The sequence below is a fragment of the Helianthus annuus genome, chromosome 10, assembly GCF_002127325.2.
Source record: "Helianthus annuus cultivar XRQ/B chromosome 10, HanXRQr2.0-SUNRISE, whole genome shotgun sequence".
Taxonomy (NCBI): Eukaryota; Viridiplantae; Streptophyta; class Magnoliopsida; order Asterales; family Asteraceae; genus Helianthus; species Helianthus annuus.
In genome coordinates, this window is record NC_035442.2 from 37,424,429 (window position 1) to 37,492,586 (window position 68,158).

At 38.3% G+C, this 68,158-nt stretch overlaps 2 protein-coding genes and 1 long non-coding RNA gene across 10 annotated transcripts; 1 reads left to right on the forward strand and 2 right to left on the reverse strand.

Annotated features, from left to right (window-relative positions):
• Positions 1-22,777: 22,777 nt before the first annotated feature.
• LOC110884572 (alanine--glyoxylate aminotransferase 2 homolog 2, mitochondrial) lies at positions 22,778-40,991 on the forward strand. Its single transcript, XM_022132291.2, has 10 exons — positions 22,778-23,146; positions 29,611-29,841; positions 30,249-30,419; positions 30,574-30,717; positions 30,822-30,914; positions 39,478-39,564; positions 39,656-39,881; positions 40,023-40,136; positions 40,225-40,311; positions 40,717-40,991. The coding sequence occupies exons 1-10, from the start codon at positions 22,898-22,900 to the stop codon at positions 40,758-40,760; spliced, it is 1,446 nt and encodes a 481-aa protein (XP_021987983.1). The 5' UTR covers positions 22,778-22,897; the 3' UTR covers positions 40,761-40,991.
• On the reverse strand, positions 25,579-28,380 carry LOC110884573. The gene is made up of 3 exons (XR_002561344.2): positions 28,152-28,380; positions 26,593-26,682; positions 25,579-25,817 (listed from the first exon to the last, which is right to left on the reverse strand). It is a non-coding gene; the product is annotated as an uncharacterized LOC110884573 (long non-coding RNA).
• A 1,833-nt stretch (positions 40,992-42,824) lies between the features above and the next one.
• On the reverse strand, positions 42,825-45,703 carry LOC110884574 (probable protein phosphatase 2C 60). 8 transcript variants are annotated; one of them, XR_004870270.1, is made up of 9 exons: positions 45,355-45,698; positions 45,188-45,263; positions 44,940-45,054; positions 44,448-44,804; positions 44,178-44,218; positions 44,002-44,102; positions 43,719-43,787; positions 43,424-43,630; positions 42,825-43,197 (listed from the first exon to the last, which is right to left on the reverse strand). XR_004870270.1 is itself a non-coding variant. In XM_035978959.1 (8 exons), exons 4-8 carry the CDS (start codon positions 44,193-44,195, stop codon positions 43,144-43,146), a joined length of 396 nt encoding a protein of 131 aa, XP_035834852.1. In that variant the 5' UTR covers positions 44,196-44,218; positions 44,448-44,804; positions 44,940-45,054; positions 45,355-45,703; the 3' UTR covers positions 42,825-43,143. The 8 variants fall into 8 exon arrangements, 2 of the variants coding, with proteins under 2 accessions (XP_035834852.1, XP_035834851.1); XR_002561346.2 differs by having other exon boundaries at positions 42,825-42,972; positions 43,074-43,197; positions 43,424-43,787; XR_002561347.2 differs by having other exon boundaries at positions 43,424-43,787; positions 45,188-45,243.
• Between the last annotated feature and the right edge of the window lie 22,455 nt (positions 45,704-68,158).

The following is a 68,158-nucleotide window of genomic DNA, read 5'->3' on the forward strand; positions in this document are numbered from 1 at the left end:
CATGTATATATACACCACCATTTTTTTGTAACCAAGACCCATTTCATTTTAGATTTCAAGTTTAGTGAAAATCCCAAGATTCAAGAGAAACTTTAAATCATCTAAGAACAACTATGAATCAATGGTATGATTTAAATATAAGTGTTATACCTTCAAGATTCAAGTAGGTTGTGGGATGATAGGAAGCTTGTATTCACTTGACAACACCTTGGGAACACCCTTAGATCTTCACACTAACTTGAAGTTTACTAGAAAGGGTGTTGAATCTTCAAGAACAAGACTTGAAGATATGAAGAAGATTAAGATAGAGAGAGGGAGAGATGGGGACGGTTTTGGGAGGGAGAGAGGGAAGTGAAGATGGAGTGATGGAATGGTGGTATTTATAGACCTTCCATATAGCATATTCCTGGCATATTCCTGGCATATTCCTGGCATATTCCTGGCATATTCCTGGCATATTCCTGGCATATACCTTGCATATTCCTGGCATATTCCTGGGTTTGCTGCGTTGTCTGCGTTTTGCAGTGTAAGCACTGTGTCGCGTAGGAACACACGGTACGTGCTTAAACTTGAAAAATAACGTTTTTAAGCGTTTTAATTTATTTTTCAACACGAACCTGATTAAAATAAAATTTTAAGCATAACAGAATATTTGTGGGATTTAAATATTATCCGGGCGGTCACCAACGTTCGTTTCGCAGTTTGGTCGTAATTAGTTCTTTAGTTCAAATAAACATGTTTTCGCCATACCGAATCCTTCGAAACTTATTTCTAAGTTATGCAAGGGATATTTAGGGTATATTGGCTTACGTCACAGTTTCGGAGTGTGCGTCGCGTTAAACTGATTGCGTTTAAGCACCAGTTTGCGTATAACCTTCCAGAAAGTGATTTAAAGCTTGAAAACGGTATCGAATCAAATTGTAAATTAATAAACACAATTGCACATATAGTAACACCAAAATACACATAATAACACTAAAGCAAATTGTTTTATTGATAACGGTCATTGTTTTACATAATACGATGATTACAGATCACAGTTGTCACAGTCTCCCCTACTTTAGGAAATTTCTTCCCGAAATTTTACTTAGAGGAATCTTGTGAAAACAAATGCGGATATTTTGTCTCCATCTGGTCCTTACGTTCCCAAGTAAACTCGGGGCCACGTTTGGATTCCCAGTGAACTTTGACTAAATGAATCCGTTTGTTCTTCAACTGTTTGTAGGTATGCTCTACTATCTCCACAGGTTTCTCGACAAAGTGCATCGTTTCATCAATTTGAATTTCGTCGAGAGGGACGTGAAGATCAGCATCAGCTAAACACTTTCGCAAATTGGACACGTGAAAAGTCGGATGAACATTCCCAAGCTCTGGAGGTAGCTCTAGTCGATAGGCAACCTTTCCAATTCTTTCAACAATCTTAAATGGTCCAACATATCATGGTGCAAGTTTTCCTTTCTTTCCAAATCTCACCACTCCCTTCCAAGGTGACACCTTGAGTAGGACACGGTCTCTGACTTGAAATTCTAAGGGCTTGCGTCGCAAATCCGCGTAACTCTTTTGATGGCTTCTAGCTGTCACAAGATTATCGCGAATTTTCTTGATTTTGTCAGTTGCTTCCAGAATGATCTCAGGTCCAGTAAGCTGAGCCTCACCGGTCTCATTCCAACAGACAGGTGAACGACATTTTCGACCGTAGAGAGCTTCGAATGGTGCCATATTAATGCTAGCATGATAACTATTATTGTATGAGAACTCGATCAATGGTAAATGAGAATCCCAATTACCACCAAAGTCTATCACGCATGCTCTAAGCATATCCTCCAAAGTTCGAATCGTCCTCTCAGATTGACCATCTGTTTGGGGATGATAAGTAGTGCTTAGATTCAGTTGGGTTCCCAAAGCAGATTGCATGGTCTTCCAAAAATGAGATGAAAATCGAGCATCACGATCAGAAATGATATCCAAAGGAACACCATGTCGTGATACAATCTCGTCTACATAGATCTTGGCAAGCTTCTCAGCAGAGAAATCCTCACGGATTGGTAAGAAGTGAGCTGATTTTGTCAAACGATCAACTACAACCCAGATAGCATCGTGACCTTTAGACGTACGCGGTAATTTGGTGATGAAATCCATTGCAATGTTCTCCCATTTCCAAACCGGTATCTTTGGTTGTACAAGCAAACCAGAAGGTCGTTGATGTTCCGCCTTGACTTTGAGACAAGTTAGGCATTTCGATACATACAAGGCAACATCCTTCTTCATACCAAGCCACCAATACTGGGTACGAAGATCCTTGTACATTTTATCAGCACCAGGATGGATAGAATATCGAGACTTGTGAGATTCGTCCATTACTAAGGTGCGAAGATCGTCCAGATTCGGAATCCACAAACGATTCTCAAAATAGAGTAAACCATCGTCTTTCCTTTCGAGTTTAAGCTCAAGTTGAAGCGGTAGCTCATACTTCAATAAGTCTTTGATCACACAAGATCGTTGAGTTTGAAGGACGCGAGATCGAATATCAGATAGAGTTTGAACAGAATGAAGCTTGACTCGTTCCTTTCGACTAAGCGCATCGGCTACGACATTCGCCTTACCAGGGTGGTAGCGGATCTCGCAATCATAATCGTTTAAGAGTTCAACCCAACGTCGTTGCCTCATGTTTAGTTGCTTCTGATTGAGAATATGCTGGAGACACTTGTGGTCTGTGAAAACCACACACTTTGTTCCATAGAGGTAGTGTCTCCAGATTTTAAGCGCAAAAACCACAGCTCCTAACTCAAGATCATGAGTCGTATAGTTCCTCTCGTGAATTTTTAATTGTCTAGACGCATAAGCTATGACTTTACCACGTTGCATAAGAACGCAACCAAGTCCTAGATTCGACGCGTCACAATAGACAACAAAATCATCGTTTCCCTTAGGCAGAGATAAAACAGGAGCATCACGGAGCTTTCGTTTCAGCGTTTGGAACGCTTCTTCTTGCTTAGGTCCCCACTCAAAAGGCTTATTTTTCTGAGTCAAAGCAGTGAGTGGAACCGCGATCTTCGAGAAGTTAGAAATAAACCGTCGATAATAACCAGCTAGTCCAAGAAAAGAACGAACTTCTGTAGGTGTCGTTGGTGTATTCCAATCCTTAATCGCAGCAATCTTGGATGGGTCTACATGGATACCCTTCTCATTGATAATATAACCCAAGAACTGAACTTCTATAAGCCAAAATTCACACTTGGAGAATGTAGCAAAAAGTTGTTCCTTCTTTAGGAGTTCCAACGTCAAACGAAGGTGTTGTTCGTGCTCTGCTTGAGACTTTGAATAAATGAGAATATCGTCGATGAACACAATGATGAACTTATCTAAATAAGGTTTACAAACCCTATTCATTAAGTCCATGAAGATAGCTGGGGCATTCGTCAAACCAAAAGGCATGACTGTGAACTCGTAATGCCCATATCTTGTACGGAAAGCAGTTTTGGGAATATCTTCTTCGAAAATACGAAGTTGATGATACCCAGAACGCAGGTCGATCTTGGAAAAGCATGAAGCACCTTGCAGCTGGTCGAAGAGGTCATCAATTCTAGGTAGGGGATATCGATTCTTGATGGTAAGCTTATTAAGCTCACGATAATCGATACACATTCGAAAAGATCCATCTTTCTTTTTCACAAAGAGGACAGGAGCTCCCCAAGGTGAAAAGCTCGGACGGATGAATCCTTTATCAGACAACTCTTGAAGTTGTTTTGATAACTCTTGCATTTCCGACGGTGCAAGACGATAAGGCGCCTTCGCAACCGGGTTGGCATTGGGTACAAGGTCAATATGAAACTCGACTTGACGAAATGGAGGCAAACCAGGCAGTTCATCGGGAAACACCTCTGGATAATCCCGAACAATCGGAATATCCTGAATACTCTTGCTCTCGCCTTTCTCCTCGGTGATATGTGCCAGGAAAGCGACATATCCTTTTCGCAAATAACTTTGAGCCTTCGTACACGACATAAGCTTCAAACCACCTGATGGCTTCTCTCCATGAACTTCCAGAAAATCGCCAGACGGAAGAGGAATACGAACAATCTTATCGAAACAAACCACCTCAGCATGATGTTTGGTTAGCCAATCCATCCCCATGATAATATCGAAACTCCCAAGTTGCATCGGCGTGAGGTCGATGGGAAAAAGATGGTTATCAAGGTTTAACTGACAATCACGAATAACAGAATCGAGCACAAGGGGTTTACCAGTAGCAACTTCGACAGATAAGGGTTTCCTCAGTTTAGTTCTAGGTATCGCAAGCAAAGGCTCAAAAGATAATGAAACAAAACTTCTATCGGCACCAGAATAAAAAAGAATGGATGCAGGTCGATTGTTAACAAGAAACGTACCATTGACGACGAGGTTGTCAGCTCGCGCCTCGTTTGCATTCAGATTGAATACTCGTCCACGAGCGGGATTCGCATTCGCATTGACGTTGACATTCACGTTCGGATTTGCATTCGTATTTGCCAACCTCGGACAGTTGTTGCGGAAGTGACCATACTCTCCACAATTGAAGCATGAACCCGGTGGGAATCTAGCAACATTCCCCTGAACTGGAGCTTGATTCTGAATAATCTGATTCTGGCCCGAACGACAGACGTTGGCCAGATGCCCAAGCTTACCACACGTTGTGCATTGCCTACAAGCTTGTTGTGCAACGTGATGACCAATGCAGCGAGCACAATGGGGTGCGGTACCAGCATATGCTTTCTTCATAGGCTGTTGAGCTGGTGGGTTCTGAGCATTTTGTGTAGTTACTGCAAAATTCTGAGCCCCCTTTCGCTTTCTCGACTTCTTCGAAGACTCGCCCTTCTTACTCTTACCCTTTTCCTTGTCTTTAGCAGATTGAGTTGAATTCTTCTTATCACCTTTGCAGGTAAGTTTACGCTTCCTGACTTGCGATTCAGTCAGGGTAGCAGCTAACTCGATTGCTTGGCGAACAGTAGTAGGATTAACGCCAGTCACAATATCTTGTATGGAATCGGGTAAACCATCGATATACCTCTCTATCGCTTTCTCCAACGGGGTAACCATAGTAGGGCACAAAAGACTGAGCTCCTCAAATCGATCCGTGTACGCACGGTGTTCTCCCCCATCTTGTTTTAGATCGTCAAACTCTCGTTCCAAAGCTCGAATTTCGTGACGGGGACAAAAATCTCTCATCATGAGAGCTCGAAGCTCTTCCCATGTTTGTGCCAACGCCACTTCGGCACCCCTATCGCGCATCACTCCGTTCCACCAAGTAAGAGCACGCTTCTCGAACACACTTGATGCAAAATCAACCTTACGCCCATTCGGACATTGCACATGTCTGAATGTGTTCTCGATACTTTCGAACCATTGAAGGAGTGCAGTTGCTCCTTGTGTCCCAGAAAACTTTAGTGGCTTAGCAGAGTTGAAACTCTTGAAATTGCATTGTGCATTGTTATTGTTGTTGTACAGCTCGTGGATTTGGGTCACCACGCCTGGAAGCACCGCAGCCATTTGCTGAGTGAGAAGGGCTGCGATTTCTTCAGCAGTAAAAGATTGTGCATCACGTCAAGGAGGCATCGTCTAACAAGAAAATATGAGAGACGAGTGAGGTCGACAATTAGGAAAAACAAGAGAGGTTTTGAAAATATCGACGAAATATAAGGAAGGCGATCATTTGTTCGTTACCTCGAACAAACAAACAACACGCAGTGACTAATCAAAGTAATGAATCGAAATAATGTATCGCGAAGACATGCTCGCCTATAAGTGAACACTCACCCCAAGAGTTCCCAGGTAAGAGTGACTAGTCCGATTATGTGGATTTGTACGAACACTCTAGCCTTAGACAGAAAACTCAGGGTACAGGCATTCACTCTTCCAGTTTGCACGTGTTCACATTATTTAGACCCAAACTTTGAAGAGATTTTGAAAACTCAGAAGGCACTAAGCCAAAAATGAATCAAAATGGGAGGGTTCAAAACCTAGTAATTAATCATCCTAGAACGGACGATTAATTTTTGAACCAGATTCGGATTTCGTTTTTTTTTTTTTTAATCCTAAACGCAAATCAACTTGCATTGGGGTCCTAGAAAGTTATAGTCTAGGTCGAAATTTTTACTAATAACCTAATTGTCTATAACCATTGGCTTTGATACCAACTCTTCTGTCACACCCCGACCACGTAAAACGACAAATCGTGGCGGAAACGCCGGGGAGTGTTGTAACAGAATTATTGTTTCAAACCATGGATACGAAGAGTTTCATTTCATTAAATATTAAACATTGTTCTAAAGTTAAACAAGCAAATCAAACATAGACTAATATCATTATTAAATCACTAAAGCCTCGTCCGGTCCTAAGTGAGCATGCATCCTATTCGCAATCGACACTAAGCAACTTCACCTGAAACATATGTAAAAACAAAGTCAGCAAAGAAATGCTGGCGAGTACATAGGTTTTCTGAGAGTGTCAGATTCATGGCTCGTTTATACGTTGGAATAAATTGTGCAACCTTGTTAATTGTCATTAGAAAACCTTGTTTTATAAAATGTTTGTATCGTAAAATGAATAACCAAATCAAAACAGTTTGGTTATAATTTATAAACCTCGAAGCCATGAATCTTTACCCAAAACATTTGTTTTTCGTAAACCAAATCGTAAATCATTTTCGTAATAAAATTCGTATAGTTTATATCGTTTCGAAAACCTCGTTTGTGTGACATCGCTTCCAATTGTTTACCCAGATCATTTAATTCGTTAACCGTCTCTTTAGTCGTTTAAATCATTCTCGTTTTAGATCATGAAACTACTTTTGGTCGTCTCGCTAATAACATTCAAACCTGTGTGACTTGTTTATTGTTCAACTCGTTTTCGCATTAACAAACCTCCAAAGGGTAAGTTAACAATCATCAGATTCGGTCGTTACCCACCTAACCCACACATAACCATGGGTCCGGTCTGATAACGGGATTTGTCGGATCCTATGGTACCATAACCTAATACTGGTCGGTTTGGCCGAAATTAATGAATGTCATTTGTTATGTAATTACAACCAACAAGCTCGTTCACATTATTGAAATCGTTATTAGTTTGATATAAACCATCTTACTCGTTGTGAAACCATCGTTAAAACATCGAAATCGTTTTGATACATATGAATCACCCCAAAACAATTGAAAACAGTAAAATAGGGGAACTATGTACTCACCTTTGGTGCGTTTTTATATGCTAACACAATCCCTCAAATTATTTATTTGTCCTAAATTAAATAAGAAAGATTTAATAAACAAAATTCACAAAAATGACGAAGTTTCTCCGATACTTAGAATTTTCACTTAACCTTGAGATTTTCTCGAGAAGTTATTATTTTTTATTATTTTGGTGTATTTGTATATATATATATATATATATATATACTCAAGCGTAATACACATAATCTTGTCAACACTAGCACATCATCGTACACATATTGTAAAACACATAGCACATTGTGCATAGAATCTACTCATGAACAACCCACTCTAGCTATGTCGGAAAAACACTTATTTTAGTGATTCGGTAACATTTTTAAGCGTCGGAAGTCACGTATGACTAACCAAACACCAAGTAAACTTAATATAAGTTAAAATACTTATGTTTATACTAAAAATATCAGTTTGGTTACTGATCTAAAACAGTTTAATAAAAATCCTTCGAAAAGGCGATTTTTGACCGTTTTACCGCATAGTTTTGCATCAAACATTACCCGAACCATCCCAAATCGAAACGACTTGAAATTTTAACATAACCCATGTTATTTACTGAATAAAATAATGGTTTTACTCATGATAGTGCAGGTCTTAAATAAAGCATTTAAATCATGCAAATTTCGCATATTTTGCCACTTTTTAAGCTATATGACTAACCTTATGTCAAAGTTTCATGCCATTATAATTTACCAAATAAATGTTATTTTTGTGTTTATAACCTGTTCAAAAATTATTTTTGTTATATAGCCATTTTTCATCACTTCTTGAGCTTTAAACCAACATGTATCTTCGTGTACAAGTGCCTTAAGCACATTAACATAGCATCACATTTTATATGGGTTTAGATGCATCAAATATGAGATTTATTTATGTTATTTGCTTATGTACTTGGTCATCTAACATATCATACATGAATCACCAAATACTTGCATTTTTTTCCCATTATGTAAGAACAAGCAACAATATAAACGAGTATTTAACAACAACCAAACTCAAAACTCATACACACACACACATATATATATATATATATATGTATATGTACGGTTATACATGTATATATACACCACCATTTTTTTTGTAACCAAGACCCATTTCATTTTTAGATTTCAAGTTTAGTGAAAATCCCAAGATTCAAGAGAAACTTTAAATCATCTAAGAACAACTATGAATCAATGGTATGATTTAAACATAAGTGTTATACCTTCAAGATTCTAGTAGGTTGTGGGTTGATAGGAAGCTTGTATTCACTTGACAACACCTTGGGAACACCCTTAGATCTTCACACTAACTTAAAGTTTACTAGAAAGGGTGTTGAATCTTCAAGAATAAGACTTGAAGATATGAAGAAGATTAAGATAGAGAGAGGGAGAGATGGGGACGGTTTTGGGAGGAAGAGAGGGAAGTGAAGATGGAGTGATGGAATGGTGGTATTTATAGACCTTCCATATAGCATATTCCTAGCATATTCCTAGCATATTCCTGGCATATTCCTGGCATATTCCTGGCATATTCCTGGGTTTGTTGCGTTGTTTGCGTTTTGCAGTGTAAGCACTGTGTCGCGTAGGAACACATGGTACGTGCTTAAACTTGAAAAATAACGTTTTTAAGCGTTTTAATTTATTTTTCAACACGAACCTGATTAAAATAAAATTTTAATCATAACAGAATATTTGTGGGATTTAAATATTATCCGGGCGGTCACCAACGTTCGTTTCGCAGTTTGGTCGTAATTAGTTCTTTAGTTCAAATAAACATGTTTTCGCCATACCGAATCCTTCGAAACTTATTTCTAAGTTATGCAAGGGATATTTAGGGTATATTGGCTTACGTCACAGTTCCGGAGTGTACGTCGCGTTAAACTGATTGCGTTTAAGTACCAGTTTGCGTATAACCTTCCAGAAAGTGATTTAAAGCTTGAAATCGGTATCGAATCAAATTGTAAAATTAATAAACACAATTGCACATATAGTAACACCAAAATACACATAATAACACCAAAGCATATTGTTTTATTGATAACAGTCATTGTTTTACATAATACGATGATTACAGATCACAGTTGTCACACTTGTAAACTTTTAATATTCATGTTCTTAGCCAATTCTAATCCTACAATCAAAGCCTCATATTCTGCTTCATTATTAGTGGCAGGAAATTCACATCTAATAGCCTGGGGTACTATGTCCCCCTGTGGCGATTTTAGTAGTATACCCAATCCTACTCCTCTAACATTAGATGCACCATCAGTATATAATGTTCAGGATTCTAAGGTTTCTCCTAGTTGTTGTACTTCTAGGTCTACTTCATTTTGAATATCACTACTGAAATCAGCCACAAAGTCAGCTAAAGCCTGAGATTTGATGGCATTTCTAGGTTCGTACACTAGATCATAGGCACTTAACTTTACTGACCATTTAGCCATTCTTCCTGACATCTCAGGTTTCCTAAGCACATTCTTAACAGGATAATTGGTTATGACATGAATCCTATGTGTTTCAAAGTAATGTCTAAGCTTTGTTGATGCCATAACTAGAGCCAATATCAACTTTTCTAAATGAGAATATCTAGTTTCAGCATTTAATAAACTTTTACTAACATAATAAATAGGATACTGCTGACCTTCATGATCCTTTACAAGGACAGCACTTACTACATTCCCTGATACTGCAAGATACAGGGATAATGGTTCACCATCCTCAGGCTTCTTAGTAGAGGTGTGGTTGAGAGGTATTGCTTCAAATCCTGCAGGGTTGCTTCATGCTTCTCCCCCTATTCAAACTTCTTATTTTTCTTCAAGATATCATAAAACTCCTTGCACTTTTCTGAGGATCTTGAGATAAATCTGTTTAATGCTGCTACTCGTCCTGTCAGTCTTTGAACATCCTTCATGTTAGAAGGTGATTTGATATCTAGGATGGCTTTGATCTGTTCTGGGCTCGCTTCTATCCCTCTTTTAGTTACCATATATCCTAAAAACTTTCCTGCCCCCACTTCCAAAATGGCACTTAGCAAGATTCAACTTCATGTTGTACTGATCCAGAATATCAAATGCTGCTTCAATATCCTGAAGATGATCCTCGGCCTTCTTAGACTTCACCACCATGTCATCGATGTACACCTCCATAGTGTCCCCCAGTTTGTCTTTTAACATCATGTTTACCAATCTTTGATACGTTGCACCTGCATTTTTCAAACCAAAAGGCATAGCAGTATAACAATAAATACCTGTTGGTGTCATGAAGGCAGTATCCTCCTGGTCAGAAGGTTCCATCTGGATCTGCTGAAATCCTGAGGATGCATCCACGAAGGTTAACATTTCATGGCCGGCAGTAGCATCTACCATTGAGTCAATATGAGGAAGAGGAAATGGACCTTTTGGACAAGCCTTGTTTAAGTCTGTGTAGTCTACACAAACTCTCCATTTCCCGTTTTTCTTCTGTACCACCACTACATTCGCTAGCCACCTTGGATACTTGACCTCTCTGATCATTTTTTACTTCAATAATCTGTCTACTTCCTCTTGGATAATTGTATTTCATTCAGGAGCGAACTTCCTTCTCTTTTGCTGTACAGGCTTGAACGACCTGTCAATTCCAAGCTTGTGAGTGATAATGTCTTTGGATATACCTGTCATATCCTCGTGCTTCCATGCGAATGTTGACATCCAAAGCATCATGGTGAGGATCCTGGACAGTATCCTGTCATCGCTATCAAACGTGATCACTTTATCAGTCGTGAAGGTTGACATCCTGGTTGGCTTATCTCCCCTCTCTGCCTTGGCCTCCTTCGTGTGTCTTTTCGCCGCAGAACATGATGTCCCACAAATGTCGGATCCTCCTGAAATGAAATTAATTATCTTGGCATCCGCAGGAGGTGATGCTGCTCGTTCAGTATCCTGACCCTTATTCTTCTTTCTTCCCAGGAGATCCTTCAGATATCCCTTGCTCAAGAGATAGCTTATTTCTTTCCTTAAAGCAATAAAATCCTCAGTAATATGTCTGAAATCCTCATGGAAGGCACACCACTTGGATTTATCCTTCCAATCAGTTTTTTGTTGATTCTTCCGGGGCCATCTTGCTTTGTCTCCTAAACCCTGCATAGCATACATCAGTTCAGGTATATTAACAGAAAAACAATATTCAGATAACTCAGGATACTCCTCAGGATCCTAGTCTTCAACAGCATTCACTTTTTTGTTGTCATTCCGGCCATATGGCTTAGAGCGATATGGTTTATACGAGGATTCTGACTTTTTGGTTAGTTGATTCATATGTTGAGGATGCATTCATCCTCTCTTGCATTTTCTTGTCATCCTCGAGCCTTATGTATCTTAAGGCCCTGTTCCAAGCTTCGTCCAAGTTCCTGCAAGGATTCATCACAAGATCTTGATAAAACTGAGAATCCTTCTATAACCCCATTTTGAACGCTTGTACTGCCGTGGCAACATCAAGGTTCGGGATATCCAGGGATTCTCTACTAAATCTATTAACATAATCCCTTAGGGATTTTTGTAATCCTTGTGTTATCCTGTAAAGATCACTTGTTAGTTTCTCAAAGCTCATGCTACAAGAAAATTGACTGATAAACAAATTAACTAAATGAGAAAATGATGTAATTGAATAAGGTGGAACATTTAAAAGCCATTTTAAAGCCAATCCTGTTAAAGTTGAACCGAAGCCTTTGCATAAGCATGCTTCCTTAAGTTCTGGTAGGATTGGATTTGGTTCCATCCTTTCCCTATACTGGGCAATATGCTCCTCAGGATCTGTCCTCCCATCATACAACTTTATGCTGGGAGTCTGGAATCTTTTTGGAATTTCAGCATCACAAATTGGATGAGCAAATCGGGATATCCTGTGACTATCCTGGGATACTTTCGGTATAGGCTGCACTACTCCAGGAACACTTGATATCATATCCTTCAATTTTTGAAGTTCCCTGGTCAATACTGGTGTTACACCTATATCCTGCAAAGAATCAGAATTATTAGTGGCAGGGATACTGATATTGGCAGACATGTTACCAGCCTGTTGGCTTTTGCCATATCCTAGACCATATCCTGGGCCATATCCTGGATCCCTCACGGTCGATATCCTGGCGGATGATGGTATCTCCAGCATGTTGCTCCGGGACTGACTCAGTATCATGTTGCCTTGATTATCCTCGGTAAATGTTGATGAACTAAAGATCAGCATCCTGAGCTATAGAGGAGTAGTTGTATCCTCCACAGGTTTCCTGGAGTTTGACTTCAAGAGTTGTATATCCTTCATGATCGTCTGGTTAGTTTCTTGCTGCCTCTTCATTTGTTCCTGTATACTACCAAACAAAGACAGAATTTCGTTATTAGAAGCAAGGATATGGGCTCTCCCTGAATTTCCGGATCTAGAAACATTCTGAGCAGCAGGAATTTCTCTCGTTGTGTGGCTTTCATTTCTCCTCTGAAAAGTCTGAACTTGTGAAGGTGGAGGAGGCACTGACCCAACTGTTGCAGAAGTTGTAATAGGTATGGTTGAAGAGCTCATGTTTGATTTTGAGACCATTGAAAATAGTTGTGCAAAAAGTTTCGAAAAAAGAAAACCAAGTAACGATTTTAGCAAGGTTTTTAGCAAGAATAGCACCACTTGCCCCACGGTGGGCGCCAAATTGTTTTGGTCAAAAATTACCTAAGTAATTAAGTGATCAAATTAGTTAAGTGAGGTAGTGTGCTAGAAGTGTTCGTGAAAAATATGCTTGTTAGGTTGTTTACAAAAATAGTTTCAGGATATAGCTCAGGATACCAAGTTGTATCAACAATCAAACAATGAGCAGAAATGTAAAGGTTGACACAAGATATACGAGGAAAGCCCTTGATTAATCTAGATCTCCGGCATAAAACCTCGGGAGCTGACAATCGTTGGCTGCCTTGTTCTTCTTATTGCTTTAAACTTCAGGATACAGTGCAGGATATGATGCGGATCAACTAGGTGTTACAATGAAATGAAATTTGATTACAAGTGTTTGTGTTTAGTGATTGCTAGAAGCTAGAGAGTAAAGTGTGCGAGTGAAAGTGTGTGGAAAAAGTTGTGTCTACCTATGATCCGATCAACCCCTTTTATAGTAAAAGAAACTAACAAACTATCCTATTATTCCAGGATACTTTGGAATATTCCATTCTGAACGTTGGGAGCTGCTTCTACTCGTTTTCCACGCGCATATTAACCATAATTCCGGGATTTAAGCCTCCATGACCATTGGAACATTAATATCTTTGACCAGCTCCCATGAAACATGCCTTTCTTCAATGACGACCGTTACAAGAGCTATTCTTCCGCCATCAACGTCCTTATCCTGACTAATTTGAGCGGGTCTTCAGGATAACTTGGTCCTCATGAACGTTAGTCCCTTGTAACCAACATTTACAAGCAAATCATTAGTAAGAGTCAGGATACTGCCCCAGGATGTTACCAATATCCTGGCCTGGTATCCTGATCCGGTATCCTGATCCTGTATCCTGATCCGGTATCCTGATCATATACAACTAATAAAAAATCAAGATACGAAGTCAGGATATGGGCTCAGAATTTCACCCATAACAGTGAGTATATATATGAGGAGATTTAATCCATCCAAAACCTAATTAAAAATCAGTCAAACGTTGTCTTTATTTGTTTTGAATGTATGATCCATGTGTTCAAGATTGTATGGATAAGTTCTCAATATTTGATAACATGTGGATCATTTTACGTAATTTTCTTTTTATTATGCATTTCCCTTTAAAATAGTGCTATGTTTTTATTACGAACTATATTTGAGCTAATTTTATTACATTAGCTGTTGGTGCATTCATCTGTCGTCGTCGTCTTATGTCGAGTCTCAGTTTCGGTGCGGATCTGAACAAGCGTGACATCATCAATATGACATCACAAGTGACATCATAATGATGACATCACAAGTCATCATTAATACAACATGCACGTGTAGTTAGAATTCATGAATTGTGAAATATGTTGACTTTAGTTTGAATAGTTGACCGTTTGAACAACATGTACGTTTGAAGGGGGTCCGTTTGAAACGTGATCGTTTGTAGACCTTCAAACGGTCAGGGGTCCTCCCTATAAATAGGCTTCAAACGGATTCATTTGTAACAGTCTTGTTTCCGACGGCGAAGCTCCGTCGAAGTGTCTCCGTGACTGTATTTGCTTTATAATCAATACAAGAGACATTTATTAGTGAATCCAAGCTAAACGAAGACCAAATCAATGTATTACGCCACTGATTCGGTCTAAGCGCTCTTCTGATCGACTCGTTAGGTCGTTTCACGATCCTACATGTGGTATCAGAGCTCAGGAGGAAGAGTTCTTACCGTTTAGCTCGTTTTCGCTAGCAAATTCTGATTTTCTACACCTTCTTTCAAAATTTGATACTTTTCATGGTTAAAACGGCTGATTTTCACATATAATATACATAACAGTGTTTTAATCAACCCTTGAAAATATCAGATCAAAACTCAACGTAAAACTGGTAAAAATGGCTTGAAAATTGGTGACCGTTTGAACGAAACTGACCTGTCCGTTTGAAAACGTGAAGTTGTCGTTTGAAAATTGACCGTTCCGTTTGAAAATTGGTCCTTTCCGTTTGAAACTGGCCTTACCGTTTGAAACTGCCACCTTACCATTTGAAATTGGAGGTTTGAAACATGGTTCCCGTTTGAAAGTGGTTTAGTAATTCACATGAAAGTACATTGATTTGTGTGAAACATTTTAACAAGATCATGTGATATTTCATTACATTCGAGGTGTCAGTAATTGGTAAAGGAAATCATGTGTCTTGTGTCAGTTTGAACAGGTGATCAGTATAATTTCAGTTTGCATGTGTTGTTATCAGGTTGAGTGCGTCAGTCGGTCACATGTTTATTTTGTTCAAGGTGGTTTACAAGTGATATTGGTTTGTCATTACAATCAAAAGAATTAATGTGCTTTTGAATCTGTTGCATCGACCCATGTGACTTGGTATCTACGAATATTGAATTCAATTCAGACGCATTAATTGTTTGTTGGCCCAATGAATTAATAACATCAGATCCACTAAAAATTGAGGCCCAATAGGATTTTAGTAGATAATTGTTTTTTTTTTTTTTTGCCGGCTCAAGAGACTTGTGTGTCTTGTAATTGCATGTGAATAGTCTCGGTCCAAGTGTTTAAACATCAGAATTGTCGGCCAGATTTGTTCCGATCCATGTGATTTCATATTGAGGCCCAATCATATTACAACATTTAATTCTTTAAAAATACATACCCATGTGATCTCATGAGATAAAGGTTTCTGACCCATGTGACTTTAGTATTCGGTCCAATCAAAAAGTTTTGAAAGGATAAAATTGTCAGCTATTTGTTTTGGATTTGTCTAGTTGCATGTGATCAGAATTTGCATGTGCTTTCATTGGTTCAAGAGTTAAAATCATCGGCCCAAGTTTCATTAACATCGGCCCAATTAATTGTTGTGTGATTAAAATTCTCGGCCTAATCACTGTTTAGAGCAGTCTACTTCATACTCAGATTTCGGAAAAGTTTGAAAAGGGGATCTAGTTTGAACTTGGTATTTCGTTTGAACAGGTTGTTTTTGAAAGATGGACAAGATGTTTGATGAAAAGGAGAATGAGTTGGTTGAAAGGTTAAATAGATTTGGTTGGTATCATACGAGTATGTATGAAAAAGATGATAAGAAGATTTGGACTCTTAGACTTGAAAGGTTTGGTTGTCAACAGGATGAGACCGTGAAAGAGATGGGAAAGAGATTTGATTACTTGATGGACAAACTAAAATCATTTGGAATAAAATTGACAGATACTGAAAAAGTATCGAAGTTGGCAAACGCTTTACCTGCCGAATGGGATGAGGTTTTAGAGAAATTAAAACAAAAGCCTGAATTTCTGAAATTACATCCATCTGATTTCATCAGTAAACTTCAAAAGCATCATTATGAAAATTCTGATAAGAAGAAGCTATTGATGAATAAAATTATAGGAAATCCAAATGAAATGAATTTGGGAAATCTAGATAAAATCAATTTGGATGTAATTTCTGAAATTGATAGAAGAATATGTATGTGTTTTGCTGCAAAACAGAACATGAAATATGACTTTAAAAGGGGATGTTATATTGATGAAAATTCAAATCCTCTTGATTTTGTTAAAATTGTTTGTGCAGGAACATACAAGACAGAGAAAAAGGCAAAGAATGAAGAATTTGTGAAGAATGAATCTTCAAGTTCTGCATCAGCGTGTTTCAAATGTGACAACTTTAAGACTGATAATGACAAACTCGTAAAAGATGTGGAAAGTTTGGCATTGGAGATCAAGAAGTTGAAAGACGAGAAGCAGACCGATGATAAGCAGATTCTTATGTTAAAAGAAAATTGTGAGAAGTTGAAAACTGAAAATGACAAACTGTTGAATGGTTTGAAATCTGAAAACAAAAGTGTGAAAGAAAAGGCAAAAATTTTTGAAGAAAAGATTAAAAATTTTGAAATTGAAAAATCAAGAATTGAAAAAGAATTTCAAAAACAAATGAAAATTCTTGAAGATGGGAGAGATGTGTTTAGCAAAAACAACATTGAAAAACAAAAAATGATAAATTCCCATCTTCAGAAAATTATAAAATTGGAAAAAGATGGTGAATGTGCTCAAAAGAAAATCAAAGAGTTAGAAAAAGAGTTTGAAAGCAAAAAGAAATCTTCAGAAGATGAGGATTTCTGGATTAAGCTGGAAAACAAGAATCTGAAAGCAAATGAAACGAAATTTCAAGAACAGATAAAAGTTTTGGAAAATGAAAAGTCTATTCTTGAAAACATGAAAAATGAGAATGGAAAGGCAATCAAGTTTCATCTTGAAAGAATATCTCAGCTTGAACATGAAGCTGAAAATTCAGGAAACAAGATTGATGAACTTGAGAAGAAATTGAAAGGTTTTGTGACTGCATCAGACAGTTTGAATTTTCCCTGTCCAAAACCAATCAATTCAGTTCCAATAAGTGACAATGTCACAAACTTTGACAAAGTCAAAGTTGAAGATTGTGATGAGAAATCTGATGATGAAAATGAAAAAAGAAAAAATTAAAAAACAAAAATTGTTTTTAAAATTAAAAGAAAATTTTCAGAAAACTGTTCTGCAATCGACTGAAAAGGGAGAATGCTCTAAGCAAAAACCTTTGAAGAAGAAAGTGGAACAGAAACAAAAAATTAAAAATTTGAAAAATGTTCAAAAAGATAATTAAAGCTCATCAGATCGATCATCCAATCAAAATCAAAATCACAAAAATTGAAAAATGAAAACTCAAAAACTGTTGGTAATAAGTGGTGCAGGTCGGACCACAGTGCTCAAAAGCCAAATCCAGCAAACATGAGGAAGGAATATCACCAAGCCAGACAATGCTATGATCTGAGCGTTTGGTGTGAAGGTGGTACATGGTACGATAACAGAGTGTGTTACCGATGCGGTTATCAAGGACACATTGCTGTTAACTGCCAAAGTTGGAATTATAAGATGAGAAGATGCTTTAACTGCAACATCAGAGGTCATATTGCCAGAGATTGCCCAAGGAGATCGAATGACAGATTGAGGGCCAAGTCTCAAAAATTGGCAAAGATTCCAGTCAATGTCAAGCCCCATGAACAGAAGGTTCTAAAACCTAAAGTTCAAGAACAGACAATTCAAGAAAAGAAAGTTAAACTTTCACAGGGGCAGAAAGACAGACTGAGGAAGAAGAGGAAGAAGGCGAGAGAGTATCTTGAGAAGATCTTGTCCTCAGGTTCATCTGTTGGTAAAAATAAGAGTTCTGATGAATCAACTCCATCGAATGCAAAGTCAAGCAAGACGAATTCATCGGATACAAATCTGAGGACGAAGGAAGAAAAGAAGAAGAAGAAAATGGTCGGCGATGAATCTGATGTGTTAAAGTCAGACAAGCCACCTTCTGGCGATGAATCTGGCTCATCAAAGTCAGACAAGCCATGTGCAGGCAATGATTCTGGTTCGTCAAAGCCAGAAGAGCCTGGTGTTGAGGTAAAAAAGGAGAATTCGGGTTTAACAATAGATGATGCAAACTTTCCACCATTGTTGAACAAGAATTCGAAATCACCCAAGGACCGTCAGGCTTGGGTGAATCTGTTTAAATAGAAAAACCTGACTTACCGGAGTTCCCAGGTTGGTAAGCGTGGAACATGTATCGGCACATTTCTTGAGAAATCTCACTCTGGTGATTTTTCGCCTTACATGTGGTAAATCAGGGACATTAAGTTGTACTTGATTTTCTACAAGTGTTGTTTGAGATCTAAAGCTGAAATTGTAAAATCTGTCATGTGAATAAAGAAAACAAGGTGATGAAGTGACCCTGAACCTACTAATGATTGGTAAACAAACTAATTTTTCCAGAAAAACCATTTTGATTAAAACAAACTTAAGTGTTTTGAAATCATAATGGGAAGATAGTTTGTTGTGAGGGGGAGTTCTGATTGTTTGCGCCATGTGGATGGAGGATTGATGCGATTCTCATCATGTTGTCAATTTTGTACAGTTTGTTTCAAATTTTCCCAGAAAATCAAAATTGAAACATATTTTGATTTTAGAGGGAGTAAAATTTAAAAAAAAATTTGAAAATTTGAAAATGTCAAAAACATCGAAAAATTAAAAATGAGTTTTGGTGCGAATAGGGGAAATGATAGTACATCAGCTAGACTGGCACAGTATTTGTAATGTATAAATGCAATTAAGCAGTCTCGCTAAAGATATGCCGATAGGTTTTCACAGAATTAGTAGATCAGTTTGGGATATTAACATAAATTTCACTTGCATCTACGTGGGGAACACCTCCAGGATATATAGGTAACCCCTGAAATCCTGTTTGAAGGGTCCCGTATTCTGAGATACTAGGTCTTTATGCTCAGTGATATCTGGGGTATTATCCCGGGACTTCTGCTGTATGGAAGTACTGACCTAGTCCCCGGATAATATTTTCTGCAAAAAGCTTTGAAATATAAGCTTGCCCTCAGCATGCTGATGAAACAATAAAATTGATAGTTGCTGCTGTTGTAAATAAAAGATCCTCTAAAGGGGACACACCTTAAAGTCGAAGCCGTCATCTCTCTGCATATACGGAAGTATCGACCTGAGCTCTCACGGCCCTCGCATCTACCCCTTAACAGATATCAGCTGTGGTATACTCACCTGTAAGACTGAATATTGGGGTCTGGATACGGGAGTATATACTGAGGTGGGACACATGTAGATGTTTAAGTTCTAAAACACTAATTCAGTATCCCGAACAGGTTGAAAGTTTTGTGAGAATTTAAGTGGATCAGTATATCGGCAATCAACGCTAACTGTTTAAAAGAGCTTAAAATGAAATAACAGCTTAACGGTACTAGTGTCTAGTCGGCAGCTGATATGATCCTCTTGCACGAACTCACAAAAATATGTTTGTACATATTTCATTTCTGCATTTTGTTTTTGCATTTATGTTTCATAGTATGAAAAATCCAAAAAGATTTTCGACAACTGATGTTGGAGAGCTGATATTCGAAATCTCAAAAGCTAAACATGATGAACAGATGGTTTGGTTAAAGTGTTTTGAAATGTTTCATATTTTGATAAATTTTAAATGTGAAAAATTCTCGAATGTTTAGTTAATTCATTAAGTTGAATCACAATTTTGTTGGTTTTTAATAGAGTGTTTGGGATGTGTAGGTTTCTGATCCTGCTGCTACGGAAAGTCAGGAAATACATCAGAACCTGAGAAGAGCTTAAACTGAAAAGCTAGGATTTGATCTCAAGGTGATAGCTAATTCCAGATAGCGATCCCATCATGATGAAAGGGGGAGTCTGACGAGGCTAGAGCCAAAGAGAAGATCCCAATATATGCTAAGAAAGAAAAGAGACTGATAAAGACTGGAGATGCAAAGACTCAACACTTAAGACTCGTCAACATCTGAGGGGGAGTCTGTTGGTGCATTCATCTGTCGTCTTCGTCTTATGTCGAGTCTCAGTTTCGGTGCGGATCTGAACAAGCGTGACATCATCAATATGACATCACAAGTGACATCATAATGATGACATCACAAGTCATAATTAATACAACATGCACGTGTAGTTAGAATTCATGAATTGTGAAATATGTTGACTTTAGTTTGAATAGTTGACCGTTTGAACAACATGTACGTTTGAAGGGGGTCCGTTTGAAACGTGACCGTTTGTAGACCTTCAAACGTTCAGGGGTCCTCCCTATAAATAGGCTTCAAACGGATTCATTTGTAACAGTCTTGTTTCCGACGGCGAAGCTCCGTCGAAGTGTCTCCGTGACTGTATTTGCTTTATAATCAATACAAGAGACATTTATTAGTGAATCCAAGCTAAACGAAGACCAAATCAATGTATTCCGCCTCTGATTCGGTCTGAGCGCTCTTCTGATCGACTCGTTAGGTCGTTTCACGATCCTACATTAGTTATTTTGAAATTTAAATTTATTGTTACCTTATTAAAAATCATTTCACAGAATAATAATAATAAGTTTGGAATAATTATGTTTAAACCAGTTATTAAAAAAAATAATATCAATGTTAACTTTTGACTAATCTATCTGTATCTATAACATATTATTAGTATAATGGGTTATTTTTTAATATTAATTTTAATGATTGTTGATATATAATTATTTTACTTTATTTTTCGTTTATCTCTTATTTATTTAATATTTCTTTTCTTTAACTATTTCTTTTGTTTTTTTGCTTATTAATAATTATTTAATATTTCATTAGTTCAACCACGTGTAACACACAAGTTTCTAACATTTTAATATATAAATAAAACAAAGTATAATGTTATAAAAAGCATATAGTACATCAAAATTCATTTTTTTTTCAAAAACATATATTGACGATTTAGTGTTAACCGATTACATTATATGTATTTAAGTCGTGTATATGCGTATTTATTCAATCCGTGCAAAGCACGAGTTTTTAAAGATTTAACTTTTTTATTACTTGGTACATTTGGTATATAAATTATATTTATTTAAATCATGTAATACACGGGGTTTCAACCTAGTATATCCATATAATTAATACAAATTGATCGTTTTGTGATATTGTAGAATCAATATATATTGTTTAATGTAACGGGTTATTTATTTATATTAGTTTCAATGATTATTGCTATATCATTATTTTATTTTCTTTTTCGCTTATCACAAGATAACGGGTTTTATTAATATTAGTTTCAATTATTGGATTATCATTATTTTATGTTTTTTCGCTTATCTCTTATATATTTATATTTATTTTTTAACTGTTTCTTTTGTTTTCATGCTTATTTAATTAACTCAATCCGTACAATACACGGATTTTTAAAGGCGTAACTTTTTTTTATCACTAACTACATAAAATTATATTTATTCAGCACATGTAATATACGGTATTATAACCTAGTATTAATATAAGATAAAGAAAACAATGAAATACTATTAAGTCTATCTAGATATTACAAGGATAAAGATAAGATCGAATACTGTTATGTCTATCTAATAACACCTAGAATTTGAATACTAGACATATCTCTATCTACTAACCCCTAGAATTTGAATACTAGACATTTGGTGAAGAATAAAATTGATTATTATCTAATTAGATTAGCTATATATCGGTTTAAAGACAAATCTTAAAGGTTTAGGTACCAAATTCTATATCTCAATTTGTGTATCAGGTTCTACTTTCTAGATCCCATTTGTGTATTAGGTTTCAAGTTGTGTATTAGGTATTTAGAATGAGATTTGGGTATTAGATACAATTGTAAAGTATTTTAATACATGAAAGTTGTAAAGTATTTTAATACCTGAAAGTTATTAAAAAGTAATAGGAAAATCAAATTCCAATAATTGTAACTTTAAACTATTGGTCGAGATTAATCCAACTCAATAAATATTTACCGACAATCCTAACTTTGAACAATTTTTTAGCCATCTTATAATAACTGAGAGTTAACCCAATTAGTTTTTGCTGACATGGATTTTCACTTTGCATGTGATCACTAAAGAAAAATATGTTTAAAGTTGAAATTGTTAGTATAGTTGTAATTAATCTCAATTAATAGATTAGATTAATGAGTTGAGATTTTCTGAGTTGTAATTAATCTCAATTAATAGACTAGAGTAAAAAAATTATTAAAATCCCATTTGTTAAAATAATATTAAAAGCTTCAATATTACCATTTGAATATATTTTTATGTTTATATTCTTCTATCACTAAATAAGAATATATTTTTCTGTTTATATTCTTCTATCATTAAATAATATTAAAAGCTTCAATACTACCATTTGAGTATATTTTTATTATTCTTCTATCACAAACAGTCACACCCCATACCCATACTGTTCACTAAATAATTGGTCATTTGTTTGTTCCACATAAATAATTGGTCATTTTCTAGAATATTCTATGAATCAAGCAATTAATAAAAAATCAACAAAATATAACACTTGTTATAAATGCTAAAAAAAAGAGACGTGATACCTCAGTATCCCATCTGTTTGATTCTCCTATTATCCTGATCAACTTATCTTCTTCATTTTCTATCATTTTAATCACTAAACAACATCGATCACCGGAAATGCAGAGATTGGTAACCTCAACTTCATTATTGAGATCGGCAAAAGATCAGTTCTCCCGGTTGCGCGCTCGCGGTCGATGGTTCTCGTCCATGCCCGAACACGCCGCAACCGGATCGAAGAATGAAGAACCCGTGTTACCGCGGTTCGAGTATTCTCCACCGCGGTACATGGGTCCTACCGCGGAGGAGATTGTTCGTAAGCGTAAAGAGTTCCTGAGCCCATCTATGTTCTACCTCTACAAGAAACCGGTTAGTTTCTTGTCTTTGTGCTATCGAGCATTTTACACACAAAAAGACAAAAGATTTACATTGTTAACCACAACATGACCCCTATCATATGTCAGAACATGACCGTAAATACAGAGGCGTCCCTGAGAACTTACGTACCCTGTTCGAGCTCGGAAAAATGTGCCCTCTCATAATGTTTTATTAGTATTTTTTAAAAAAAAAAATCAAAATAGTATTGGCCTCAATAAACCTAATGCTAAGTGGGCTAAATTCTATATTGGAATTGATATGTGTTTGTTTACTATTTAAAAAAAATAAGATGTATATATCGAATTTTTTTAAAATAACATGCCCCTCGAAATCACGGGCCTTGTGCGAAGATCTTTCTGCACACCATCATAGCCGCCCATGCGTACGTGCTATATATGTATATATACTAGTTTTAAGCCGGAGCGCGTTGTGGTGCCGGATTTCACATATAATTTTTGCATTTTTATTAGGCAAATTGGATTTAAATAATCCCAACTTGCTCAATTTGGTCGATAATAATCCCAACTCAGTTATTGGCCGATAATAATCCGAACTGGTCCACATTTGGCCGATAATAGTCCGCCGTTAAAAATAGCTTAACAGAGTTAAGCTTTTTTTCCGAATTACGAACCGATGTTTTATGGATTTTGATCAGAACGAGGATACGATTCGATTTATGTAAAACTTACCTCGAAATGGTGCTTCAAACGACTTAATATTTATTAATTGGAAGTTTAAACACCCGAATTGAAGCGCACCGTTTTCGTCGTTTGGGGCAGTATTTCGAGATAAATTTTATATCAATCAACTCGTATCCTCGTTCTGATCAAAATCCATAAAACATCGGTTTGTAATTCGGAAAAAAGCTTAACTCCGTTAAGCTATTTTTAACGGCGGACTATTATCGGCCAAAAGTGGACCAGTTCGGATTATTATCGACCAATAACTGAGTTGGGATTATTATCGGCCAAATTGAGCAAGTTGGGATTATTTAAATCCAATTTGCCTTTTTATTATCAATTTAGTTCGTTACGATATTGATATGGTACATCCAAACTTTATTTGCACATGCTGTTGCGCCGTATTTTACATATAATATATTGTATTTTTCATTATTGATTTAGTTCATTACGTCATCTAAACTTTATTAAAGTCTGTAAAATGTTAAAAAAAAAAAAAAAAAAAGGTGAAAACGGGAGGAATTTTTTTTTTTTAACTTTAAGGACTATGAAGTAAATTTTAAAGTTTAAGTTTAGTAGGGTAAATTACTATAATATAAGGGTAGTAAGGTAAATTATTAATGTTAAGGGTTCTAGTTAGAGATTTATATAAAACATTTTTGCATTCAGAAAAAAAAAAACAAAAAAAAATATTACTTGGGTGGATGATAGGGGTGCAAACGAGCCGAGCCCGAGCTCGAGCTTGTTTAACATATGAAAGCTCGAGCTCGTTTAACATATGAAAGCTCGAGCTCGAGCTCGGCTCGATTCGAGCTTTATTTCTGAAGCTCGAGCTCGGCTCGAAGGTAATTTTTCTAGCTCAAGCTCGGCTCGGGCTCGACTCGTTTGGTATTTTTAATTAATTTATATTAATTATAATTATTATTATACATATAATTTAGTTATTTTTTATATTTATATAAATGGTAATTATTATTATATAAATATATGTTTAATATATTAATAAAAATATATAAATAGAAAGCTCGATTAAGCTCGCAAGCCGGCTCGAGCTCGATAAGTGAAGCTCGGGCTCGGGCTCGTTTACTAAACGAGCTTGTTTTTAGGCTCGGGCTCGAGCTCGAGCTCGTTTAAGCTCAGCTCGTTCGAGCTTTTTTCGAGCCGAGCTCGAGTAGCTCGCGAGTAGCTCGGCTCGTTTGCACCACTAATGACATGCAACATCCACCACCGCCCATTTCCACTAATCACAAGGAAACACTATTCCCGCCCAACGGTTTTGTATGTATAGTATAATATAATATAATATAAGGGTAGTAAGGTAAATTATTAATGTTAAGGGTTCTAGTTAGAGATTTATATAAAACATTTTTGCATTCAAAAAAAAAACAAAAAAAAATATTACTTGGGTGGATGACATGCAACATCCACCACCGCCCATTTCCACTAATCACAAGGAAACACTATTCCCGCCCAACGGTTTTGTATGTATAGTATAGTATAGTATAGTATAGTATAGTATAGTATAGTATAGTATAGTATAGTATAGTATAGTATAGTATAGTATAGTATAGTATAGTATAGTATAGTATAGTATAATATAATATAATATAATATAATATAATATAATCGGTGTTAAAATCAACTTTGGATACACTAAACGGTCTATTCAACGTAATTATCTGAATGTGACAGACGGGTTAACGGGTAGTAATTAGTTTGTAAATGTGGTAATTAGATTGTGTAACACCCTTGTCATTATTTAATGGTTTTCGTAAAGTATACGACAAACAACATGTAATTATGACTACATATACTTTGTAAAAATACGGGTTTGTTTAAACTTTACAATTTTAAAATAATACAACATAACATAATTGAGTTCGTCGTTTAAAAGTTACGACGAAACGACGTGCGGAAGCTTTTATCTTATTCGTGTTCGGTTCTTCGTTGAGCTTGATCGTCTTCCGGCATCCAAAATGTACCTACATTTCATAAACATGAAATGCTTTAGTCATACGGGGTTTAAAACGTATCTAAATGAGTCTGGGAAGCAAAACTGAATAAAATATATATACATATTTTTTTACAGGGTCTACCGTTTCTTTCTACGTGATTGTAATTTGATCCTCTATCATATGGAGTTAAAATCCAACATCTGAATTCACAAAATTTTAACTTTCAAGCTCTCGGCTTGAAATTCAATTATGACACTTTTTGACCCGTTCGTGATTTATCAAACAAACTTGTTTATTACCCTTTTCAAAATATCATGCATATCACGTTATATCAGTTTACTAATGTGCAAGGTTCAAATTACGGGTTTCTTATGAATTCTTAACCCGTTTTACCTATCTACTCCTTTTGACCCGTGAAGGGAAGTTAAACACTTTTAACTATAAATCTATATATAAGCGTACGTGGCTCGAGTCAACGTATAGACCCGTTTATGCCTTGCTATTATTAATTCAATATTCTATGATGACGTAATTATCCAAATTTCTATTCGTTCCTGTAAACATATGACTTAACAACCAAAATTAGTCGATATGGTCATATGATATTATCACCATCATTTGACTCATTTGGTCTATATGACCAAACAATTATATTTATTAAAAATCATGGTTTTAAACGTTTTTATTCGTTCCAACCCATTTCGTTTCGTGTCGGAACCCATAATTCGAACATGATATATTGTTGTATTTATCACCTATAGAATAAATACGTATGCTAAAAAAAAATAGGTGTAAGCTTTACTTATAGTTTGCGTCCGTTCGAGCTTTCCTTGCGCACTTGACCCGTTTGATCCAATCCTTTCCAGCTCCCACTTAGCTTGACGAGATCAAACTTAACACAATACCCACAAGATTTGTTAGATTAGTCATTATATAAAATGACCACAACATCTCATGGATTCACACATACTCATTTATCAAGACATTAGTTTTAGGTCAGTTTGACTTTCGTAAGTCAAACTGTCCTTGTGTATGTGACTGAGCACTAACTTAGAACATGTTTGGCATACACGTACATATTACTTGCATAAATCATTTGTATGTATTTTAGATGCCTTTAATACACCCAATTTCATAAAATTTGTTTGAAGCAAATACATGGTACACACCACACCATTCAAGTATGGAATAAAAGCTACTACGACATATCTCTTACCAAGTCTTACAATCAAATTATATTTCCACGTTAGACACATTACCTCAAGTTAATTTATTAGAATGCCATCATTATCACATTTCTCACAATTCATCCTTTTCTTGTATACAATTTTCTTAGATTAAGTTTATCAATAAAATGTGTAGCAACTTTACAATGTAGCTGCGGAATCGACTCTTTTAACCACTTTACGGTTTTATTCAGCCCTTGGTGATCAAAGATGAAATGTAGAATACTAAAATATCTTTCCAATCCAAAAAGAATCAGCTCAATCCGAGCTTCCTATAATTAATTATGATTTTCGCAAAAATCAGCTCAGAAGTCAAAATGCTTCCAATCAGCTTGCTGTCAAAACAGTTCAGCCGACTTCGGACACTGTTTTGACCCGTTTAACATCAGAATTTAACAAACATGTTCAAACATAAAACGTAGTATGTTTTAATAGCTTTCTGAGCATATAAGGCTCAACCTCACAGGATGTTCCAGTGATTTTATATGATTTTTTAAAAACTGCAGCCCAACAATTTTTTTTTCCAATCAGCTTGCTGTCAAAACAGTTCAGCCTACTTCGGACACTGTTTTGACCCATTTAACATCAGAATTTAACAAACATGTTCAAACATTAAACGTAGTATGTTTTAATAGCTTTCTGAGCATATAAGGCTCAACCTCACAGGCCGTTTCAGTAATTTTATATGATTTTTTAAAAACTGCAGCCCAATAATTTTTTTATTCCAATCAGCTTTGTTATATTTTCTTGTTCAAGCATTTTAACAAGCACCTTGTGTGCAACACGAAACATCAAATTTCTCCAGCCCATTTAAGTGTTCTAAACCCTTAAATTCTAGCAAAATTAACAAGTACTAACATCAAACTTCAAATCTAACTTCAGGGAGTTCTATTAACACAATTTAACCATTATGATTCTAGTGTTCATCATGTTTCTACAAAACCCATTTAGCACATAATCGGGTGATCATGAATTCACAATTAGGAACATCAATTCAACAAGTAAATGACTAGGGTTTACTCCTAGACATAAAATCATTCCTAATTTCATCATACAACGAACATGCAACCATCAATTTCAGATTTCTAAGTTTACCTAGAAATCCAACTAGAGATTTTTCATAAAATTTACATACCTTATGACTCCCTTTTCAATGGAGATGACAATTTCGTGCTTGGAAATCGATTTGGAACTGATTTGAAGCCCCAATTTGATCAATTTGCACAAGTTAGGGTTTGGTGGGGAAGCTCGTGTTCGCTCCTGATGTTTAGATCGACCAGACACACTTCTTTTAGTGTGTTTGGTGTTTAAACCTTGTTTTTATTATTATTAGTTTTAGTTTTAACACCTTTAGTCCCTCCATTATCATTAAGTTATTTATTTAAGTTGTTTTAACCTTCTAGTAAGTAATTTACAAGTCTCAAGACTAACTGGGTTAATTTGTCCTAGTTAGTTTGTCCTTGTTTATTTAAAACTTTATAATTTTAATATAAAGTTTTATATTTTCCTAGTTATAAGGTTTTTAACCCACTAGTATGTCACTACAAGACTTCTCTTCTAACTAGGTTATTATTATTCCTAGTTAACTTATTGGATTCCGGGAGTTATAACCCGTCTCTTAGTATTAACCGGGGTTGATTACCAAACCCGTTTTCGGGGTGTTACAGATTGGTGGGTTAAAATAAATGAATTAAATAGCTCGACTGATCAATCTGTTTAATTAAAGTGGCTAAATAGGTCAATTCGAGCATAACCCATTTAATTAAACATCATGTAGCACAGGTAAAGAAGAACTCAATGCATTTGTATCTTTGTTTTAAATGTGATGCATCTCATGCCATCATGGGCATGGGATGGGTCATGGATTGTCACATAGGATGCTGAATTATGTGCTACACCACCCCTCTTATAGAACCACCATGGTTTGTATTGATTAAACCATGACAACCATCCACCTCCCTTTCCTTAATTAATTAAATATATTTTACACAAAATAAATTTTAAAAAAAAATGGGGATGGTGGTTTGGGTCATGACCACACCATATAGGATACTGGATTTGGATGGTGGATGAGACTGAGGTGACATGGATGACAATGGTGGTCTTGAGAGTCATGACCACATCCTATAGCCTAATGCTTATTTTATCCGTCCATAGCGTACGTATCTTGTATTTGTAGTTATGATATAAGTTAAATGTTAGTTTTGTAATGAACAAGTCTCTACTTTGTATTTTTTTTGTTTTCTTTTAACAATAATTTTTCACACCTAAATGTCACTTAACCTTTTTTTTTTTGCAAAATTTTGAACTCACATCACTTTCTAGAGGACAAACACGGTACTGCTAGGGATGAGCTGGTACGGTATTGTACCCGTGTACCGCATCGTAACAATATCGAAATTGAACCATAACCAAAACCGAATACCATACGTCCATACCATATATGTTCGGTCAATAGAGATATGGTATGATATCAGTCCTCTCTTAATATTTCATCCCTACATACCACTAAACTACTAGGTCATGTGTCTACTTTATTAATAGTTCAAAAAATTATTTACTTTTTTATTTAATTTATTTTTTTTGGAAAACAGTTGAATATTGTTCATGGAAAAATGCAATATTTATTTGATGAAAATGGGCGAAGATACCTGGATGGATTTGGAGGAATTGCTACGGTAAGTTGTGGTCATGGTCACCCTGATGTGGTTCAAGCCATTGTGAACCAAACCAACAACATACAACACTCCACCATTCTCTACCTCAACCATGCCATTGCCGATTTTGCCGAAGCCCTCGCCTCCAAGATGCCCGGCGATCTCAAGGTTCTACTTCACTCACTCTTACTATTTCTAGCAAAACGTTCTCGTTGAAAACATATTAAGTGTAAAGATCAAATACAAATGGGTCTTAACATTAATTATAAAATGTAAAACAAATCATGTATTTACACTATTAGAGTAATTATGTAATTACTCTAGAGTAATTCTACTAGTGTAAATACATGAATAGTAATTACATATTACTACTGGTGTATATACACGATTTTTTAAGATTCTATTACTAAAAATACGTGCTTAACAAGATCAGAAAAATATTTAAAAAAAAATCCCTCCTTCATTTCTGATGTCAAGACGTATTTATATGTTTCATTTGTACTAGAACCTTACTCGACATATTAAAATGGGTAATCTTTTTATCATAACGATATTTTCGGTTGGATTCTTGGCAGGTTGTGTTTTTCACTAATTCGGGTACGGAGGCAAATGAGTTAGCGATGATGATCGCGCGGTTGTACACCGGGTGTCAAGACGTTATCTCGTTGAGGAATGCTTATCACGGCAACGCAGCTGGAACAATGGGGGCTACTGCAATGTGCAACTGGAAATTTAATGTTGTGCAGGTAATTAAAATTTTTCTTATTTGTAACACAAAACATATATTCTTTATTCATGTGTTAAATTCTTAATGACATTAACATAACACAAAACATATATTCTTTATTATAAACTTTTTTCAATATCATTTTATTACTCTATGATGTTTTGGACAACTAGAGTGGGGTGCATCACACGCAAAATCCGGATCCTTATAGAGGAGCATTTGGGTCGGATGGAGAAAAGTATGCCAAAGATGTCGAAGATTTAATCCGATTTGGAACCTCAGGTCATGTTGCCGGTTTTATTTTCGAAGCGATTCAGGTTATTATTTTGTTTTTTTTTTTTCATTTTGCTTATTACTCCTTTTAACATGTTTTAGTTGAATTTGTTGATGTTCAAATCATAAGTGTTTTATTTAATGGTAGGGGGTTGGAGGAATTGTCGAATTGGCCCCGAATTACTTGACAAGTGTTTATAGTACCATAAAGAAGGCCGGAGGGCTTGTGATCGCCGATGAGGTTGTGACAACTCGAGTTTCTGACTTTCACTTTCGCATTTAATGCGCATTGACTTTGACTGTCTAGCTGTTTGAATTATGGATTTGTAATTGTACTCGTTGTGTTTTAATGAGACATATCGTCATTGTGCCTATATGTGATTACTTGCTATAATAGAAAATAATATTGGAATTATTATTAGAATTATTATTAAACACTTAGTCTAGATCGAAACATAGTTCGAAGGATCCGAAGGACTCGAAGGACCACGAAGCATATCCTTCGAGCACGAAACATATCCTTCGACATCATTCGGCCCGCAAACATCACGAAACATATCCTTCGATATGTTTCGGCCCAGTCATTTTAAATGGGCTTGGCCCATTACTGTGAAATGTTATATACGAAACACATGCATAGTCGGCAGTTTTTGAGAAAAACCCTAGAACACTTTTGATCTGTGACGGCAACCACAACTCATACGGAGATCTTTGCTGATCGATTCTCTTATTTTCTACCCCGGTTAGTGTCCACATTACATGATTTCTTGAATTATCAATCGTATGTAAATATGTTGGTTGTATGTTAACTGATTTGTAAGATGATTGTGTATGGGTATTAATCGGAATTGTATGCACATTTGTGATTATGGTCAAATGATTTCATGTTCGGTGTTACGAATCGTTTTGTTAATCGGCTAGTTAATCCAGTCAGGGTGATCGATCGGATAGGAAATTTATGTTTGTTAAATGGATGATTGGTAATACGATTTGATGATAACTTGTGATTTAGAATATTGTAATCGGACACGTTTATGTAATCGGCGCATATGTGTTAATCGGATAGTTTGAATGATCTTGTTTCAGATTAGGGTTCTTGATAAACATGAGAATCATGCTTGGTTGATCTTGTTGATGTTAGCAGATTTGTGAAAATGGTGTTAATGGTTAATCGGATAAACGTAACAGTTACTTATCAATACACCGAAAGATACCGACCCCTCGAACCATAGTAGTTGACCGAAGGATTGTTTGGCCGAAAGATACTCGTTGACCGAACCATAGTTTGACCGACAGATAGTTGGACCGAAAGATAATTGGACCGACAGATAGTTGGACCGAGAGATAACATGGTCCGAAGGATAACCTTCGGTCCGAAAGATAATGGACTGTCGAAGGATGAATTATGAAGTATGAATCGAAAGATGTTAGGGTTTTGCATAATGTCTTGAACAATTGAACATATGTTGAATTAATTGACATGCCATGCTTGGTGATGAACATGTTTGTGTAATACTACGGGTTGTACTGATATGCAAACTGACTGCTATGTGAACCAATTAATTGCATGCGTAACATTTCGAGCATGAACTGATTTTGCTATACGTGTATACATAGGACGTGATTAATTAACTGTGAGCACTTATTTAGCATACCGAGCAAACCAAGGTGAGTTCACACTCTTACCAAGGCATGGGATTCCCGGGGTGTTGGGAATGGGATTGAAAGGTTGATTAGATACTTTATTGACACTATGCCTAGACTTCTACTTTACTATCCTCGGTTGTGAAGGATACCTATAGTTACGAGTAGTCTAGTGGTTATACAACGTGGAACACCACCACACACAGTAACGTGGAACACCACCACACAGTAACGTGGAACACCACCACACAGTAACGTGGAACACCACCACACAGTAACGTGGAACACCACCACACAGTAACGTGGAACACCACCACACAGTAACGTGGAACACCACCACACAGTAACGTGGAACACCACCACACAGTAACGTGGAACACCACCACACAGTAACGTGGAACACCACCACACAGTAACGTGGAACACCACCACCAATAGAACATACAATCGGCCCGGTAGAGCCACCTGTTACAAACGAACTTACTATTACGCATTTACTTTCTGTGAACTCGCTCAACTAGTTTGTTGATCATTCTGTTACATGCCTTGCAGATCGTTAGGTACCTGGAGCTTGCACTGGAGAAGCGGGTCGTTGTGGACAAGGATCGTGACTTTTCTGTTAAACTATTATGACACTTGAAACTGTTAGCTACTACTGGTTTATTTACTATGCTTCCGCTACATTTTGAAACGATGATTTGTTTGATCACCTTTTGTATTGAATGGATGGTTTTCATTTATTTTACTTAATATTAAATGCATGTTCAATATGATTGGTGGCTTGATCCTGGTCAGTCACGCTCCCAAGCGGTGATACTCCGCAGGTGGATTTTGGGGGTGTGACAGATTGGTATCAGAGCCATTGGTTATAGAGAACTTGGTTTTAATATGGGAAAACGTTTTTATTAAAACCAGACTATAACCAGAACAGTGCTCTCAACGATCCACAGCGACGCTTCGCTCCACGTGCAAGACTCGACATCCTAGGTAATAAGGTTTATGTTTATTGCCTACATGCTAGAACTGCATAGAACTTTGCTCGTAGTATGCTTACATTACTTTGCTCACAACTTGTTATTGCTTGAGAACACATACGTGCTTACACTCTTCTGTCATCGCACTATTCGTGAACCATTCTTACTTATGCTACCTTTACTGTTCGATCATGTCTGGACGTGTTGACATGACTCAAGCCCAGTTGACGGCTCTCATTAACGAACAAGTTGCTGCGGCACTTGCAGCCGCACAAGCAGGAGGTATAACCTGCTATCCCAGACCTATTCTAGGATGTTAGATCCTACTCTCGTGACCCAACTTTCGCGCTTAACCTTGATCTATCTTTCTCGCGCAACGGGTCAGAACGCACACATTCCAGAACATCATGGACTGTCGTCCAAGCACATTCAGTGGCACATTCAAGAACTTCATGTGTGAACGCCCTGAGGCTCGCAGGGTCAAGTACGCCACTGGTACTTTGGTAGGAATCGCGCTAACCAGGTGGAACGCGCAAGTACAGATACTAGTTGGAAGTGGAGCCTTACCATTTGAAAATGACGGGGTCAGAAGTTGATGCATATACGAAACGATAGAACGGACTGGCCATCTTGTGTCCAACCATGGTGGACCCTCCAAACAAGCGTATCGAATTGTACCTCAAGGGTCTAGCCTCAGAGATTCAGAGCCAAGCTACATCGGCTAACCTCGACAAAATCCAAGACATTCAGTGTCTTGCTCATCGCCTCACGGATCAGGCAGTGGAACAGAACAGGCTACCTAGTTGTATCAGCGCTATTACTACCGCTACCACTTCTGCTACTCCCGCTACTCCTAATGACAACAAGCGGGAAAGGGATGGGTATTTCAGCAAGAGTTCAACTACCGTTCGGTCTCAAGCACAGCAGCAGTGAAAGAAAAGAAGTTGGAAGATCATCCAGTTGTATGCGACTATACTCAGGTGTTTCCTAAAGATTTACCTGGTCTACCGCCGCATCATCAGGACGAATTTCAAATCGAGCTCGCTCCAGGAGCAGCACCCATAGCTCGAGCACCGTATCGCTTAACTCCACCAGAATCGGAAGAACTATCGACGCAGCTACCAGGAATCTTGGATAAGGGATTTATCCGACCTAGCTCTTCGCCTTGGGGAGCTCCAGTGTTATTTGTGAAGAAGAAAGACGGTACGTTCAGAATGTGCATCGACTACCGTGAACTCAACAAGGTGACGGTGAAGAACCGTTATCCTCTTCCGCGTATAGATGACTTATTCGACCAGCTGCAAGGGTCGTGTTACTATTCCAAGATTGATTTAAGGTCAGGTTATCATCAGCTAAGAGTCCGGGATGAGGACGTCTCCAAAACCGCTTTCAGAACTCGTTACGGTCACTACGAGTTTCTGGTCATGCCATTCGGGCTTACAAACGCGCCTGCAGTCTTCATGGATCTTATGAACAGGGTGTGTAAACCCTATCTAGACAAGTTCGTCATTGCCTTCATCGACGCCATTCTGCTCTACTCCAAGAGTCAGGAGGAACACGAGCAGCACTTACGTCTTATCTTGGAACTTCTTCGAAAGGAACAATTGTACGCCAAGTTTTCAAAATGCGACTTCTGGCTTCATGAAGTCCACTTCTTAGGCCATGTGGTGAACAGGGATGGGATTCATGTTGATCCATCCAAGGTAGATTCGATCAGGAACTGGCCTGCACCGCGTACACCGACAGAAATACGTCGATCCTTGGGTCTGGCAGGTTACTACAGACGGTTTATTAGAGGCTTTTCAAAGATCACGCAACCACTTACGCTACTGACACAGAATGGTGTTACCTATCGCTGGGGAGAGCCCCAGGAGACTGCTTTTCAGCACCTAAAGGAATGACTTTGCAGTGCACCTATCCTCTCATTGCCAGAGGGCACAGACGACTTCGTGGTTTATTGTGATGCATCCATTCGGGGACTGGGATGTGTGTTAATGCAGCGCGACAAGGTTATCGCTTACGCCTCTCGTCAACTCAAGGTTCACGAGCGCAACTACACGACGCACGATTTAGAGCTGGGAGCTGTTGTTTTCGCGCTTAAGATATGGCGACACTACCTGTACGGTACCAGGTGCACGATTTACACCGATCACAGGAGTCTCGAGCATACCCTTAAGCAGAAGGATTTGAATATGCGTCAACGACGATGGGTCGAGTTACTTAACGATTACGAGTGCGCTATCAAGTATCATCCAGGCAAAGCCAATGTTGTGGCGGATGCCCTTAGTCGAAAGGACACTTTACCACGGCGCGTGCGAGCGCTACAGCTTACGATTCAGCCTAGCCTTCCTGCTCAGATACGAGCTGCTCAGACAGAAGCCCTGAAGCCCGAAAACGTCAAGGCTGAAGCCTTACGCGGCTCACGACAACAAATGGAACAAAAGGCGGACGGCGCCTACTATGTCACGGGCCGGATTTGGGTCCCTCTCTATGGCGGTCTACGCGAACTCGTAATGGACGAAGCACACAAGTCTCGCTACTCGGTACATCCAGGGTCGGATAAAATGTACCACGACATCAGCACTACATATTGGTGGCCTAGTATGAAGGCCCACATTGCTACGTACGTTGGAAAATGCTTGACCTGTGCGAGAGTCAAGGTCGAATATCAGAAACCAACTGGCCTACTTCAACAGCCTATGATACCACAGTGGAAATGGGAAGAAATTTCCATGGACTTTGTTACAGGCCTACCGAGATCTCAGCGTGGGAACGACACAATATGGGTGATCGTGGATCGACTCACCAAGTCTGCACACTTCCTGGCTATTAAGGAAACGGATACGTTCTCCACTCTCGCAGATATCTACCTCAAGGAAGTTGTTTCGAGGCACGGGGTGCCCATTTCTATTATTTCGGATCGGGATGCACGATTCACGTCAGAACTACGGCATGCGATGCACAAAGCGTTTGGCTCACGTTTAGACATGAGCACAGCATATCACCCTCAGACGGATGGGCAGTCTGAGCGAACTATTCAAGACATGCTTCGAGCGTGTGTTATCGATTTCGGCAACGGCTGGGAAAAGCACCTCCCTTTAGTGGAGTTTTCGTACAATAACAGTTATCACACCAGCATTCAAGCCGCTCCATTCGAGGCATTCTACGGACGTAAATGCCGGTCACCTCTCTGTTGGGCAGAGGTGGGGGATAGTCGAATTACGGGTCCAGAGATTGTAGTGGACGCTATAGAAAAGATTGCACAGATACGACAACGCATGACGGCAGCACGCGACCGTCAGAAAGCCTACGCGGGCAAGCGTAGCAAGCCTTGGAATTTCAGGTCGGGGACCGGGTTTTATTGAAAGTCTCACCCTGGAAGGGTGTGGTTCGATTTAGTAAACGAGGCAAACTCAATCCACGGTATGTTGGACCATTTGAAATCACTGAAGGAATAGGCCCAGTAGCCTACAGACTGAACCTACCAACTGAACTCGGTGCAGTTCACTATGTATTTCACGTGTCGAATCTGAAGAAGTGTCTGTCAGATAAGACCCTCATAGTTCCTTTAAGGAACTGACTATCGACGAGCGGTTGCAGTTCGTCGAGGAACCAGTTGAAATCACGGACCGGGATGCTAAGGTCCTCAAACACGAGAGAATCCCTCTTGTTCGAGTTCGTTGGAACTCCCGACGTGGCCCAGAGTACACCTGGGAACGCGAAGATCAAATGACAGAAAAGTATCCCCAGTTATTCGAAAACCATGCAACCACTACTGAGGCTGAAGCTACGACTACTGAATTTCGGGACGAAATTCCAAATCAACGGGGGGATGATGTGACACCCCAGGAAAACCAGTGAACGATGTAACTTGCCTAGCTTCCTCAGTGAGTGCGTACCAAATTTCGGGACGAAATTTCTTTCAAGTTGGGGATAATGTGACAACTCGAGTTTCTGACTTTCACTTTCGCATTTAATGCGCATTGACTTTGACTGTCTAGCTGTTTGAATTATGGATTTGTAATTGTACTCGTTGTGTTTTAATGAGACATATCGTCATTGTGCCTATATGTGATTACTTGCTATAATAGAAAATAATATTGGAATTATTATTAGAATTATTATTAAACACTTAGTCTAGATCGAAACATAGTTCGAAGGATCCGAAGGACTCGAAGGACCACGAAGCATATCCTTCGAGCACGAAACATATCCTTCGACATCATTCGGCCCGCAAACATCACGAAACATATCCTTCGATATGTTTCGGCCCAGTCATTTTAAATGGGCTTGGCCCATTACTGTGAAATGTTATATACGAAACACATGCATAGTCGGCAGTTTTTGAGAAAAACCCTAGAACACTTTTGATCTGTGACGGCAACCACAACTCATACGGAGATCTTTGCTGATCGATTCTCTTATTTTCTACCCCGGTTAGTGTCCACATTACATGATTTCTTGAATTATCAATCGTATGTAAATATGTTGGTTGTATGTTAACTGATTTGTAAGATGATTGTGTATGGGTATTAATCGGAATTGTATGCACATTTGTGATTATGGTCAAATGATTTCATGTTCGGTGTTACGAATCGTTTTGTTAATCAGCTAGTTAATCCAGTCAGGGTGATCGATCGGATAGGAAATTTATGTTTGTTAAATGGATGATTGGTAATACGATTTGATGATAACTTGTGATTTAGAATATTGTAATCGGACACGTTTATGTAATCGGCGCATATGTGTTAATCGGATAGTTTGAATGATCTTGTTTCAGATTAGGGTTCTTGATAAACATGAGAATCATGCTTGGTTGATCTTGTTGATGTTAGCAGATTTGTGAAAATGGTGTTAATGGTTAATCGGATAAACGTAACAGTTACTTATCAATACACCGAAAGATACCGACCCCTCGAACCATAGTAGTTGACCGAAGGATTGTTTGGCCGAAAGATACTCGTTGACCGAACCATAGTTTGACCGACAGATAGTTGGACCGAAAGATAATTGGACCGACAGATAGTTGGACCGAGAGATAACATGGTCCGAAGGATAACCTTCGGTCCGAAAGATAATGGACTGTCGAAGGATGAATTATGAAGTATGAATCGAAAGATGTTAGGGTTTTGCATAATGTCTTGAACAATTGAACATATGTTGAATTAATTGACATGCCATGCTTGGTGATGAACATGTTTGTGTAATACTACGGGTTGTACTGATATGCAAACTGACTGCTATGTGAACCAATTAATTGCATGCGTAACATTTCGAGCATGAACTGATTTTGCTATACGTGTATACATAGGACGTGATTAATTAACTGTGAGCACTTATTTAGCATACCGAGCAAACCAAGGTGAGTTCACACTCTTACCAAGGCATGGGATTCCCGGGGTGTTGGGAATGGGATTGAAAGGTTGATTAGATACTTTATTGACACTATGCCTAGACTTCTACTTTACTATCCTCGGTTGTGAAGGATACCTATAGTTACGAGTAGTCTAGTGGTTATACAACGTGGAACACCACCACACACAGTAACGTGGAACACCACCACACAGTAACGTGGAACACCACCACACAGTAACGTGGAACACCACCACACAGTAACGTGGAACACCACCACACAGTAACGTGGAACACCACCACACAGTAACGTGGAACACCACCACACAGTAACGTGGAACACCACCACACAGTAACGTGGAACACCACCACACAGTAACGTGGAACACCACCACACAGTAACGTGGAACACCACCACCAATAGAACATACAATCGGCCCGGTAGAGCCACCTGTTACAAACGAACTTACTATTACGCATTTACTTTCTGTGAACTCGCTCAACTAGTTTGTTGATCATTCTGTTACATGCCTTGCAGATCGTTAGGTACCTGGAGCTTGCACTGGAGAAGCGGGTCGTTGTGGACAAGGATCGTGACTTTTCTGTTAAACTATTATGACACTTGAAACTGTTAGCTACTACTGGTTTATTTACTATGCTTCCGCTACATTTTGAAACGATGATTTGTTTGATCACCTTTTGTATTGAATGGATGGTTTTCATTTATTTTACTTAATATTAAATGCATGTTCAATATGATTGGTGGCTTGATCCTGGTCAGTCACGCTCCCAAGCGGTGATACTCCGCAGGTGGATTTTGGGGGTGTGACAGAGGTCCAGTGTGGAGTTGCTCGAACGGGGAGCAACTTTTGGGGATTTCAAAACCATGGCATTGTGCCCGATATAGTCACAATGGCAAAGGTATTTTGTCCATGTGACAAAACGAGTCTGTCAGTCTGTTTGGTTGAGTTGACCCAAAACACTTATTAATTTTTTTTATATTTTTTCACAGGGTATTGGGAACGGGATTCCCCTAGGTGCGGTAGTTACGACCCCCGAGATCGCAACGGTTCTAACCCGAAGAAACTATTTTAATACATTCGGAGGGAACCCGGTTAGCACTGCTGCCGGCCATGCGGTTCTCAAAGTTATTGAGAAAGAAAAACTTCAAGAGAATGCACATGTTGTTGGATCCTATTTAAAGGAACGTCTATGTTCCCTCAAAGACAAGCATGAAAGTAAGTGTGTCACCTATTTAGTGCTTACTTTGACTTTTGTAGTCAACTAAACAAAATGTGCATTGTGTCTTAAGAACATTGTGTAAAATGGCCACAATTAACATGTTTTAATGAATTTGTTGAATCGATGGTCTATGAAAGTTATCGGAGATGTACGAGGAAGAGGGTTGTTACTTGGAGTTGAACTTGTTACCGATCGGAAATCAAAAACTCCAGCAAGTGCAGAAGTATTGGAAGTGATGGATAACATGAAAGGTATGAATAATGTTCTACTTCATATATAGTTTAACAAACTTTTTATTTGACTTTTGCAATGTATCATGTGAGAGGTTTTGTTTGGCAGATTTAGGGGTGTTGATTGGCAAAGGTGGATTTTATGGTAATGTTTTTAGAGTCACACCACCACTCTGCTTCAACAAACAAGATGCGGGTATGTTACAATTTAAAATTGGGGAATTGATCTGTAATAATCCTAACTAAAGGTCTTTGGTCATTGACAATCCCATCTTTATTGGACTAGAGCACCATTTCGAGGTAAGTTTTACTTCAATTGACTCGTATCGTCGTTCTGATAAAAAGCCCTAAAAAATATGTTTGTAATTTCGAAAAAAACTTAACTCCGTTAAGTTTTTTTAACGGATGACCGGTGTAGGAAAAATAGGTGAAAGGTGGGACTGGTGAGGGTAATATTCAAAGGTGAGATTGTCAATGGCCAATGACCTCTAGTTGAGATTATTACAGGCCAATTCCCTTTTAAAATTTGAATCATTTTAGTGTAAATTATTTGTAATATTCTTTGAATTTTGGCTTTTATGTTTTTTTCTTTTGTTTGTAGATTTTCTTGTCGATGTTATGGACTATTCAATGTCGAAGCTTTGAAGATTTGGTATCCAAGCGAGCCAACTAAGTAACCATATCTAATGGTTTTTAATTGTATCATGAGCCGACATCTCGTCGTCTCTACATATTCTTGTGTTTAAGAAAGAAAATAAAAACATGTTACAAACTCTCTTTTTCTTTAGTTTTCACTTTTCACCATGTATAAATGTTCACAATCCCATTGCACTTATTGTACGAATAATTTATTTACTCTAAAACCATGTTTTCGAACTAAAAGCCCATAGGCTCTAAACCTATACGTGTTATGGACTAATACCATTGCAATGTATGAGACTTGTCACACATTAGTTGTATGGGGCAACTGATGTGGGGTTTATATATCAAATGGGCTCTCTCACCCACTAGATTAGCCTTTTGGGTTGAGTTCTCTCGTTTGGTATGTAACATTGGTATTAGAGCTAGAACTCGGAGTGGTGACCCACGGAGTGGTGGCCTGGAGAGAGCCAGTCGTGTGACCAACAAGTCTCGAAGTGGTGGCACATAGAGTGTTGGCCTGGAAAGAGCCAACCGTGACCAACGAAGGACGTTGGCCCTTAAGAAGGATCGATTGTTATGGATTGTATATCATTTCATCAAAATTTTCAAACACACAAACAAACATCTAAAGAAACATCAACTATTGGATTTTAAAACACATAAGAAGTGATCAAATCGTTTCATTCAACCCAAACACGATTTCAAACACAGAAACAAACATCAACGATTGAATAAAACAAAAAATGATTTCATTCACAACCCAAAATATCATATAAACATAAAAAAACAAAGGGGTTTAATAATGACTAGTGTTTACCCAGCGGTGCGTCACGCCAGAAACACGATATGTATACGAAACGGCTAAGTAAACTATATATAACATGTCTACATGTTAAGCAAAACCTATAAACCAAACCAAACTACATATTAATCACCGCTAAAGTTATGACTTAAGTCAACCTAAAACTACAAAAAGTTACAATGATACTAACTCATTACCTTTATATTAAAAACATAAGCCATTGAACAGTAACAACATATATTATATATACTAGCCATTTACCCACGCGATGCGGCGGGAGTGGCGATTTACGATATGATACTGATTTACCGTTAGTTTATTAGTCGTCTCGTGATATATTGTATAGCAGGGTACCCGTGCGATGCGGTGGCAGTGACAATTTACAACGTGGTACTCGTTTCCTAGTCAGTTTATTAATTCTCTAATACTCTTGATGTATTAACGCATTGTATAGTACTTTTATTAGTTTGTTATTTGTATATTATTTTACAAATGTTTATTGTTTATTCGTTGGGTCGGTTCGGTCATTAAAGAACGTTATCAATATACTATTTTACAAATATTTATTTTCTAGTACTTTACAAATATTTAATTTTTTTGTTATAGTTGTTATTGTTTACAAATGATCCTACCCTATCAAGTTTACATTTTTTTTTAATTCATCTACTTTTTTAACATTTATTAAATAAGATAGAAAAATAAATTCATTAATACTAAAAAACAAAACATTACATAAGTAAGAACGATTTCACCCACTTGTCGTGTCTGCCTTTCCGCTAATATGTGGTATGAAAGGTTATGGTGTCAACCAATAAACTATTTATCCACGCATATTTTTTATTAATATTCAAGTAAGAACAATTTAATCGTCTAAACGCAAAATAGTATATGAATATCACAACACTTTTTAGCAATATAAACAGTAAACAAATATGTTTGAGCAATACATGTTCTTGACAAAAGACCAGCAAGTCAAAACTGGTGTAGGTCATGTAAATATGGTTGGGCTTAACCCATCAACCCTTTTTGTTCATTTATTTACTTTCATAAATTATTGATACGATATATAATAATCATATAAAAAATGAATAGTCGGTTGTCTTGTTACACCCTTAAAAAGAATAAAAAAGACATTGTTAATATAAAAAAGGCACCTTGAGTAACATATCTGGAGCACTGCGAGGTAGAATAGGCATATATGATCCTAGATTTAGAACATCACCCACTGAATTAGGAAGCCCATCTTTACCCATGCTTATGCGTAATTATTAAGAAGCATTCTCAACATTCTGCTTTCATCGTTAGAGGATTCATATACACATTCATGCAGCAATAATTAACTCCAATTCATATAAACTGACGGTACAGATACAAATTCACGGTAGTTGACACTAAGCCTTTCAACTAAGTAAACTAACAAAACGGATACAAATAAATAGATTATAAAGCTAATATGAGGATCAAAATTCAAGTTATAAATAATCTGAAAACAGCTGCAAAATGAACATGCTAACCTTAAACCCCAATAACCGCTGGAGTCATGACTACCATCACCAAACTCTGATGTCCGCCACCAAATCGCCATTAACCGTTTCGGTTATTGATGCGGGTAGAGGTCATCATCCAAACCACATGTCCCTAAAGGGGTGTAGACGTGTAGTCAAATGGGTCAAAAGGTTTAAAGTCAGCCAAAGTATATTTTTAATTAATAAAACCACATTAATCATTCTATATAATCATATAGATTATTCCAAGGATACAGGTTTGTTAATCCCAATGGCCATCAAATAAAAAAACTAATCGAAGAATAAAATGTTTTCTAAAAATAGCTATAATAAGACGATGAACGAAAGTGAGAATGTACCTGATTGAGGCACTTCACATGCCACACATTGTCTTTCAAAACTACAATATAATGGTCATAGAGGTGCAAACTACGAAGTTCTTCTCTAACAGACTCTATGTATGCACTATGTTTAGTCAAAAATTGGATTGCAATAGCCTCCCCAGTAGCCTTAACGGCTAGCCCCAAAACAACACGTGAATCACCAGCATTTGCAACATAGTCTTCCTTTTGAAATCACACCAAACAGACATAAATATTCAATAGCAACTACATGCGATTTCACCACCATTGTCAAGAAACAATCGATACAAACCCTTCTTCTGTCGCAGCTGCATGATAAAATGCCTCTATTGTTTATCTTGCATCTCCATATGTTTTTAAACTGAGCAAATAAGATACGACATCATTCGTCGTCAAAAATTAACCAAATCTAGGCTAAAGTAAAGTGAAGGTTGATTATGCTTTGCCTTGCATGGGTCAAATGTAAAACGATTTTGATCAAAATACTCAACCAAATAACATCATATATAACCAAATTATATTATAAAAAAGAGCTCAACCAAATAAGATTTCGATCAAAATACTCAAATTAGTACCATGTAAACCCAATATTTGTCCCACCAGCACAAAGAGCGCGACCTGCCATTTGGGCTCTATTATGTTTTTGAAACAATGGAGGTCTGCTCCTGCAGCCAACCTACAACATAAACACAAATCCTAATTTCTAGTAGTCCTCGGAGAAGTTCCAAATTAGGGGAATCGAGAAACCTACCATTCGATTTACCCTCATTATTGCTATGAAACCTAGCCTCTCTGCGAAAGCAAAAGCAAAAGCAAAAGCAAAAGAAAAAACACTATTAAAATTATAACCAGACCTCAATTACTGGACTATCAAATTTTTTGATTAAAAAATAAACACTTTCGCTGATTTAAACACCGTATAGAAATATCAAATCCGATTTAGTTAAGACTCATAATCACAACATTAATCAAGAAACCATTATGAATTCAAGAAATCATGGTAAATAAGATATTTACCCACCTGGGTTTGATGAACTGCAGCCCCAATTTGAAATCGTAATGACTTTGTGATGCTCCAAAATTGACAACTATAATTAGGTGAATCCAAGAAAGCTGCTATTGTATTGTGGAATCAAAAGATCCTTCTGCAATCAAGTTAGCTTCAAACAAGGACAGTCTTTCCTTAGCTCCATCAAGAGCAAGTAGATGTTCTACAAACAACTAAGAAAACACCAGTTTCTGTACTTTCATCCAAGAAAAAAATGAACAATAAAGGTACCTGCAAGAAAACACCATCTGTACTTTCATCCAACCTAATTATGGTGTTAATGGCATCATTAGCTCTATCCCATAGGATTTCAAGATCCATATACTCTGCCTACAATTAACATTTAACAAAAGTAGAAAAAAATACAAAAGTTAAATCAGATTCTCTTCACTGTCTATTTCAAACCAAAAGTGCCCTAAAATCCCAAATCCCTTTTCATAATTTCGACATAAGAAATCAAATCACCTCAGAATTTGCTTTAGAATACATGATTTCTTCAGCTTTTAAAACAACATTTGGCAGCTTATCTTTCCATTCTTTGTTCTTCCTTGTTGCTAAGTTATTGATCTCATTCACAACCCTAAACAAACAAAACCCATTACAAAAAAAAAAAAAAAAAAAAAAACCTTTTGGGACAAAGTTAGAGAGAGAAAGAGTGATTAAGAGAACCCCTCATCGTTGAACATCACAATGAACAAAATGCTAAATCAAACCTGGTAATAAAGATGAGCAGAATCAAAATCCTCACAAGTAAACCCATTATCGTACGCTATACCACACAATGACACCCTGAACATCAGTTGAAGTGATACACAACCAAAATAAACCACAAACCTTAATACGGTCAAACTTTTATACCACAATCAACAACAAATCTTACCTTTAGTGTTTGGGGGCCGCATATTTAAAATTCTCAGGTGCAGGTCTTCTAAAGATCAACCGGCTGGCTACCTCCAACGCCTGATCAGCCAATAAAAGCCGGAAATCGGAACCAGGAGGTCAGAATGTTCATCGATCTGTTAAAACTTCATAGATCTGGTGAAATGTGTTCCTGAATCGCTAGAGAGAGAGAGAGAGAGAGATATAAAGAGAGGAGCAGGGAAGCAGCGATTTTGAAAAGTTTTGAAATGACTCTCAAAACCCTAATATGATAGACAGGATGTCGGGATGTATGGGAAGTGAGAATGAGCGGGGATTCAAACTTTGAACTAAAAATGGCCGCTCAAAATTTAGATGGCTATACAGCATGTGTTGAAAAGAAGGTTTCAACACCTTCATGCTTTAAAGGTTGTACAATGGGCTTTAAAAGGTTGTAAAGTGATAAATGACCATTTCTATCATTCCTATATGTTTATATAGATAGTATAGATATAGATATTTTATATCTTAATAATATAACATAATTTTTATATATAGTTTTTTTTTATACTTTTACTATTTTAATATTATAATAATAATTATTTTTTTACTTTTTAAGATGGATAAGCTTTGTGTCAACCGGTACTTGTATTAAAAATACATGTACGGTCTGGTTCGTTATCGGTACATGAAAGTAAAAAACGGCACCAGCCTGGTACAGTTATCGGTACATGAAGGTAAAAACCGACACCAGCCTGGTACAGAAAACGCCAAAAGTTGGTACCGAAATTATTTTTAAAATCTTTTAGTTCGGGAAATTCGATACTTCTACCCGGTACCATTTGCTCATCTCTGATCATGGGTACCGTACGAACAACGGTATCGTGCAACTTTTTTTGTTTATTTTATTCAACTTTTAATGATTTCTTTTTTTCAGTTTTCAGGGGTAGGGATGAGCTCGGTGCCAACCGATACCGATACCGAAAATACCGGTTACGGTACCGGTATATGAAGTTAAAAACCGGTAGGTGCCAAAAGTCGGTACCGAATTTGTACTTAAGATCTTTTGGTTCGGGAAATTCAGTACCGGTATCCAGTACCATTTGCTTATCTCTGACCACGGATTTCATACGAACAACATCATTACCATAAATTTTTTTTGGTTGATCTTCTTTCGGTTGTCTTTTAGTGTGTTTTCTATATTTTCTTTTTATTCTTGTCAGTGGTTTCGTGCGCAACGCCCTCGTAGTGATTTCAGAACACATGTAAACACGGACTAAATAACAAAAGAAGTTCACCGCAACGCGGCGATTGTGAAAAAACCTAGTTCTATATAAAATTGACATACGATAAAGAAACATATAAGATCTCTCGAAATGATAAGTTAGGGGTTTTGTTTCATAAATGATCTCTCAAAACGATTGTTTTTATGCTTTCATGTATGAGACTGAACGTTACAAAATACATTGAAGCAACAACACAATATATGTCTTCTCTTTTTTCACCCAATCTAAACTTTCTATGAAATTATACATAATTTAGTTTACCTATTATACATACTCTTAAAAGAGAAAGTCGGTGGAAACCCCACCGGCTTTGGCTCTCTTTCCCCCATACTTTCACGATGTTGTAATTTTACCCCCTTGACTTTGTTACCTTCAAATTATACATACTCTTAAAAGACAAAGTTGATGGAAACCCCACCGGCTTTGCCTCCCCCTCCCCATACTTTGACGATGTTGCAAATAACGAAAGCATACTCAGTAGTTGAAAAAAGTATCTTGAAACTTGTTATATAAGGATTTTTAACCATGCCGAGCTCTAAAGTAGCTTGCTTGACATAAACCGGAACCTACAGCTTTAACGCAATCAATAGCTTTTACCACATCTAGCTAACCCTAATTCCCAAAAAATAAAATCGAATAACATCATTTTAAATAAAATTACATATCAAATAACATTATTCAATCAAAACTACAAGCCAAACAACAAAATTTCAGTCCAAATTCCATAATTACAAATCAACACCCTCACAAATTCAGTTTCTAAAATAACAAGCTCAAAAAACTAAATTCAACACCAAATGTTAAAATACCACACCAATTAATCAATTCTAGTCCAATTCGCAAGAATCGAATAATTCATCATCCAGACAAACAAAATTATCAAATTTAAACAGATATGAACAACACGGGTGAAACATTAACAATCGTACCAGTGTATTTGGGAAGTTCACGCCAATTCATAATGTTGAAAATAAGCACTTAGTTGGTTATCTTCTTCTTCACTCCAAGCTCCTTTCTTGATATTGTTTTTGTCCATGCAAGGTGTCTTAAAATTACAATCTTCATATCAACCTATTTGCATTGGTTTCGTATTTACACAATTTGGTATTGGATTCACAGAAACAAAAAAGTAAATTTAAGAAAAACAAACTGATTTCAAAACATCAGAATCATATAAAGAAATATAAACCCTAGCAACCAAACGAACATTGTTAGGCAATGGGCAGATCTTAACCTAACAAACATGATTACCGATGTCACTCTGATTGCATTGAATATAGATTCGATTAGAACCCTAGAAAAAAGCCTTACAGTTCACACAATTAACGGTATAATCACATCCACGATCCTTCGATATGAATTCAAATCATAAACGATTCATCAAGTCGACATATCAATTGAATTTCCGATTTACGCTAGGTAAGGTTTTCCCACTAGCGTCTTTCTCTCACGGACTAAGACGGGTGCTCGGTTGTGGTGATCTAGTGGGCTAACCTAGTGGCAAAGGTGGTGGTGGTGGTTGAAGAGGTGGAGGGCGGAAGCCGGTGTAAAATGGATCGGAGGTGGTGACAAGTTGTGGTGTTTGGTACCTGCTACCGAAGTGGTAGGAACCTTAGAACCAATTCGTCGCCGTCGTCTGTCCCAACCGTCTGCGTCGCGATGTGTGCTTTAACCACCGAGCACCATTGTCATCCACGTTAATCTTGTACGTCTGATATGCTTTATCTATAAAATCGATTCGATTGAATGGGGCGACGGTTCATGTCTCATCTAAAACCGAAGCATTCAATCATGTGACGATTGAAATCCCCCAATTAGCCCTCGAGTGTTTTAAAACTTTGGATGAAATACAAATTTAACCCCTCTAAACTGGCTTACACATCCTTGTACATAGTCATAACTTGTAAGCATGATAAAATTACAATCTAGTCCATCACATTTGCTTTATATAGTATTATATATATATATATATATATAGGGTTAGGATCGTGTGAGAAACACTAGGCTAATTGAGAAACTTGAGAAGCATTCTGGACCACACATTTTCCTTAAGCTTTTCGTAATATACACATATGTATAGTTTAAAATTGACTATATACACATGTGTATAATTCAAGATTTGACAATATACATATATGTATATAGTTGATTTTAAACTATACATATATGTATATTACGAAAAGCTTAGGAAAATGTGTAGTCTAGAATGCTTCTCAAGTTTCTCAAATAGGGTGGACTTCTCTTAGGATCCCTATCATATATATATATATATATATATATATATATATATATATATATATATATATATATATATATATATATATGGTAGGGATCCTAAGAGAAGTCCACCCTATATGAGAAACTTGAGAAGCATTCTGGACCACACATTTTTCTAAGCCTTTCGTAATATACACATATGTATAGTTTAAAATTGACTATATACATATATGTATATTGAGTTATACACATATGTATATAGTTAATTTTAAACTATACATATGTGTATATTACGAAAGGCTTAGAAAAATGTGTGGTCCAGAATGCTTCTCAAGTTTCTCAACTAGCATATCACTTCTCACATGATCCTTTTCCTATATATATATATATATATATATATATATATATATATATATATAGGGGAAGGTTTAAATGAGAACACTAAATATTGTGAGAACCGTGAGAACAAATTAAAAACCGCGAGAACTTTGTCAAAAACAATTCAAATTCAAATTTTTTTTCTACACTTATCATTATTATTCGAATACAATGTTAGAAATTTAATTTACACGTTTAAATTTACGTGAATTCGTAAATAAAAAAATTTACACATGTGTAAATTGTAACAACTGGCAAATAACTGGTAATTCCGTACAATCTAATCACTATTTATATTTCTAAATCTCATGCATTTAGCGTAATTTAATTACGTAACTGTGTCGTATACTGAATAACAGCCTTAGGACAAGAAAACAAATCTAAAACATATGTTGGTTTTAGTCGTAAAGCGAAACCAAACAAACAATGTCCTAAAAGTGTTGGTAGAAAGTGCTGCGTGCACTATTCACGGTTACACTATTCATGCCAGCAAACCGTGAAATCAGACCGAACCACTGAAAAACGACACTCGGATAACATAACTGAGTCCATTTATATAAGAAAACATTATTATGAAAACACGTCTTGCAAAGAAACAAGACTTTCCGGTATAACGCCCTAATTGCAAAAATGCCCGTTTTGGCTGAAAATATAGCATTTTTAACGCGTCCGAACCTATAACAAAGCATTTCCGGGACTTCGGAATAATGTCAATTGATGAAAAATATACTAAAACAATAAGATGATATCAACGGAATGTTCATAATCACAAGTTTCCGGCATTACGTCGCTATGCACTAAACTAGTCCGTTAGCGACTCGACGAACTAGTAGGCGACATTTTTGGTCACAAAATAAGCAAACGAAGAATCTAGCGAGCTAGTTAATCTAAATTTGGGACTCGGAATCACTTCATACAACCTTCGGATGCAAGAAAACAACTTACGGAAAATCCTTATCGGTACGACACAAAAGCATCGTAGGTGAACCGGCGCTTAACCGGGAACCGTTTAAACTAGTTAAACACTATTTTAACTAGTCTAGTGAACTAGTTAATGATAATTAATGTCCCATTCCCTAGTTACCCCACTAATGGTGTACTTTAAACCCTAATCACTATAATTAACTTAGTGACCAAAATATCTTATAATTTGTAACTTTAAAAAAAAAAAAATAAACATCTTTTCCCCATGTTATTTACGTAAACCATGGGGGACCCCACCACTTTGATTTTATTTGAAAATGAGAAGCTAGAAGCATGGCCTCAAGGAAGTTGTTGAAAAGAAATTACAACATCTTACTTACATCATAACCTACACTTTTCTTCATTCTTATCTTACAAAATCAACAACCAAACACTTCTCCTTCCCCTCATTATTCACGGCAGCAACAACAGCCCCAAACACCACCATTAAACACCACATTTCACACTAAAATTAGCCATTTTAAGACCTTCTAAGAACATCTCAACATGGTTTAAACATGGAGCTTCACTAGGAGCATCTTTGGAGCTTATCTTTCTTCTTATTATCTAATCTAGCTTGTGCACTTTGTAAGTCTACTAAACACCATATTTATGATTCTTATTACTAATAGATTATTATTGTATAAGTTGATTATCTTGATATAAAAGATGAACATAAACTAAAACCCTAATCTCAAAGTTAATGAACACTAAATATAACTATATTATGTGTTTATTTAGTATATTTGTGTTTACCTGTTTGTATGATTATGATTATTATGTTAATCATGTTAATATTAGTGAGTTAAAGTTTAGATTTATGATGATCTTGTGAATTATATCAAGTAGTATTTTAGATTAGTGATAATCTAGCCATGTTACACATAAAAATGTGATTTAAACATGTGTATGTTTAAATCACACAAGATCATCAACTTCAAAGGTTATGAGTATTTGTATATAAACTTGATTAAGTGATTCTTGAAAGATTAAACCAAGAATAATTATGTGACAAGGCTTTTTACAACACAAATGAACTTGATTTTTAACATAAAATAAGTTTATGTGATATTAATTATCAAAAGTGTTATGTAAAATTCTTGGAAATTTCTGCATAAAGGTGTGGGAATCTTTAAAAGTGAAAAACAATTTATAATCAAGTTTATGTAAGTAATTAACTTAATAAATGGTTAACTTTGAAGACTTGAAAGTTTAAGCAAAATAATGCTGATGAGAATCTTTGAAGGAATAAGTACGATTAGTGATGTAAATATAAGTTTAGTGATGTTTGGAAATTGATTATTGATTTAAACGCGTTTTTGTAACGTGGGAAACGTCATAGTTTAGGGGAAACTATGGTGAATTTTTCTAAAAATCTAATCGCGATTAAAGAGAGGATTAAAGGGTGATTAACAATGTTAAACGCGATTAGTGGTCTTAAACGTCATCATGGAAACTTTGATGGGAATATTTAAGGTTTAGATATTCAAGAAGTTCTTATCAATTTAAACTTATATTTTTACAAAAATAAATGGGTAAAAATATAACAATGTGTGAGTATAATTTTTGGTAAGAAAAATTATATATTTTGAGACATATCAAGTATGTGTACCTGTGCTATATATGTGTATGTATTAGATACCTATAGGGCGATCAAAATAAATACACAAACATGTTCCTACATGGTCCAAGAAATGCTAGTAAAATCGGACAATTAAATAAAATGGCCGAAATGGAAATACATAACACTTGATGACGACAATTTGGGCGTATCGACACCGTAAACAAGTTACTGCAAAGTCAAGTCTAAAATAACATATTTTGGACGTTTAAACGAGCACATATGTAAGTGACCTATAACAAGAATCCGGAAAGTCAAAAACTATAAAAATTACCAAGTATTTTTCACAGGAAAAATGAACGTATTTAAAGTTTGCTACTTGGTAACATTTTGGTAAAAATTGCAAGATTATGTTAATGGACTCATAAAGTTAGAATTGGGCCTATCAAAGTTAGTAATGGGCTAGGCCCAAATTCCTTAATACATGGGCTAGGGCCCAATGGCAATATAACATGGGCTCGGCCCAATAACAATAAAACATGGGTTAGGCCCAATAACATAGATAACATGGGCTCGGCCCAATGACATGGGCTTGGCCCAATAACAATAAAACATGGGTTAGGCCCAATAACATAGATAACATGGGCTCGGCCCAATGACATGGGCTCGGCCCAATAACATTAAAACATGGGTTAGATATGATAACATAGATGACATGGGCTCGGCCCAATGACATGAGCAAAGGCTCAATGGCATGCGTGCACTGCACGAGGACGTGTGAAGAACGAAGCCGATCACACATAAGTCAATACACATAGAATACATGAATACGCTTATGAACTCAATACGAATAGAATACATGTATACACATAACAATCGAGCGAGTAAACTATCAACGCTCTAAAATACAAAGTTGTTCCAAAGATAACAAATGAGAACATAATAAAGAATTCAAGATGAACAACTTGTACGAGGTCCGAAAGACCTAGTGTCTAACGAGATCGGTACACATGTAGGTTATTGACACGTACAGACGCTCACTTCGATATCATAACACAAGAACGCAAACTTGTGAGTTCATGTCCCTCCTTTCACTGATTTCAATGTTTTGTTTTCAAAAACATCGAGGGGAAATACATGCTAAAACTATTGGTATGTTAGTTACGGAATAGAAGATAACATGATCAATGTGCATAAGTAGGATGATAACATTAGTAACCATTAATCACATAGTGACCAAGGTGCAAAAGGTGTAGATCTATTGGGCTTGAGGCACGCCCCACTCCTGGTTGGTATACCCTGGAGTGCTTTTGTGATCCCAAATGATGACAAAGTGTTCTCGGTTTGGTTATTTACTTATGGTACATTATGTCAGGGGGCTCGCTACCCACTGATAGATCCTTAACAGACTCCATGAATGAATCAGAGCATACCATGATTACAAGATTTCATTTTCATGAATACTACGATTACAAGATTTCATTTTCATGAATACTATGATACCAAGATTTCATATTCATGAATACTACGATTACAGGATTTCATTTTCAAGAATACTACGATTACAAGATTTCATTTTCATGAATACTACGATACCAAGATTTCATATTCATGAATACTACGATTAAAGGATTTCATTTTCATGAATACTACCATTACAAGATTTCATTTTCATGAATACTACGATTACAAGATTTCATTTTCATGAATACTACGATTACAAGATCTCGTTTTCATGAATACTATGATTACAAGATTTCATTTTCATAAATACTACGATTACATATGATAACAAAAACTGCATGAACTCGCTCAACTTTTGTTGACTTGTTAAAACTACATGTATTTCAGGAAACAAGTCTTGAGCCGGTGATACATGATTGGATGCAATGATTACCTTTCTTACGTCACACGCAACACGCTTCCGCAACTAGCAGGGTGTGACAGATTGGTATCAGAGCTCCGATTGTAGTGAACCAGGGACAAACTTTTATAAAGTTTGGTCTACAATCACCAAGGGCTCTCACATGAAAACAAAGTTGATAACATTACAAAGATGATTTCAAAAAGTATGACAAAATGACAAAAGGTTTTCATTGTGTCACTATAACATGAGGATCTATCACGCGGGCTCAATCATAAGTAACTGATATGATTCAATACATGTTTAGTCTTTAAGGAATAGACTTGAAAACACTAAGGCTTACATGTGAAACATGAGAACAAAAATTACATGAGATTTAGTGATTATATATATAATGTATTTATATATGTGTTGTACGGAATATTTGCCAAGAATGAAAATACCTTCGACCATGAATTCTATTTTTACACTTGACTCACTTGATGAGAATGATGACCTCGCGTCTATTACGAAGCTTATGGCGGTCGTGGTCACTAAGCGAGACCCTAAAGCATTGATCCTGTGGAAGATGGTTGTTTTCCCTCGGATGGTATACGTCCGGCTTCGGTAGTGACGACGAGGCGGAGGTGGCGGCCTTGGACAACAACTCTACTAGTGGGACGAGGTCCCTGAGGCTCATACTAATCGTGATTGATGACACTCTCGTCCAGAAAAGGAAGATGAAGTACTCATCTTAAAGTTGCCCCTCCAGTTGCTATTGTTACAGATTCTCTATATTTCTATTCTGTCTTACGTTGTGCCCTTTCACGAATAATGACAATGGGCGTTGGCACGTGGACCAGCACGAAGGTCCCTTCTATGTTGAAGGTATGTAGACAATAGACTCCTCTCTCTGACTGATCGTCTGCTTTAAACGAGAGACACTGGGGTGACCATGCAAGACAATTTATTATTACGGGGGCCCACGTAATAACAACTTGTAGTGCATGGGAATCCTGGTGGGCTCTGCGGGTCAAACCAAGAGATCACTATCCATTCGAAGTTCTTAAGTTGTTCAAATTTCTATCTAGTAGAACACTAACCGGAATGGTTACTATAACACTCTACGATACAAGAAGACTACACGTATTGTTTGCACTTAACATTCGATCTATAACACGAGTCGTCTGAGACTAGTCATCGAAAGCAAACAAAACTTGTTAGCCACTCATGGAGAATTTTTCCTCAACATTCTCAAAATTCTTGTACATGGGCTGGTTCTTTGGTGTCTATGACACCTTACCGTATCTTATTATCGGGGATGATTACATTAAGCTTCGTCGTTTGATATTTGTCTTATTCCAAGGGATACTATGGCATGAGCAAAGCTACAACCCCTTCATTTTATTATTCGACATCTATGGAAATTATAACAATTTTGTCGAAGCTCATGGAGCTCAAGGAGTATCAACGTATTCGTCACACGGGCTAGTGCGATGAAGGATTTTTCCTACTTTGGGCGATCGAGATCCAAGAAGTATGGAATACACATTGTAAAAATTGGAGACGCCCGTTTGGTTTCTCCTCCTCACCGAATTACCTCTTTTCCACTTAGGCATATGGCCAATACACGCAAGAGGTACTACGTATTTTGGGTTGTGTTTATTCATGAGTCTCAGTGTTCAAACATGTATGAGCAATGCTATCTTAAGGTTTCCATGACCAACCACATTCTTAATTCTTAGGCACATGGTAGGCTATATCTGTCCAAACACAAGCCTAGACCCTTTGATACTATGTATCAGAAATAACATGGCGTCAAAAACAAAATCTAGGCCCAGAAGGGGTCAGCTAGTCAGCGCCCTAATATTTAAGTTGAACTAGAGTTTTTATGAAACAACATGAGGTTGCAGAAACTGCACAACAGGAGGTTGCCGAGTCGACACTAGTGACGGTACTGATGGTACCAGTAGTTCAAGTGGTTTAAATTCCGATGGGACGAGAACGAGTGGCAATGCCACACCTGGAGATGCAATCACACCAGGTTTTAATTCTAAGGCATCTCCGGATTACAAGCTGCGAGACCTCATGGGTACGAGAGGTGCGGTAAGTTATGTCCGCTAAATAAAGACAATGAAGCTAGTTAGCCGTGCTAGTAAATGTACTTCTAAGTAAACGACTTGGTAAATGAATAGTCATCTGTTGAGGGAGACGATAACTTGGTGGAATCTCCAAGTGCAAACTATAGGGAGTAATGCAACAAAGAGGTTATTGTGGAAGAACTCAAGGATCTAACGCGAGAATAATATTGTTCGCTAGTGGTAAAATTCCAAGGATGGGAACCGAACTCTAGAACTCGATTATGATTAGAGCGAACGTAGCTGGTTACCCCGACGCCTCTATGATCTCTAAGAGATTGTTGCATATTAGATAACACCCGAATTCAAATGCACTGGGCGTTACATTTGGGGTTTAGCCATGAGATACGAAGCTGACATCAAAATGTATACTAATAACTTTCCAAAAATTATGAGTGAGAAAAGTGAAACTCTCACCATGAGGGCACTTGCAAAAGTGCCAAGAGTAACAGTGTGGTGAGACTGGGCACAAGATGGAAACTAATGAGTTAGTTATATTCAAGAATGAACGAGTAGGTTTTAACTTTGGCAAAGAGATCACTACAAGTATGGATGTTTAGTGACGAATCATGCAAGCGAATAAGTAAGTGTATGGGTAGAACTATGAATACTTCCCAAAATCCCATTGTTGCCATGGGTACGTTCTACTCTACAACCAGCATGTATCAATCCCTTGAATACCAACGTCGGCTTAGCTCAGTGTCTATGGATACTAAGCATATCTACATACGAGTTAGAGTCATGTAGGTTAGACATGTTTTACTCTAGCAAGTTAGCTAAAGGGGGAATTAGCGGAGTCATGTAAGGTCATTAAGGGTCGTCGATACGGTTCCTACCAACCGACCCGTTGCATCCATTTTGGTTAATACCAGTGTCAATATTAGTTTCATCCCCCCTAGAATTCGAAATATACTTGGCCAAGAGTCAAGTAAGCTAGACGTTCTCTCATTCCATAGTATTGGCCAACGGTAAATTAGTTGAGTTGGGAGAAGACATTAAAGTATGCACACTCAAACTTGGAGCACGAAAGTCCAATATCGACCTTTCACTCATTCAATTGGGTTATTACGACATAGTATTTAAAATAGACTAGTTATCCGACAATCGAGTCGAAAACACATGTCACGAGAAGATCATTCGCATCCCCTTCTCGATGGAGAACATTTGTTAGTACATGGAGAAAAACAAGACACGCCACTACGAATCATTAGTTGCATGAAGGCAAAAAAATGTTTGAGAAAAGGGTGCATCGCCTTCCTTGCTCATGTCGTTGACAAGAAGGCCGAGGAGCGCAAGGTGGAAGACATCCCTGTGGTAAGGGGATATCCCGAAGTCTTTCCAGAAGACTTGCCGGGATTTTTTTTAGGTTTTTTTACTTAGTTTTCTTATTTATATGTAGTTTCTCATGATTCTCTCCCTATATATATATAGGGTAGGGATCTTAAGAGATGTCCACCCTATTTGAGAAACTTGAGAGACAATCTGTACCACACATTTTCCCTAAGCAAAAAAAAGGTGAAAAAATGCAAAATAATTTTTTTTTTTTTTGAAAAATCGAAGCTTTTTCTTTAAGGTTTTAATTTTTTTTGGGATTTATACACATGTGTATATTGTTAATCTTTTAACTATACATATATGTATATTGTCAATTATACATATATATATGGAAAATTGGTATTTAATAAACCAACATTTGCCCAGTTGGTAAATAATAATCCAACCTACAGAATTGGTATATAATAATCCTACCTATCAATATGTTGGTACTCAATGAACCTCCGTTAGTTTTTTTTAACTAAAGTTAGTTTTTAAGTTTTATCTATTACACAAACAGTCCCTGTAGTTGTAATTTACTAGTTTTAACTATGAGTTAATAGCCAAAATAGTCCCTGAGGTTAATAGCCACAGCACCGCCACCACCACCACCGCCACCGCCACCGCCACCACTGCCACAGCACCGCCACCACCGCACCGCCACCACCACCACCACCGCACCGCCACCACCACCACCACCACCGTCGCTAGAGCTATTGGATCTGTGATATTTTTGGTCAGTCATCGTCTGTTGCTGCTTCTGAATTCAAACCCCTTAGGCGTCGATGATCAAAGACAGAGATGGTGGTGGTGGCGGTGCGGTGGTGGTGGTGACGGTGCTGTGGCGATGGTGGTGGTGGTGGTGGTGGCGATGGTGGCGGTGGTGGTGGCGGTGGCGGTGGTGGTGGCGGTGGTGGTGGTGGTGGCGGTGCTGTGGCGATGGTGGTGGTGGTGGTGGTGGAGATGGTGGTGGTGGTGGAGATGGTGGTGGTGGGGGTGGCGGTGGTGGTGGTGGTGGTGGTGGTGGTGGCGGTGGCGGTGGCGGTGGCGGTGGCGGTGGCGGTGGTGGTGGTGGCGGTGGCGGTGCTGTGGCTATTAACCTCAGGGACCATTTTGGCTATTAACTCATAGTTAAAACTAGTAAATTACAACTACAGGGACTATTTATGTAATAAATAAAACTTAAAAACTAACTTCAGTTAAAAAAAACTAACGGAGGTTCATTGAGTACCAACATATTGATAGGTAGGATTATTATATACCAATTCTGTAGGTTGGATTATTATTTACCAACTGGGCAAAGGTTGGTTTATTAAATACCAATTTTCCTATATGTATATACATGTTTAAAATTGAAAAATATGTGTTATAAACCCTAAACCTTAAACCTTAAACCTTAAACCCTAAACTCTAAAATTATTACATGTGTTAGGGTTAGAAACTTGAAATCTTTGATACGAATCTTATATGGTCGGGTTCGAATTACACATTTCAACCCGCCAACCTGATGCGATTTACACTCATACTTGGTAGACAAATGTTTAGCACACGCAACTGAAAATTGTGAATGGTAGGAACAGTATCTCCAATAAATTCGCTTTTCAAAAACACTAACCATTCTTCCACATTCAAAAACCTTAATGATTTTATGTCGGATTTAGGTTGTGCATGGTAGTGGGATGATGGATTTAGGTTGCAAATAGATTAATTACGTCTAGGCCTTTTATGATAAGAGCTGCACACAAAAACATGTTTTTTTTAATCAATTTAGGTTGGAACTAATTCCGATTGAAGCGGACTAATCAATAACGGAAAGTTGCAAGTTACAAATTTTATTGTTGCAAAAGTCGTTAGGCGCTCCCTAGTCGGTTGACCGGGGAGTTGAGAGTACTCGGTCTAGGCGTAGAGTACTCGGGGAGTACTCGGACATGTTAAATTATAAAGAAATTACCTTTTAGAGATTAAATATATGTCAAATAGCATAAATTTACTAATATTTATAACAAAATACGTGAAAATGATATTCATTTTTTAATATGATAGGCATAGAAATTATGTTTTATCATTATTTAAGTCAAACTAGGCCAGAGTTTACCTACTAGATCCAATTATGGCCGAGGTTGACCGCGTTTGACCGACTCCGAGTAATTAGGCGGAGTCGAAGAAAGTCGCCTCGGCAGCCTACCTTGTAGCGACTACTCGGCGAGTACTCGGCCTTGGAAACCTTGTTTTACAACCATGCTTGAAATTTACGGTGCTGACCGTTTCTACCGGTGGTGAAAAATATCAAAACCAAAAACATAAATGTGAATACTGTAATGATGTCACTGATTAGGTATCGGTTCAGTAAAAAAAATTATTGTACATTAGGTTTAACTAAGGAAAAGCTATCATGTGTAACCCAATAAAATAAAATCATAATCAAAATGATAGCGACACATGTTTTTCAATGGTTGATTTTAATAAATTTATTTTGACTCCCTACACTTTAGTTAATTTTTTATATCCCCTGTAGTTTAGCTAGGTTAACTTTTTTTTTTCTTGGGTAAATTAAATTTTTCGTCCTTTATGTTTATATCAAATTGAAATGGATAGCCTTTAACTTCAATAATTACAGTCATAATCCTTTATTTGGAAAACTCATTACACTATACATCCTTTGACCCTAACAAAGTTAAAATTTTCAGTCAAGTATGGCATGTGTTATGTGTAAAACCCATTACACTATACGTCCTTTATGTTATATAATCCCTTCAATTATAGATATATATGTGTGAGGGAGAGCAACCATTGTGTCAGGTGCTATACATATCACGGGGTAAATTATAAAGCCCCCATAGCGTCGGCCGTAATGATGTTTCAAGGCGCCATGGGGCTTTATGTGTGGGAAGGGCGCCATATCTAGCCCCACTACGGAAGGGCTCATTATCATCCTCTGATTCACCTGGGTTTGCATAATCTATATATAACTATATAAAGCATCTCCTATGTACAAAATAGTAATTTCTATTCAATTTTTTAAGATGGCATATGAAAGGTTAAGTTAAAATGCCTAATTTTTTACCATTTTGTTCCCTTTCTGCCCTTCTCACATAAAATAGATACACGATTAATCAATCTCCATCTCTCTACGCCCCCTTCTCATTCAATGCCATTGTCAGTTTCTTCAACTCAACCATTCCTCTTTCAATGCAATCATCAAATTCTCGAATTCAATAGCCCTGTCTGGTTGTATATCGCAAGTCAGTCAAGGGGTTATTAGGATTCGGGTAGATGAATCTTGTGGTAGAAGATCCTTCTTGATTATGTTGTTTGCGGCGATGGCAGTGGTAGGTAACCAGATTTATCGGCGTCGTCCTTTCTTTTTCTGTTACCGTTCATCGCGCACCAGCAGTCCGCGACCACTGGTGCTGCATTGATATGTGTGTGTATGCGCAGGTTGTGGATGTCTGTGTTGTGTTAATGTGTGTCGTGTGTGTTATTATTATTACTATTATTATTATTATTATTATTATTATTTTAAATTTGTGTTAGTATGTGTACGGTTTGTCTAGATACATATCAAATCGGAGCAAGTTTCGCTACAAAGCCTCTGTTTAAAGCCATATGATTTTTTTTTTGAATCCTTGGAAGCTGTTGTTTAGGGTGGCTTCGAATCTCAACTCAAGAACGAAGGTACATTCGGTTCAACTTATTATGTTGAACTATGTTTATTATTCATTTTAGACAAATCACCTTCAACAGCAAAGCTTCCAACTTTACCATTTTTCATCAATTTAGACCATTTAAATTGGCCATCACCATAGTAACAGTTCTACTATTAATATTAATTGGTTATTACCTTATTCATAATCATGAGTTTGCTACAAATAGTTCTTATTTTATAGTTGTTTTAGACCGTGGAAGTAGTGGCAATATGAAGAGGTATGGTCCTAATTTCCTGCCTACATGGCAGAGACCACACCACTTTTGTGCACACAAGGCGTCCATGTCACCTAAACATTCTAGAAGCTTCCAGAAGACTTCTGGACGATTCACAGCTGGCATCAAAGATGCCCTATCCGACATAGAGGACAACGCGTGTCACCACTAGCAGAACGCCACATAGGCCTGCGACAATCCAGGGAGCAAGACTGACAACGCCAGTACGAGGTACCCAGCGCAGGCGAATGCAATGACGCCACGTGTACCACTACACTCGCCGTGACAGAGCAGACCAAGAGGATATTCCCCTTGGTCGGACAGCTGGCGTGCGCACACAGCTGGCACACCTGCTTCCTCCTTCTTCACCCTCAGGCTATAAATAGGACCCTTCATCATTCAGGTTCAGGATCAGGATCTTTTTACTCTCCTTACTCACTCTATACACACACTGTTTATTTCCTCTCGGAACAGTACTTATTCTCACGCCGGAGCCTGGTTAAGAGGGAAAATCCCCTTCCCCCCTCTTAACGAGACTAACGGTGTTTACTGTTTTGCAGATTTCGAGCCATCAATACGAGTAGAAGAAGAGGTTGAACCCATTGGACGAAACAACCCCATTGATTACCCTTGTGATAATCACTGTTTCAACATTGGCGCCATCCGTTTTTTTGCAAAACCACTCTCACCTCTTTTCTTTCCTAAAAAACACTCGTAAAAATGGCAGACCAAAATCATTCACACCCAGCTGACGGAGAAGTTTCTTCCTTTGAACTCGTTTCGGACACGGCACACGTCCAAAGGGGTCAAAGGAACGAGACCATCCAAGAGGGTCAGCTGAACAACGAGTTTCCATCCATCTTTGGAAGTGCGTCCAGGGCTGTTAGCCAAACCACAACTGGACCCACCTTCCAAACACCAGCAAGAATCATCACTCAAACCACAAACGGAGCTGCTCTCCAATCTCCAACGGGGATATTACACCAAACACCTCCGCCGATGCAGACTCTAAGCCATGGAGCAGGCCCTTCTGCTCCATCGGAACAAGCACAACTCAACTACTCTGCACTTTTAGGGCTACCCGAGGGAAAAACTCTGGCTTCCTGGTATGCGGAACAAATGGCGTCCATAAACCTCGTTTATACGCAGCTCAGCGCACAACAAGCCTTGCTCCAAGCACAGGCTAACCAATCAGCATTCGTAACTCCACAACCAAGGTCCCTGAGTACACACACGGCTCAACAGACAAACGCGTGGAACTTACGTCCAGAAAGAGGACCAGTGCAAAACGTAAGAAGACCTAGCGTACACGACACGCGCGATACTTATGCTGTGACAGAGAGCAACTTCGTTCAAAACTCCAATCTACAACGAAGGCCGATCCAAACCCGTTTGGGCGCGCGCAACATGAATACGGAATGGGAAGAGGAGGAAGACGACCCAACTTACAAGGAAGAATCCACAGTGTTTAGCAGACTTCCTCCGGAGCACGAAGCATACAAACCAACCAAGCGCGCAGGGTATAACCCCAAAGCAGAGCATGATTACACCTTGAGCTATCGTCCTGAGGACATGGCTGAAAATTCAAAATTCGTTCGCGAAATCGCGTGCGCGGCCATTGACAAAACGAAATTACCACACAACGTGGGTAAATACAACGGGTTGACAGACCCAGACGATCACCTCCAGGTGTTTAAAGGCGCAGGAGCAACAGGCGGGTGGAACTTACCAACATGGTGCCACCTGTTTGCTCAGACATTCGTCGGTGCGGCGCGCATTTGGTTTGACAACTTACCGGCTGGCAAAATCAAATCATGGGTCGATTTCCGAGAGAAGTTCCTAGCACACTTCTCTCAGCAGCGAAGGCAAGCCAGAGATCCGGGTGATTGTTTGAACATATGGAGAAAAGACTATGAAAGCGTAGAAGATTTCATTACAAGGTACAACAAAGAATGTTTAGAGATCGGAGACATACCAGAAAAGATGATGCGCGCACACTTCATGCGAGCAGTCAAGTGCGACGATCTGGTTAAAAGAATCAAAGGGCGAGATGGAGGACCCAAAGACTGGGGAAACCTTCATCGAAGCAGCCAAGACTATCGCGCAGACAGACAGGCAACTGACCGGTGACGATCACCGTCAGCGCGCGCACAACCATAACGATCGAAACAGCAGAAGGGGTAGAAATCAACCCTGGAGGGCTTTTGGGCACAGAGAAAGAAGCCCCCCACGGGACGATGCACGCCATACGATCAACCAGATAGCCCATCGAAAAGAAGTGAAGCGCGAAAATAGAGAAAAGCAGTGGACTCCATTAACCAAAACACCTTCTGAAGTTTTGGCCACAGAGAACCATCAGTTCAAACCACCTTTGCAAATGCGCAACAAGAGAGGCCAAGACCCAAATCTTTTTTGTGAATTCCACAAAGATACGGGCCACTTAACCGACGACTGTTTTAGTCTAAAGCAAGAAATCGAGAGAGCCCTACGAGATGGAAAGCTCACTCATCTGGTCAAAGGCGGAAAGCGCGACTACCGCCAAATACAAAGAAGAGATGAGGGACCAGATAACAAAAAGCTCAGAAAGCTAGAAACACACATGGTGCAAGGAGGTCCACGAAGACCAAGGAAAAACTACAACAAACGCGCGCAAGATGATTCATGGCGCAAAAGGCAAGTTATTTTTCCAGTTGTTAGAGGGGGTCCAAGAGAAAAGCGACCAATAATCATTCCAGGTGTGGTTGGCCACTACCAGACAGATTACATCTTCATTGATCCCGGGAGCACCGCGGATATTATATATGAACAGTGCTTCAATCAGTTTGATCAAGAGGACAAGGCGCGCCTAGAGCCAGTCGATTATCCACTAACTGGTTTCTGCAATGAGGTTTTCTTTCCCCTGGGACAAATATCATTTCCGGTGTTGCTTTCAGACGGGAGAAATTCAAGAACTGAAGAAGTCACATTCATGGTATTGCCGGCGCACTCAAGACATGACATCCTCCTGGGAAGAGAATCCCAAGGAGATTTCAGCATGATCTGCTCTGCACCACATTCCGCTGTTGGTTTCCCCACCGAAACAGGCATTGCGCTGATATATGCCAGCAAGGAAGTTTTAGCAACAGACGAAATCAGGCCAGCCAAAGCAAGCAAGCCAGCACCACGCATAGAGGCAGAAAAATGGGTATTGAACAGCGCATACCCAGAACAAACGGTCACTCTGGGGCCCGCCATGTCCGACCTGACGCGCACGGCGCTCAAGAAATTACTGCATGAAAACATGGACGTGTTCGCCTGGACACCGGCTGATATGGTAGGTGTTCCACGGCATATAGCAGAACACCGTCTAAACGTCTCCGAAGATGCAAAACCAGTGGTACATGCCAAACGACACCTTGGCGACATCAAACACGATGCCATGAAAGAACAAGTGTTGGAATTGCTAAACGCAGGGATCATCAGGGAAGTCTGGTACCAAACATGGGTAGCAAGCCCAGTAATGGTAAAGAAACCGAATGGTAGTTGGAGAATGTGTGTTGACTACAAGGATCTGAACAAAGCATGTCCCAGTGACTGCTACGCTTTACCAGACATAGACGAGAAAATAGATTCTTTGGCAACATTTCGGTGGAAATGTTTTCTGGATTGCTACAAAGGGTACCACCAGGTCCAGATGGCTGTTCAAGACGAAGATAAAACCGCATTCCGCACACCAACGGGGCTGTATTGTTACACCAAGATGCCGTTCGGCTTAAAGAATGCGGGTGCAACATACCAAAGGCTGATGAACGAAACATTTAGTGACGCCATTGGTAAGTACATAGAAGTGTACATGGATGATCTGGTAATCATGAGCAAGGAAGAGAGCGCGATGCTGGCAAATATCCAAAAGACCTTCAGCACGCTGCGCAGCGTAAGTATCAAACTAAACCCAGCAAAGTGCTCATTCGGAATGGAAGAAGGGAAGTTCTTGGGCTTTATAGTCACAAAAGACGGCTTCAAGGTAAATCCAGAGAAGGTCCAAGCCATAGAAAGAATGCCTTCACCGTCAAACATCAAAGACATGCAGAAGCTAGCAGGACGGTTAGCAGCACTCAATCGTTTTCTAGCTAACCATGCTGCAAAATCCTTCCCATTCATCAAGACCTTGCGCAACTGCATGAAGAAAAGCCAGTTCCAATGGACTCCGGAAGCAGAAAGCGTATTCCGCGAGATGAAAGACTGTCTCATCAAGCTACCAACTTTAACCGCACCAAACAAAGGAGAGCCTTTGGTACTTTACCTCTCAGCTTCCGATAGGGCAGTCGGGGCCGTACTGCTCGTTGATCGTCAAGGTGTCCAAACGCCTGTATATTACGTGTCTCGAACCTTGACCGACCCTGAAACCAGATACGCAATCATGGAGAAGCTTGTCCTTGCACTGATCCACGCATCAAGAAGGCTGCGCAGATATTTCGCTAATCACGTCATCCACGTGCTAACAAACTACAACATCGGGAATATCCTAGCAAGGCCAGAAATATCAGGAAGGTTGGCCAAATGGGCAATAGAGCAAGGGGGACACAATGTGGTTTTCAGACCACGTCCATCGATCAAGGGCCAAGTCTTGGCAGATTTTATGACAGAAGTGCTAGACGACAAAGACAGAGAATGTAAGGCGATGGAGAAAGCTGAGAAAAAACAAACAGAAGAGCCATGGCTACTGTACACAGATGGTGCATCTAACGAAGATGGGGCAGGCGCAGGGCTAAGGCTAGTAAGCCCTGACAAACACGAGTTCACATACGCCATACGCCTAGACTTCAAGAGCACAAACAATGAAGCGGAGTACGAAGCCTTTCTGGCCGGCTTGCGTTTGGCAATCAAAATGGGGGTCCGACACATCGAAGCACATGTGGACTCCATGTTAGTAGCAGGCCAAATCAATGGCCAGTATGAAGCCAAAGGCGACATAATGGCACTATATCTCAACCAAGCAAAGACTTTGCTACAAACCTTCTATTCCTACAAGGTGCATCACATAAACCGCAACGAAAATAAGCCGGCAGATGCTTTAAGCAAGCTTGCGTCGACATGTTTCCAGCACCTAGCAAAGGATGTGCCCATAGAAGTTTTGAGCAACCCATCTGTTCCACTCAGAGAAGTAAGCGTCATCCAAACAGGAACCACGTCCTGGATGACACCCATAATCATGTACTTACAGTCCGGGATACTTCCAGAAAACAAAGCTGAGGCGCGAAAGATCCAATACAAATCAGAACATTATCAGATGACAGACGGGATACTGTATCGGAAGTCATATCTCGGTCCGCTGTTAAGATGTGTTGACCCGACGACGCGAATTATCTGATCCGAGAAGTACATCAAGGCATTTGTGGTATCCATGCCGGGCCGCGAATGGTAGTGGCAAAAGTAATGAATGCCAGATACTACTGGCCCGGGATGCATCTTGATGCCGTGAAAGAATTGAGAAAATGCAGTGGCTGCCAGAGGCACGCGCCAAAGACCATGCGCCCCAAGAACGAACTGGTGCCAGTAACGACCGCATGGCCTTTTCAGCAATGGGGCATAGACATGGTAGGCCCTTTCCCAGAGGCTCCAGGAGCAGTCAAGTTTATAATAGTCGCGGTAGATTACTTCACCAAGTGGGTAGAAGCAAAGGCCCTCGCATCAACCACATCGGCAGTCGTTAAACGATTCATATGGGAGCAAATCATATGCCGTTTCGGCTTACCCCTCAGAATCATCACCGACAACGGAACAAACTTTGCAGCAGATGATCTCGAACGATGGTTCAAAGAACTGAACATCGAACATACCTTCTCTTCGGTTGCCCACCCGCAAGGGAACGGTCAAGTAGAAGCAGTAACAAGAGCATCGTCGACGGCATAAAGGCAAGGCTCGGTGAAAAAAGACGAGGGTGGGTCGATGAACTACCCAGCATATTATGGGCCCATAGAACAATGCCCAAAACAAGCAACGGTGAAACACCTTTCAGCTTGGTCTATGGGTCCGAAGCTGTGATCCCAGCTGAAATCGGGCTCCCATCTCCAAGAATGCTCTCCATGAACTTAATCAACAACGAAGAAGAAAGGAGGATCGACCTAGACCTCCTAGAAGAACGGAGAGAGATGGCAGCAATCAACGAAGCCAAATACAAATCAAAGCTCGAAAAGTATTACAACTCCAGAGTTCGAATCTGCACATTCAACCCAGGAGATTATGTCCTAAGAGACAATGAAGCGTCCAACGCGGAGAAACCAGGAAAACTGGCTCCCAAATGGGAAGGCCCATACATCATTGATGAAGTACTCGGCAAGGGAGCCTACAAACTACGCACCATCAACGACAAAGAGGTTCCACGAACCTGTAATGCCCAGCAACTCCGAAAGTGCTACATATAACACAACCATGTAACCAAAAAGGGCGTACAGCCAACACATTTACTCTAATACAAGAAGTGTTTGGCTACTTTTATTTCATGCAAATTTCTTGTCACACCCGCATTTATTACTTTGGGCGTACACGAAAACATCAATGGCTCGACCATAGGAAACGTTGTAGACCTCCAAGGCTCGTCACAACCAAGTGAACAGCCGGGTCAGAAACACAACCAAAGCCTACAAAACGCCAAAACATAACTTCGTGCCCACATAAACACGAAAATATCGATAGCAAGGTAACTAAACATTGTAATGCTCCCAAGGCTGAACACAGCCGAGCCCACACAATAACCTGCAAATCGATCACTTCGTACGTCACATGCAAAGCGCACATACCTAAACGACAGAATAAAAACGTTGTACTAACACAACATCACCTGTCAGCGCCATCATTCATTCGTGACACCTGATCAAAGTAATTAAACATGCACATATTATGACGAAAACAAAATCTGCATAACCACAAAAATAAACCATAAAATGTTTTCAAAAATCCAAGGTACACACACCCACAGGTAAACAAAGTTTAAATTGTCTTAAGGCAAACGTCAGTACAAGCCTATTCAAGGCTATACACGGCACACAGGCCGGAATCCGCACAACAGGTCTAACTAGGGCCAGCACCTCCTGATGCATCTCCATCTTCTCCCAAAGCTTTCTTCAATAAGGCTACTCCATCCACTTTGTGAGCCAACTTCCCAGCGGCTCGAACAACAGCAAAATCAAGCATCGAAAATTCTTGGCGCTTAGCAGCATAAGCAC

Bases quoted from the DNA above. Each gene is read 5' to 3' on its own strand.
- LOC110884574 (XM_035978959.1), bottom strand. The intron at 43,198-43,423 runs GTACATTCTCAC...ACACCCCTTTAG, and splicing joins ATGTGAAGTGCCTCAATCAG to GGACATGTGGTTTGGATGAT.
- LOC110884572 (XM_022132291.2), top strand. From the start codon at position 22,898: ATGCAGAGATTGGTAACCTCAACTTCATTATTGAGATCGGCAAAAGAT. The intron at 30,420-30,573 runs GTAATTAAAATT...TTGGACAACTAG, and splicing joins GGAAATTTAATGTTGTGCAG to AGTGGGGTGCATCACACGCA. The intron at 39,565-39,655 runs GTATTTTGTCCA...ATTTTTTCACAG, and splicing joins ATATAGTCACAATGGCAAAG to GGTATTGGGAACGGGATTCC.